Below are 54,133 nucleotides of genomic sequence, written 5' to 3'. Positions count from 1 at the left end.
CATCCAAATGTATACGCCCATCAATCATGGTCACCATCTTTCCACCCACTTTATACTAATCCATCCATTTGAATGTCCATCTCTCTTGTCTTCATAGATTCATCTGCACAGGTTTTCCATTAGTCAGCCACCTTTCCATATTTCCACCAATCAATCTGCCGGTTGATTCACCTTATCAAAAAAAAAAAAAAACCCAATTCATTCCTACATGATGTCCATCCATCCATTGTACCCATTCACTCCTACACACCATCCATCCTTCTTGTCCACCAATCACTCTCATCGATCCATCCAGTTATTCATCCATCATCTGACCCTCTACTTGTACTTCTCCAAGCTGACACTTTTATTGTCTTTGGACTGACAACTTTTGGTGATTGTGAGATGCAGCACCACCCGGGGGAAAATCATTTGGATCCAAAACAACAAAGAAGAAAAAGCTCTTTGTAGACACTGTTATTTCAACTACTGCTGAAAACAAACAAACAAACAAACAAACAAACAAACAAACAAACAAACAAACAGCTCATGAGATGAAGTGGTGGGTGGAAACTAATCAAATGGGATACCAGTTGTTTCACAGGAGAGATAATTATGACCAGATGCCAGTTGGATTTCTTGCAAGTCAACAAAGAGACGCGGCCTTTTTTTGTGCCGCTGACCTATTTCGACTTTAATGAAATCCGACTTTTGAAAACTGCTTGAAATGTGGATACCAAATCCAAACAAACGTCATGGTCCATTAGGTTAGATTTATTGAGATAATACTGACATTTGTAATCAACGGTGCAACAGATACCATTTAAATGTTTTGGCAAAAGTGTTTTTTATCACAGCGCCGCCCACCCCCCCCACCTTTTCTACATATCAAGTCGACGTCGAGATGACTTGATATCCTAACAACTCCATGAAACATAATGTTGTTTTTTCATAAGGCTGAAAGGAATGAAAATGCTCATCTGGCTTGATCTTCAACACAAATACGCATTGAGCGTTTCAGGATCTCTACATGGTGAAGAAAAAACACAAAGGTATCACATCACAATTTTCTCTTTTTTTTTGTCTGCTGTCACGATAATCCACAGTCTTTCAGCTAATAAATATCTTCATGTTGGAGTCCTCTGCATCATAGGAGTCAAACTATAATACAAAGAAATGTTTGTCGGCGAGTCGTGTTACTGATGACGCTAAAGTCGCTAATCTTTTTTTTCCCGAGACGCAGTCTGAAATGAAGCCCTGTTCTGTTTTCCTTTTTGTCCATCCATGACCAAAGTCCCTATTTGTCTCTCATTTCCAACAATCCAACGCAAAGAAAAAAAAAAGAATTAGATCCCAGCGTCCTCGGCTGAAATAAATGACGTCTGGCCCCAAACAGACGACTATCGTGTGACCTAGAAAGGGAGTGAAAAGAGGGAAGAGTCAGAAAGGAGTGCTCATAAACAACAGTCCATAAAATGTACAATAAAGCGCGTGTGTCTCTGCGCCATCAATCATGTGAAAGTGAACGCCGCCTTCTTCAAATGGGGACCACGAGTATCGATTGTGTTCGACTTTTTCTTTCTTCTTTTCTGTTTTGCTCCACCAATAATATTTAACCAGAAGGCAATTATTTGGAAATCAGATGAAAAAAAATGGGTGATAATTTTGCAATTGAAGTGATCCCAATTTAAGCCTGTTTGTAATATGATACTCCTGCTACTTTTGAAGAGATTGCCCATGTTGCCCAAAGGATAAACGTTTTGCTACTGTTCCGTTGAACTGTGCTGACTCAGTTTGGAGCAGGTTCTTTTAATACTGCTCGAAGCAAACGCACACGCGCTGATAATCAAATTCAAGCATTTTTTGAAAGCAAAGTCAGCAAAGCTCTGATTTTTCTTAGATACCTAAAAGATTATACTGAGCCATTATCCTTCAGTTATTTTCCCTCAGCGAATGGTTGACGTCAACAAAAGTGATTATTAAACAAGTTCAACTATTACAATTTTGTGTGGTCAATACAGACTTGGGCCAAGCTCTGTGGTGAAATGAAATAGACTCTTATTATCGGTCCTCGGTATAGCAGAAGATGGGCATTTGAGTGTACGTTACAGTTCATCGATTAATTGACGATTTTAGTCCGGATTCCAGAACATGTTCATATATTTTGCTTCCACTGCGAATTTATTTGAAACCGCGAGAAAGCGTTAAGTAACATTTGTGAGGGCACTTTCAAAAGCGGCCATGTTTTATTCATATTTTTCCTTCATGAAACTAATATAACCGAGCCCTAAAATAACCCAAAGGCAATCAGTCTGCAATCATAGGAAAGAAAAAATTAATATCTACTTGACATTTGCCTGGACTGGACAGGAATGGACAGATACGGCTTAGGACATGCATGTGGTCTTGGAAGACATTTTTGATTGCCTATCTTTTGAGTGATTGAGTTTACTAGTAAAGCACAGTTAATTATCTGGAAATTAAAATTCATTTGAACCCAAAAAAGAATGCAAACATAAGCTGACAGGAAGATACATTATATCAAATGTCTGTTATTTTCAAACATTATGACGTACGAGCTAAAGCGCTATATACAAAGTCTTCTGCAATTAACATTTAGGGTCAAATTTGATTTCTTTTTCAGAAATGACTGTATAGGGGACTGAGATGGGTGAAGCTCCACTTCCATTGGTTTCCTTTTGCATTTTGCTGCATTTACAAGAAACACCTGGCAAATATGGGACCTTTCCAAGGTGCATCTTCTGCCATCTGGCACCTCCGGATGTCTTTTGCTGTGAATGGAGCCAGTTGGCAGCCAGCGAACGCAGACATAATGCCACAGTGTTTACCATGCCTACATAAGCAAGCGGGATTAGCGGGATTCACAATGCTTTGCGAGGATAAGGTTTGGATGGCTTTAAAACCTTACATGATCATCCGGTCAAACGTGACTTGGTTTGAAATTTGATAGCCATAAAATGTCCCCTAAATGTCATCTTCTGGAATTAATGAGACAAAAATGAAAATGTGGAAAAACGTCATTGGCATGGAAAGTTTGTGTACAGTACTGAGCCAGATTTAGGTCAAATGCGGTCCGAATCTAATTGAATTGATTTTTGATGTACCAGTGGTGCTACTGGTGGACATTTTAAAACTGTCAAACTGACATATAAATGTCATGGGCAGAAAGAGGAGAACCAAATAACAGGCCAGGTGGCATACAGGGATCTAGTCGACAAGTAGCAAGCCAGACGACTGGCTTTGCAGGCTTTAAGTAAGAGAGTCAACAGATGGGAGCAGGTGTGCAAATGAGCAGAAGGTGCGGACATTCAATGCTGACCAACAGGACGGGAGGAGCCTGCTCCCAGGTTCTGATCAGTGCCAGGTGTGGCGCAGAACTGCTTGGATGTCCGTAACGAGAAAGGGAAAGTAGGAACCATTGAAAACAAAGCTTGAAAATGCATGTGATGGTCTTTGAAGAGTCATTGAAAGAGTCAATAAAACAGCACAACAATTATATAGAGGCAAAATATGCACTTGCAAAAGAAGTACCTGCAATGCAGTCATCCATGATCTTTTTATTTCTTGACACATCTTTACGCCAAAAAGATTTGTAATTTCTAATGTGGCGATGCTTTACATCTGCTCTGCAGTAAAGCCGTATTTTATTGACGTTACAGTAACAGATGCTACCCTTGCAAAGGCAATGCATGTTTTTCCAAAGTGTGATAATCCCGAGCAGAAGACGGAGATTGCTGTGTTGGGGTGCGTCATCTCATTTTCACTTTGAGATCAGTGTGAGAAAAAAGAGATGATTTTTCCTCTCATGCTACACTTGCAGCAGAAGGCGGGAGACGTGGCTGAGGCACCAACAGGCGCGTGCGTGCGTGCGTGCGTGCGTGGTGGGTGTTGCTGCGAGGGTTATCAGTGTGAGTAATCACCGAAAGGGGGATGTCTGAGAAGACCAAAGCTGCTCAGGGTTTGACGCTTATAAGCTGCTTTGGGATCGGACAAAAAAAAACATCAACTGGTGAAGATTCCAAATCTTGTTTTCCGACAACACTCTGTGCATCAATACAAGTACACATACGTATGTAGAGAAATACTTTGTAGTCCTGAGTCAATTCCTACATGAAACAGATCTAAAATGTACTAGACTTTACTGGCAGACAATTTAGAGCAATTTGACTTTTACAAGACTTACAGGATATTGCGTTCATTCATTATAAATACGCCAAAAAATGGACTCACTCTTACCTGGAAAATAAAAAATCAGTCTGCCTTTTTCTGTTCTTTTATAGAACATGCATCTGTTTTGCCCAGTTGGCGAATCGCATTTCTAAATTGGTTCAAGGCAGCCATTTGCCACTGGTTGTGCGGCAATAAAAAAGTGACTCATCAATGGTAGGTAGTGCATGAGTTAAGTGCAAATGTTAAAAGTCAATATTTTACAATTTCAAATCCTTTTTTCTTATCAATTATATACCGTAGCATACTCATTTTGATAATCAGATAAATCGTCTCTGGAGGAAAAACCCCAATTCGAAATCTCAACCATGGTTATACATGTCGTCAACGTCTGTGGAGATAAAATTGTAAAAAGCCGAGTTCGACAAATTAATGAGAAGAAAGTAGAGCTATCTGTTTCCTAGTGGTGGTAGTAAAAATCAAATGTCATCAAAAATACCGATACAAATACCTGAACTTATACTTAAGTACTTTCTATCACATTACTCGATTCAAAGTCCTGCTGACAAACTGCAGCAATGACAGCCTCTTAAAATTTGGTTAAATATTGTCTTACTGACTCAATTGATGCTGCCCGTATGAGCCCCGAGCCAAGACTTAATAAGCTATAAAAAGAATCAATGGTCAATTTTTTTGACTTGCAATCAATCTTCTAAATGTCACCTCCCAGCATGCACATGAGATGCATTTGTGTTTAAACACAGCCAGATAGGAACAGAAAAAAAAAGAGCTACAGTCACTGGGAGGATTACAGCGTGTGCCTGCCTCCAAGCTAAGTTTGTTCACATAAAGATAAAATACAGACGAGTTCATTCTTTTATATTGTCAGTTTAGAAAGGAAATACATTTATAAATCGTTTTAAATGTCTGATCGATGATGCTGATTATAACTTTTGAAGAATATTTTCCAATAAATTCAGGTTTGGTTTCACAAGACATCTTGTTATTTGTTTCGGGACCAAAAAGTGCAACAAAAAGTCACCTAGGCTTAGGACATAACTTGCTTGCAAGGTGCGGGCGTGCAAGAAAAGGGCCGCTGGTTGCCTTCACTTCCTGTTAATATTGTCAGCTAAACCCAGGCAGGTGCGAGCGTGTTGGGAGCCACATTGTTTTTTCCACACTTTAGCGTGAAAAGCAATCGCGTCATTGTTGCCGCTGTAAAATGGGAAAAACCTCTGCCATTTGATTGATGGCAGGTGGCTAGTGGGAGACGTCATTGACAGCACGACTGTGAACGCATACCACCACTGGTCACTGCGCAAAAGCCAGCTCAAGGTGAATCATATTGCAAAATGAGAGCATTTTTATTTTTCCTCAAATTTGCGATTGCAATTTATTTGGATGATTTCTTTTCAAGGTCCTTGTCCCGTGTATTTTTTCCACAAATTGAAAGAGAGCAAAGAAGCAGAGGTCTTTTTTCTTCAAAATTGCAGCCACTGAAATTTGAAAATTGTATTCTGGCACGTTGCAATGAATGTTGATTTGACTTTCATCCATACTGACAACCAAGCCACATTTTCGCATTTCGCCTCCCTTGCGGTCGAAATAAGCATCCTTTAGGAGAGGAGCAATCCTGGACGCTTTGAGGATCAATGGGAAATCGGTTACCTATAGAAGATATGAAGTAATCGATATTAGTCAGGGTTTTGATTCCAGTACGATATACATAGAGGTGCCTTGGATCATTTTCTTTTAATGCCTGCACAAAATACAAGTGTGCCAAACATACTATCCTTCCTTCCTTCTTCTTTTTGGTGGTTGGTAGAGTGCCTGAAAAGAAATATGAGCTCCAACTTGAGATGAGCAATGCAAAATCAATTGAAATCACTTGTGCTCTTGCTTTCTATCTTCAGAGCGTAAATTGTCCAGCACACACAATGAGTCAATGTGCTTGTGATGAGTTCTTCTCGGGCCACCTGGCCCGTGTTTCAGCTTCCCCCCGTGGCAGTGTTGGAGAGCCTGAATTATTAACCCGGCTAAAATAAAAGACTCCGCTTCGTCCGGGTCTCCTGTAGACATGAATAATGGACGAGGCGGCTCGGCGACACAGCGTTTGGCGAGTCAAACACGGAGCAGGGCAGGGGAGGTGGCAAGGTTTGAGCGGGCGCCATGACGGATCGCCAACACCGGCCTAGCCCTCAATCTCCGTCCTAATTCCACTTCAAGTCTCTCTGGCACCTCCCGGTGCACCCTGATATGTGATAATTGCCTTTCTGCTTGTGATGTTCTTGAGTGTCACATGTTTCCACATCTCATTTACACTCCAAACACCTCATCAAAGTGAAAAAACAGCACAATTTCCACCTTTTTTCACAATGTTCTAAAATGATATACTATTCTCGTCCGCCCTGAACGTCATGCGCTTCTCGATCGGTGACGGGCTGCGCATTTGGTAGCCGGCCGAATTTGCCATCAGATTGGCAAATGTGCTTTAAATACATACGAGCTGACATTTGATTGATGTGTAGTCAAGTGATACGGGGTGGAATTAAAATAATACAGTTAGGAATAAATATGATCAAATTGAATAAACATTGAATTTGCATTTGTAATTGCCCAGTCCCACCGTTGAATGTCTACAAAATATAGCCCACCTTGGTGGTCTTCACTTTGTTGCCCGTACTGCAGCTCCACCCTTTAAAGTCCGGCAGCACTTTGCACTCTTCTCCGTCCATGCAGGGATGCATCTGGCACCACCACTTCTGTGCCACGATGGATGCTGCGGGGAATAGCAAAAAGCAAAAATGGAAAGTAAGAAAGAAAGAAAGAAAGAAGGTTTGTACCGCCTGCCCAAAGGAAGAGTCTTTCATTTATGGCAATTAATTAACCATATATACTAGCTCACCTCTTTGAAAGCTTTTCACAATATCTTTCTTGGTAAATAGAAGCGTTTACTAAACATTGTGAATGTGATGAAACGGGTGACTTTTTGTCCAAAACGGTGCTGTTTTAAATGCGCGGCAAGTACATAGCAATCCGTGTTGGCTGTGAGCCTGTGCAGCTGTCAAAGGGCTTCCCAGAGTGACTAGACAAGTGTCAACACGGAGGAAGCTCCTGTCAGGGGGAAACTTGAGTTATGGATTGATTCACTTGCAACAGAGGCCACAATTGAGGTGATATTAAATGACCCAGTCTGGATGCTGTCTCCTCCAGTGGACTGCTGCAGCTTCAACAAGCCAGTGCCGAGCGAATCAACTGATTTGATCTCTATTTATGGCCCACGGCCCAACTAATCAAATCAAACTGCATCGCTGCACCGCGTGATTTTTATTTATTTTTTTCCCTGCTTTCGAATCTTATTTTTCCAGCCAGAGCAAGAAAAAGAGGCTGGCTTTTACCATCCACACAAGATGGAGCCGCCCTGGTCGTTCCTGCCACTTGTCCCGGCAAGCAGGAGCATTTGACGGTCTGCGATCGCTCCTCTATCTTGTTCTTGTTGCAGCATCGGTGCGCTGCAATCACCTCGCATGTTCCTTCCTTCACGTGAACTGGAAGCAAAACAAAACAAAAAAACATTTGTTCGTACTATATAATGCTGCCTTACATTGTCTATGCATTGTAGAAAATGTGTTTATTAGCAGCAGTGTACCTCTAGAGCACCCACATCATGATGGGTAAAGGCAGAACTCCACAGGCCATTCGAATAGTAATAAAATGTCTTTCTAATTCTCACATTATTTTGTATCCAAATGATTATTGGCAGTATCTCTTACCTAAAGCGCAATTACAATAGCCCGGCTGTTTGACTTTCCAACGGTATCACACTCAGCCTCCGGAAGCAGGATTAGTGTTGGCTTTGTTGTCATATACATGTATTATACTGGCTGAGCACCTCTCTTCTCATATCACACTGAGAAGCTGACCAAGCAGCCGTATTTGGATGGAGCAAAAAGCCTGACTGACTGGAGCGCTCATCTCCCACATGACTGTGCAATGCTTTCATTGTTGAATACACAGAGCTTGCTCAGCGAGCCCTTATGTATTATGCATGTACACCTGAAGAGTTCACACGGTGCACCGCAAACACACGCCGAGGAAATGTTCAGTACAATTGCACCATTGAGGAGCCATTTGTCTGTCAACAAGCAGCTGCTTTGACTTTAATCTGCCGTTGTGGAGCGAGAGAAGGTTGGGCTGCGGAACCTTTGAGAACCCCCGCTCGCCCCTCGTTGGTATTTAGAGTGCAGCTGCGAGGGCCTTGGAGTCATTTCTGAGAACAATCTTGCCTTAAACATCCAAACATCACAGCTCATTGAAATCCAGGTCAACCCCCATGCGGAGGAACCCGCTCCAGCCCCACTTGGTATGATATCCTTGAGCACCGGCTACTCTACTGACCCTGCAGCCCTTCTAGAGAACGAGTGGTCCGATTCCCTCCTTTGAGAAAATACAGCAAGACATTAGGTACACCTGCGCAATCTAATTAGATCCATGCTAAGTGTGAAAAGCATGTCCAAGACGAACACAACCTCCGGGCGTCCTCTATTCTTGTTTAGCACTTTGAGATTCCTCCGAATATAAAGTGCGTTATAAATATAATTTATTATTATTATTATTATTATTATTATTGTTCCGTTCAGTGATCCCTCTCAAAATTGTGGCCCGTTATTCACAATATCGCCAAGTAAGCCAGACCCAATGTTGTACCAGCGATAAGTCAAAGTAAAAAAAACGGCAAAGTCTGCTTTATTGTCAATTTCTTCACATGCCAAGACACACAAAGAAATCGAAATGACGTTCCCACTATCCCACGGTGACAAGACATAGTACACAATATACATACAAGTAAACAACAAAAAATAAAAACAAGAAGGCACAAACAATGAATAAATAAGAGTGATGAATAAATAATAAATAAACAAATAACATAATAAATAAGAGGGAGGAGCAAAAATGCAGCTCTGGCTGGGAGTGCCATTCGCCGCAGCTTGGCCGGCTACACGATCAACGGACAAATAAAACTGGTTTAATTGCCGTAACCTTTGTGTGCAGCGTCACAAAGGTTACGACAAGAGACAAAATGGCCGCCCGACAAGATGGATAGAAAATGCATGTTTCAACTAGTATGTATACGTGCCAGTGCCACCCAAGCATTGATTTTCCTTTCGTCAATTGTTCTAAGCCATACCTGGCACTGATCAGAACCTGGGAGCAGGCTCCTCCCGTCCTGTTGATCAGCATTGAATGTCCGCACCTTCTGCTCATTAGCACCCAGCTGGTTGACTCTCTTACTTAAAGCCTGCAAAGCCGTTTGTCTGGCTTGTTACCTGTCTGCAAGGTACCTGTATGCCACCCAGCCCTCATTTGCTGGATCTGTTATTTTCTTCTCCTGCCCGTGTTGCTTCCTATTAGCCAGCTTTCCACTTCCCCTTTCCCTGCATATGGTCGCTCTGTCTCTGCCCGTGACAGTGAGCGCATATGTATATAGGAAGACACAAGGCCATTAGCAAGAATGAAGGTCATAGTAAATGTAATTGCTTAGCTCAAGTCACTTACCTAATTATATGTACCAAAGCGGGCCAAGTCTGACAACACAGTGTCACCGATGCTTTTCGTTAGCCTGTGTATGGCTGAGAAGGACAAAATAAAAAAAGACAGTTTGTCTTATGTGGAGGCAGAGCTTCATTACCAAGATGACATCAATCACGTCAATTAGTGTAGCGACCGGACCTGTGTCGTCGGCAACATCCACGTTGACAGAGACAAATAATCTCCATCTCCATACCAACAACTTTTCCGACAGACTTGGGCCTACGCTTTAAAATAGCAGTTCCTCATCCAGCCTATTGTCCAAGTCATGGGCGGAGAGACTTGAAACGGCAGTGTGCGTTATTATATTAGCCAGCCTGTCACAATCCGTCAACATTCAGAGCAGACACATTTTTAGTCATAGGCAGCTCACAAACGGTTTACTTGGTTGTTCAATTTCACAGTTGAAAGGTGGCCAGGAAGGCTGCAGACCCAACTATTGATAGAGAGAAGCAATTAAAAAGTCAATTTCCCGTAATATGTACCCTCTTAACTTTGCAGTAGTGTACAACTTCACACTGTCATTAATCAAATAGAATGGTGTTCCTTCGGTCATATTCTGATCGTAGTCGATTAAGCTTGGAGAAAGGGCATCCGTAATAGACGGACCACTAACTTCCAAAGGCCGAAATCTGGAACCTCACCACCATCGATCACCCAATAACAACAATAACAATAATCCAAAACAGCCGTTAGTCTCGAGAACCTAGTAAGCTTGATGTGGCTGTTTCGATGTGATCCAAACAATTTTGAAGTTCTTTTCAGAGGACACTTCATTACACTGGTAAAGATTTTCAATAGAGACCCTGATTTGAAACCAAGATTGCGGCAAATCTCCCACCTTCCCATTATCTGCCAATTGCGAGATCTCATTTGCAACATTAAAAACATTTCGCGCCAATCGATACAAAGTCATTCACGTTCACACCAAAGGCAGCGGCGGCAGTTACGACTAAACGCCTTTTCACCCCATTAGCCGACTTGCTGATGCAAAAATAAGTCAATAAATAAAAATAAGAAGAGGTTAGACGATTTGACTAATTGGTAAGATTATCTTTGAGCCACTGCCATGCCCACGGTCAAAGCTAATTAATGTCAGAAGGGGATATTCAGATGTGGTTTGAGGACATGAAAACCAGACAAGTGAGATCAGCGTTCACCATTTGGGAGAAGAGAACAAAGGCTATCCAAATTGACCCACTAGAACAATGCTATTGGGCTTTCAAGTTGCAAGCAAGTCCTAAGTTACCATGTCAAAACACAGGAATGCCAAGTCAAGCGTTGAGCCAAGCAAGACCTACTCAATTGGTGACTTAAAGATGACTCAAGCCAGGTCATGTGGCCGGCCGGCCGGCATCCCCAGACGTTTGCTTATCCATACAAAAATGACGGTTCCATCATTTCTGGGACTCTGGAAGATCCCAAGTGGATGTTAGGGATGGCCTAAGGTTGGAAGAGGATCAGGTTGGTAATTAAAAATGAGTCTGCTATTTGAGGTTATGGCCTCTGGGACCAGACCTGAACCCCTGAACAGGATGCGCGTTCTGGACACAGCGGGTCCGACTCAGCTGCTAAGCATCCGACTGAGGAGTTTTGCTGCCGTACCGAGAATAGAGCAAAAGACGATGATAAACCTTAAAAAGACAAGAGACTCATTAAAAAGCATGTCGTCAAAGCTGTGACAGTGCAAAATTCAGCACTGCATAGATTTGGGAAGTGAAATAGCTCGTGGGAAGTGCCATTTATTTAAATATTCACACATAAAATTCAAATCACTGAAGGCAATTTTGGGGAGGGTGGGAGGAAGTGAAATAAGATTAAAGTTGTATTCTAAAATGAAAGACGTTTGCATTTGGTTGGACTTAGGGCTGGGAGATAATTCAATATCAAAATGCATCGCCATTGACACGTCGTCGATATCAGTCCAAAACGCCTTTGAGAAAACGTTCGAACTAAACAAAATCAGGACCGGCATTATCCGTGCTGCAGGCATTCTAGCGCAATACTCTCAGAAGGCACACATTCACTCTGACCGTTGGAAAAGTCAAATTTGGTGTGACAGTGCTGGCTACATTTGGAAATGAAAGGGGAGCAGAGTGCATTCTCAGTACACACTTGATACTATATTTCAGTCATAGCCCCAGTTGACTTTTACAACACTCAACGTCTTTTTGCTCAAATGAATGTAAATAAATCTTGAGCGTGACTCCCCACACTAACTTCTAATCAAGCATAATGAAGACAAATGGATGCATGGTTGAAAGGGTGATGGGTCAGTCATGTCCATATTAATGTTAAACTACAAGAGCCATCTATTATTGAGTCACTCGATTCACAGCCATGAGTGTGTTCTTTTGCTTTTTCTTCACACCACCTTGCAGGAAACATATACCTGCACGAGAACATGCACTCATAGTGAAGCCATATTGACAAACTGATAGGTCAATATGTTGTTCAAGGACACGTTGACAGAGCATGCAGGAGGAGCATGTGTGTTAGCGTGTGTGTGCAGGCCGCAGACTTTGATTGTATGGCTGCAAGCGGCTCAGCAAATCACCACACTTACCCTGTCATCCTGATGAAGAACAAAGCAACTCTTCATTTTGCTATCAAGTGGGAGCGTATAGCACAGAGCTGGAGCTACCAGGTGAAAGGTCCAGTCCTGTGCGTGCGTGTGCGAGTGTGTGCGTAAGACATTTCTATTAAAGCACTTAGGCCTGCCGTGAGTTAGAATCACATCAGCAGGAAGGAGATGGGACATAAAGAAAGGTGAAAGGACAGAGACCACTAACGAGGATTGGCGTGAATCCCGGCCGGCGCCCCCTCCTGACGATCAATAGCGCTCTCCCGCTGCCGCAAAAACGTGGGATCGGCCGTAAGCGCAACGATACCCGTGCAAACAAAGTCATTCATTTTGTGCCTCATTATAAAGAGTCGCTAAACGACCTGTTTTTCATTACTTTTCAAAGGTTAATGGGAATTTATCAGTGGTGTGCGATACTGCGAGAGCATGGGTCCAATTTAAAGTAAATCCGTGGTCAGTATTGTCGATAAAGATCTCTAATAAAGTTTGATGCATTTATGTTGTCATTTAATTGCTGAGTCTGAATTAATTTTATCATGGGAGGAATTAGCAGAATAACAAACAGGGAGAGAGACCCAACACAAGAGGCGCCACAGTGAGTGTAAGAACATGATCAAGTTACTGAATTCTGCTCGAAATTGAAATGATGTTGGACGTTTTTGCAAACATTTGGTTTTCCCCACATTGTCATGTCTGTCGAATGCCTGTTCTGGACAAATGAAAGATGCAAAAGGTAATTGCTTCCCTTCAATTCAAGCCTTGAATCCAAAGAAGCATTTGGCTATATTTGATAAAACAGCTGCATTACGCTGGTATCAATCAATATCCAATTAAAATATTTATTCGTGAAAATGATGGAATTCTCTGAAAATGAATAGGACACTTGAACAAATACATGACTTTCATCTTGTTTTTCTCCACGCATTTGCATTGGGCCTGTCACACTTTCTTTGACAGCATTTATTTGCAAATACCATGTGCACAAAAGCAAGAAATAACAGTTTGCTCGTACAATGGGCTGGCTGAATGATGCTTTTGCGAGGGAATTTGTTTCTATGCTACAACTTGCATTTGTTTCTCTTTTTTCCGAGGCAAGTCATGAAATGAGACAAGACACATATTCAAACCGAGCAGACCTCCACAGTTTAACCGGGAGGTCCTTATAAAGACTCGACATACGTACATTCTAATTAGAATGCAATTTGTCCTACAATAAATCAGGGTCCAGCTCTACTGGGGCAATTTAGTATATCCTTGATATCATTATATTGTACCTGGTTGGCCGGCTCCCATTGTTTGTCCGTCTGTGCTAATCACCAGGGTTCACAATCAAACGATTGATTTAACATGCAGGTAGGGAGGCATCGCTAACAAGGGTGTCCAAGTTGTCAGCCGCGCGACTGAATCCATCAGCTTCACCCGGCCACTCCAGGAAGAAAGCTCCAGCGCTGGAACGGCAATCAAAACAACGGTGGCCCGTCACCGACGCCAACAGAGACCTCATTTAGCCCAGTATGACGCACAGGGGAGCCCGTCCTGTACGACAGCTCCACACCAGACCCCTATTATAAACCTGCTGTTGGGTCAAATTGACCCGTCTTATTAAAGTTTGACACTGACACATGGGGCTAAGGGAGGGGCAGAGATTTCCTATTTTTAAAGTAACACACATAAGAGTCACAAAGTAATGAAGATTTTATGAACATTTTGACAGCCACCTTGAGATTCGAAAGTGACACAAAGAAAGTGCAGGTATGTCTTGTTTAATCATTTGGGGGGGGGGAGTTGTTTTGTCTGTCCTTTTCTCATCCTCCTTCGTCCGCAAAATGGGAGTCCGTCAGTGACCATCTTGATAAACAAGCAGCAAGTCACATTCGTCGATGAATATTTTTGCTGAACCAATGTAATTGCTCAATGTATTAAAATATCACGAGCAGAATTTTCATCCGCAACTTTTTCGAATGATGGAATTAAAATGTCAATGTGGGGAAAAAAACGGTTCCTACTTAGCATTAAAGACAAGAGACACCCTGTCAAAAGGAAACGGTGAAAACCATAATGACATTCAAGTGACAGATGACAAGCAAGCCTTCGCCGAAATCAGATCACATCAATACGGCGGGAGAGTCCACGGTGGAAGAAGGAGAAATGATGAAAAGATGAAGAAAGTGCAAAACTAAGCTCTTTCATGCAAAGTTACATGCAGTAATTGGTATTCATTTGACAAGGCTACATTCAGATCTATGGCATAAAATTAGAAGCTGAAGACGAGGCGAAAGTCAGGCTTGAATATCAATAGGCTTGTTACATAACATGACACGGGAAGACCGCACATTAGTCTGCTTTTATGGCTAGAATAACGACACTACTGGGATGCTGAGTCATGCACATCCAAACAAGAAAAAGGCACAAAAGAGGCCTCTCTCTTTTGCCCTTTGTTTTAATGAAACCACTGAATTTAGACTCACACATGCACAGAGCAACTCATTGCAGTATATCTTCCAACACCGAGCTATCATTCGCCCGCACTTATCTGCTCCGAATATCCTATATATATATTTTGTATTATTTTATTGTGTCATATTTATATTATTTATGTATTCATCTATTTTATTAGGTTTATATTATTTATTTATTGATTGAAAAATAAATTCATGAATAAATGAATCTGTGGGTGGTGAATCTGAAGTATGCAGGGCTCCAACTGTAAATATCAACATTCTGTGCGTAAGGTCTCATAAAAGATTGGATAAAGTATGCACGTCCTATAGTATGCATCATTGATTGCAATAGTGATGACCACACTTAAGCGGCATCTACAATAGACCAGCCAATGACATCACAGATTTGGACTTCCTCTTGCCTAAGCGTGAACATGAATGCGCAAAGGAAACAAACTTGTTCATCCTCTCAGGCGTGCGGTAATTGCTTTGGCACTGCAAGAGCCAGATATACTTTGAATCCTTCCTTCCTCACTTCACTAACACGTGCCTCTTTCAGGCAGAAGTACATCAGAACAGAAAATACAGAGTGAAGTCGACATAAATCCAGGCGGTCCAGGCCCCTATGAAATTCCAATGATTCATACTCTTTGCTCCACATTTTGGTAATCCACTTAGGTTCAAAGGCACTATGCTGATCGCAGCTCATAAAAAGTATATTTTTCAGCTAAAAGCCTCCCAGTGATACTTAAAGAACCACAACTGCGGGAGTTACAAAAAAGCGGGGGTGAATGTCAGCCGCTATTAAATAATACAGACAGCAGAAACAATTCTAGAAACATTCAAAAGACCGACAATGTTGGCGCCTGCTGAGAAATAATGCAGAAAATCAGACTTGAATTGAATGAAAGTATTCAGAAAAGACACATTTTCCAGGCTGTAAACCTGCTGAGTTGAAAAAGAGGCAGGGGTGCTTTTACTTAGCGTTTATGAAAAAGGCTCTTCAACTTGAAAGCCTTCCTTTCGTGCACTCCAAAATACAAATAGGCAAAGTATAAACTGGGCAGATCAATCAATGACATCAGTCTTCCTGATAGTATATGCAGGATGAAATCATCTTTGTGACTACCGTGATGATAAGAACCATGACATTAGAAGGGTTAGGGGATTTTGGAAACAATACCGTACGATAATTCTAAAAAAATGGGCAAAATAAAAATATAAGAATTTGAAAGAGGATGTCTGAGAGAAACCAGAAAGCAAGAGACCAAAATAAAAGTTGAGGACGGCTGCTGACTCATCAAAGCGGTTATCCTCATAGGTCAGACTGCTGGTTGACAGAGCTGAAATTAGTTTTCACCCGCTAAGGATGATCTTTAGGGAGGTGGACTTTAAAATCAGATGAGTCGGCACTCACGTCCCGCCGAGCCGACGCGCTTTGGATGAACCATTCATCTGGCTTGCCGCTGACTGATTAATTCCCGCGGCCTTACAAGTGAGCAACTACTCTAACACAAGGACGAGTGTGTTGTCTGGGCTCTTAAAATGTAGTAATAGATGTTCACAGAACCACCTCACTGCGTTCTTCCTTTTTCTTCACGTGCAATTTTCTCCCGCTAATAACGTGGGACGGGATGCCGCCGAAGCATTTGTCACCATCTCATTTTCTGCATTGCGAGCTTGAGTACACTCACAGCCATGTTGGCTTGTTGCTGATTTATTGGAGCTACTCTTACCAGCCTCACCACGGTCTAACAAGGCCAACGCCGATGAAAAGTCATTTTGCATCATTTAGCGCTCATCCAACAATGATGATGTCAGGAGAACATCAAAACCTTGAGCAAATGGAGGGATGCAGCCTTTGCAACCTGCTTTTCATTGCGAATCCTCAAAATGTTTGATACATACTCCTCCAGCATTAGAAGGCCGTATTGGTGCAGCAAAATGTTCGGAGCATTTTCTCTTTCCTTTTTTTCTTTTTACATTGGCCTTGGCAGTTGAAGCGATGTCAGTGATTTGTGCATGTTTGGTGAGCGCAGCTGAGCTCTGGCTCCCAGCCAGTAGGACACCACTAACGAGCGCGCTCTTGAAAGGCTTCTCAAAGCACGATCGATAGGCCACCGAGTCGAGCCGGGCTGGGCCACGCGCGTGTCGGCCTCAAACCGCAGAGCGGCGGCGTCTCTATCCGCCGCTCTTTTCATCTTGACACGCTGGCTTACAGTATCTGTCATGTCTGTTCCTAAACGGCTGGCGCCACCGCACGCCAACCGCATTGCCACGTTCTTCATTTTTCAGCTCCTGAGCCTTTGACTGACTGATCGAGAAAAGGGCAGGCACGGCACAGCGCAATGGTCTGGAGGTGGTTCGTTAGTCACTGTTGTTGAGAAGGAATGGATTCTGATTTTCTTGAAATGAGCTATTCATTTTTTATAAGCCTACATTGCTTGTTGTTTGCAAGAGTGGATGGATGGATGGATGGATGGATGGATGGATGGATGGATGGATGGATGGATGGATGGATGGATGGATGGATGGATGGATGGATGGATGGATGGATGGATGGATGGATGGATGGATGGATGGATGGATGGATGGATGGATGGATATAGGCAATTCAGAGTCTTAGGTAAGCCAAAACCATGGGAAATAACAATGCAAGCACAGGGAGAACAGTTTTCAACAGGATTTTTAAAACGAGATTCGAAGGTAGGAACTGCGAGGCAGAAGTGCTTACTACTGTTCCCTTATGCTGTCTGCGCAGATTGTTTCAACTCATTTTAAGTTTTCTCTTTTCTAACTCCCCATCAGGGGCTGTGATTATGTATCGGATTATTTCACCACATCTGAGAGCATTTTGGGAATACTTGGGAAGAAACAATACTTTTCCTCTTCATACTTACTGCGACACTTTTACAAATCATATATTCATCACATTCTTTGTCTTTGGTTAGATCTCGGAAATCCTACCAGACTTTTATGAGGAGCAACTCTGCATCAAGTCGTTTCCCGAACTAATCCTGCTCTATCTATAAGGGCTTATAGTTCATGTTGAGGAAAATAAGTGAAATAAAAGCACACCCTGTGAAACGCTGGCCTCTATCTTTTTGCCGCTGCGCTCCGTGACTTCCTCTGGAATGAAGTGCAGGGGCAACTTGTCCACACATGGACCATAAAGTCAACGACCAAGGCGGAGCATCGACTTTATGAGAATGGAGCGCCAGATAAAATGTAATAGGTAGAACTGCCGGAGCTCTTGCGAAAGTACCTTTTTCCTTGTTTTTATCTAAGGTTTGTCAATGTCCTTTTTTTGCCAAAGATGGCCTGTTAAAAAGGGACAAGTCGCACTGGCTTTTAATGGTGTCCTGAGGCGGCTTGCAATTGGACATGGAGTTGGGACCATAATGGTTGGTTGGCTGACTGACTGACTAAAAATGAGCTTATACTGCGCCAGTGTTTCCCAACCAATGCACATATACCAACGCAAATGTACGTATATTCTAAAATAATTAGGATGTGTTTTGGTAGTGGTAGACCTTTTTTAAATATCTCTGGAAGCGAGTCATTCTTTTAAGTTAGCATAAGGTTTGTAAGAGCCTTTAGGTAGGCAGTGAATCACCCACCATCCATCCATCCCCCAAAATGAATCAGTTCCGATCTTTTTACCTTTCAGTATTGCAACGCAGAGGAATGAAGCTATAGTGACCGTTTTGAAAAAGAGGACGGCCTTGAATCTCCCCCTGGTGCTCAGCTCCAACCAAGCATGGCCCATTAACAGCACTACAATTGACTAACTTTAAAGGAGGCTTCTCTAATTGGAAGATAAAGGAAGGCTTTTAGTGTGTAAGACCCAATTACTGCCATGCTGTTAGCACCTCTCCACTGATTGCATTCATTAGCCAGAATGGCTATCATCCCCGCTCCTATATCAAAATCCCCTCTCGGAAAAAAACACACCTTATTCCAGCCCGTTCCAGAATAGCTGGAAGTCACTCATAAAGTCTCCAGGGCTAATGGGTTTACATACGAGTTGCGATTAGAGACTCGGCGCTGCCATAGCGCTTGCCCGCGGGTACGCTCGCAAACACCGTTTGCATCACACCCGACACAATGAAAAAGAAGAAGAATACAGTAAGTACCGTAGCGCTTGCCTGAAAGCACAACCAAGGCATGCAGACTAAACATACTTTATTGCGTAAAGTTGTGCTTCGCCCCATCCATTCGGTAGCAATTGTGACAGGAACAATGCAAGCATCATTCTTGAATTCATTTATTGGGTTTATTGGGAATTTATTGGATTAAAAAGATTTGAAAGTACAATTGGAAGCTATCTGTGACCAAGACAACAATTTAACCTATTTAAGATGGAGTACCGCGCTTGGTGAACACGTTCGGATTTCTCACTTCTTTCAGTGATTTAGGTCACATTCATATCATTTGATTTATAACCATATTGACAATTTTAAGAATTTTTCTCTAATTTGTCATTTTTTATGCTACCTTCATTTCATGTGCAAACATCCTAGTTTTCAAATGAATAGAAAATGACAAACTTTTATTTTGGGGGGTTAGAGGACAAATTTCACCACACCCAGATGTGTGTGTGACGATCATTGGGACTGATTAAGAATGATGTCAATTTAAAGTAAGCGTGCGGAAAGAGCCATTCGGATTCTCCCCACGTCTGCTTTGTCTCCTCTTACTTGGTTTCACAAGCGCACCCAAAAATCATCCAAGGCCACTCTGCACTCATCTATAGAGTTGCCATTCACACGCCGATCGCCCTGGACATTTGACGGTTTTCTAATCTAGCAAGCTGCCACAGCCAGACGGGGGACCCAATCGCTTCTGTCAACCTCCACAGTGCATCTTGAGCAACATCCACATCTCTGTCTCAATCTCTGTCTGTCATCGTTGAAGCTGGAGTCGCCACCCAATCTACGCAATCATCCACGGTCGACGGGCCGTGCCCGTGGGCTGGGCAAAAGTTATTTGGGATAAAATGCAATGCTTAAACTTTGTCCAACCAATATCCATCCATTCAAAAACTGCTTGTGTGATCACGCCATGCAGATCTCTTTTGCACTCCTTTTGAAAAAAAATAGCTCTTGTTAGTTCAAAATGTGTTTTGTATCTATTTTTAGATATGATGGACTGTTCATGTGAAATGTTCATGTTTATCACACGCACGGCTTGCTAGCGTATTTGTATCGACCTATACCGCATATAATTCTGAAGGTTTTACAGATGAAGTTACATCCAATTTGTACGTTGTCAAAGAGCAGGATTGATTGCCAAAATTTGTGTTGCCTAACCTGAATGGGGGGAGGGGGGGGGGGCACAGGGGAGCCATTATTTTATTTTAACAAACCAAGCTCTGACGACACTGGATCAGGATTCTACTTGGTCATTTCTATATATGAATTGATTTTTTTATTTTTTTTTTGCAAAACATAACTGTCCCCAATTGCACTACATCAAATTCCTAAAATAACCGGAAGCCTTTAAGAACTCGGTGACTCGACTACTGGTACTTGCTTTTAAACAAGATCAAGCATGAAATGTCGGATCCTGTCATTAATTTGGACTCTGGAGGATATTTCTTTTCATGCGTTAACACTTTAAAATGAGTAAGAGAGAAAAACAGCTGAATTAAATTTGCATATGAAAGACCAAAAAAACAGGAGACAAAAGCCCCATGTAGCACAAAGTCTGGCTGGAGAGTAAGTCATTAGGGTGCATCACACACTTTCACAAAGCGTACACCATAAGCAAATATGGAAATATTGCACTGAATTTCAAATGAGAGCTTATGCACAGTTGCATGCTATTAATAAGGCCGCCTGGCCCGTGTACGTGTGTGTGTGCGTGTGTACACTTCAATATCAATGTGACAAGTCATTTTGATCACAGTTTGCAGGAGCATCCAAAATCTGCACTGCATAATGACTTGTGTTTAAAACTGTAACACAGTTCATAACCCGCAAACAGCTCGGCTGCATACGTTCTTTCTTTTCTGTTTTTTTCCCGCCTCTCAATGCATCACACGGCCTCGCCAGGAAAATGTTTTCCTCCTGTCAACATTTCACTTTTTTGCCCTCTCAGTCAAAACAAGCTTGAATGCTGGTTTTTTTTTGCCCCACATACACACACACACACACACACACACACACACACACACACACACACACACACACACACACACACACACACACACGCACACACAGAATTGTTGTTCAAGGAGAAAAAAAGATCCAAGAACAGTTGGTCAAAAGAGCACACCCAAAACAATGTATGTAAACTATACACTGACTTTTTTTGTTGTTGTATTTACTCAATTTACTCAATTGAATTAAATAAAAGTATCTGATCCACACACTTTTTTAAAAATTGACTTTAAAAAATGCACCTGGTTCCAGATGATTTCATTTTGTGCGACGACTTCTCAAAAGAAATTTGAGTAAATTAAACACACCATTCCCCCCCCCATACACACACACACACACGTGCAGCGCTAAAAGTCTACATGCATATGGCAAACCCAATAGTAGTAGGTCGGTTGTCAACTTCCAAAGCTGATGACTGTATATTAATAGCGGCGACTCCAATTTGACCCTGTGCATCGTCACATCATCAACCCAAGTCAAAACAGACAAGATGGTACAGCCAAAAGGTAGCACGCTTTGCTGGCTTCCTCTCCAGACCATTTTGGCTCTCGCCTGCTTTCTTCCCTCGCCACTCTTTCATGACTAGCTAATGAATGTAGATGGTGCTCTGGGGATGTGGGGTAAGGAGAAGGGGGGGGGGGGGGGGGGGTGCCTTCTTAATAAGGCGCTGATGCGAGAGCGCCGCGTGCTCCGGTCGTGGTCGTGGTGAAAAGTTCAACCGCTTTGGCGAAGGTAAACAGAGAGGGGGCTAAAGATGTTTGTTTATACGGCCCACCTTGACTTGACCTCTGCAGAGGCGGGCGTTATTAGCGGTTAGGGGTGCGAGGGTGCGCTTGCTACTAATAAGCCAAGCAGTGGCACAAATGCACAGGCGGCGACTTAAGCCTGTGGATTAAATGATTGAGCCAATGTGTTTGCAGTCAAACAAATGGGATTTACAGGAACATTGTCAAAAATATGCATGAATGGAAGGTAGGATTTAAACGCCATAGTGCAACTGAAACCTTTTTTATTTTTGCACTTTCAAGGGGCACGATTGGGATATGACTCACTGAAGCAGAAATAGAAAGCCGAAGCATTGAAGACCTCTTTCAAACTGGGAAAATGTGACATTTATTGGATAAATGTCAGTGTGAGTGTAAGATAAAGGCAAAAATTGAAGATGCTGTACAGCTAGGTTTTGTTCCCCGTGAGACTTATGTTTCAGATCCACCCGCCAATCAGAGAGAACATTTAAGGGATCAGCCAGCCGTGATGGTCAATTTTCACTGACAAGTTTATGTCTTTTTTTGTTCAGGAAAATGAAACAAAAAAGGGAGGGGTTGCAACCTTAATTCTAACCCCCAACCTCAGATGCGACTTTGGCAAATCTGGTCAGAAAATCATTTCAGCTTAAGAAATCACTGGCCTACGTGACATGTTCCCTTCAGGTGCAACCCCTCCGGTCTGATCCAACTACTTGCTTTCAGCGAGCGACTGCGGCCGGCAACGATTGTCGTGTGGCGGAAATGAGGCTCATTATTTCAATGTGTAGTCACACTTTGCGCCCTCCCGCCCTAGGACCAGGCCATCCATCCATTAAAGGAAATCACTTTGAAAAGGCTTGTCCTTCCTTGGCCACACACACAGATGCACAACAACACACACAATGATGCATGGTCACCATTAGGCAGGCTACTGTAGTGGTGCACAAAACGTTGGACTGCTGAACTTTGGGGTGAGCGCACAAACCCCCAAAATGTTCGGCAAGCCCTCTCTGTCCATTTTTCCTGGTGTCTTCTGTATATGAGCATTCATTTCTAATTTCATTGACTCTTTTCACTGTCTTTGTCTTAGGAACCATCTGATGTCTTTTTGATCATGAGATCAAAATAACCCTTGCGACATGTGAACAAACACCTTAGCATATTGCGTATTTTTGTCGAAGTCATCCCATTTCATACCAATGTGGCTCCGGTGTGACGACGCACTGCTGAGTTGTCCCCAAAGAGACAACATGCAGACGGTCAGCAGCAGCACCTTTCTGCACATTCCCCGCAGGTCCCGCTCCTTCATTCTGCAAGGAATAAAACAGACCGGTCACTCATGGTCAACTATTCCGCAACACACTGTTTATTGTAAAAAAAAATATTGTTGGTTAAAAAAAAATGAATGATAACACAGTATCTCCACAGTTCAGTTCTCACTCTTTGTACATGTTTTCTACATCTTCAATCATTTAATGTCTGAAAAAGAATAAAAAAATCCCCAAATGCACTTTACTGGGTCTTCAAATGTTACCAAATGAAAAATTGATATCATTATTATGCATATTGATATGATACTGCCCAATGCTACTGCGCGGTACTATAATAACATATCGACTGGTTCTGATGAGGGTATTTTGATGAAAGCAAGTCACAGATACTAAGTTATTAATTTGTTTGTGCATAATATGTTCCCTTGAAGACTTGTTGCCACCCAACAGAAGGTGATAGTCCTCAAAGGTGCTTTATTATGCCGGCGCTACCCAGGAGGTCTTCAAGTGTTCTCTGTCTCAGTCGTCTTTAGTCGGCAGTCCTCTCTCTCCTCCTCCTCTGAGTGAGAAGCCCGCCGAGAGCTCAACACAAGCGCTCCAATCAGTGGCTTATCACGTTGCCAGCACCAGTGCCCTGCCGGACTCTCTCCTCTCTCTCGTGTGAGAATCAAATCACAGCTCTGACTTTGAACTGTGTTCCAGTGCTGCAACTCAAATTAGTCAATCCATGTTTTTTTACCCCACCCGCCCCGCATGAGATTAACTCCCTGCTTCCCTTGCAAGCACTGGCAAATGAGGGGATGGTATTTTTTTATTTTATTTTGCCGTGACTGCCTTTGGACTGACTGCCAGAGACTCTTCATTGGAATAAGATGAGAGAGGTGATGCATTTTATACAGGGAGTTGGGATCACAGAATCTGGAACATGACCACCGCATTCCTCGGGGTACAAGTTAGAGATTTGGAGAGGTCTTTGGTCGTTCCACTTGTGATGTTAAGAGTCAAAACAGCCTGTCATTTATACAATAATGTAACATCTAATACTGTATTAGGGCCCTCTCATTTCGATTCAATGTTTTCATGACACAAGTTGTGGGTACTTGATAGCCTTGGCTGTCCTGCATTCAGCCATGTTTGTTAGTTTTGATTTGTCCAATTCGATTTTAGCGTCTATGTGTTGCCATGTCGATGTATTCGGTTTGTGTATCGTAAAAAGATTTGTTTTTTTCATTTCCGTAAAGGCCGATGCTTTTCATTTCGGGCGGATATGACTTAACCCTTATATGTTGTGTATTTATTTGAGGGTTTGATTCATTTCTACGTTATAGTTATTACTCCTTGACAAAAGCCAAAGATTGGGAAATCAAAACTGTCATGTATATTTTTAATTTGAGTCCAAACAAAATTGAATCCATGCTGAAGGAACGTGGTTGTGTTCAGGTGGCCTGACGGAGGACGCTTATTAGAGAAACCATTCCGGCAGACAGATGAGGCACCGAAACCAGGTGGCTCATCACGAAAAAAGAACTCAACTCATTTAATGATACATTTTCTTCCATCCTGTGAGCAGGTTGTCATCTCCTCCATTAATCATGCCAGTGTTTGATCCAATTACACTTCAACACACAGTCTATATAAAAGTCCCAATGTCATTGCCTTTATGAAAACTCTCAGCCACAATTTGTTTAACATCAACAAAAAGTGGAAACAGCTTGTTAGATATTCGGCAAGTGTCAAAACAAAGGCTAGACTCCACATACACCTGACAAGCACATCTTTAAAAGCAACATTATAAATCAGGACAATATCAAGTTGTTTTTTCCTAGTTCTTTTTATACAATTGAACTTTGACAGGAGTTTCCAAATACAAACATGTAGACAAAAATAGCTTCAGTGCTGTTTTTTTGAAGAATTCTTTTTTCTATCCAACTGCTACTTGTTCTGGACAGAGTTGATTGAGTTCACTGCCATTGTACAGCGCTCGTATTGTATTTCAATATTTTTGCTCGCAAGTCAACGGGGAGCAGAAAACTGCCTTCCGAAAAATTCTTGCCACTAAATTGGAAGCAAATAACAGCTGGTGTTCAGTTAGTCACTACTGCAAGTGGGGCAATGCAGGAAGCAAACAGTGCTTCATTCACGTGATTTGTGTTCATACCGTAAGACAACTTTACAAGCTTTAGCTCAATGATGTGAAGCTGATGTGATATGAAGAGTAGAGAAAGCACAATTAGTTCCTGCTTTATGACCCGGCCAGAGGTTTTATTATAGACACTCTATAATTGTGCTTCCGTTTCACAATCTGTCTTTATTTTCAATTTATGCTTTGTAAATGTGTGCTTTATGTCGCCCGTTGAGCCTCCTAACACATTTTCTGTCTTGTAAAAGACAGAAACGTAAGTAAAGATAATTTGGGTCTGCCTAGTTATGAGCGAGTGTGCTATTTCTATTTATTTATTTCTTTGATTTAATCCACTTTGTTATTTTGGGATAACAAGCTGGCGCCAAACATGTTGTTGTCGGGGGCGTAAAAGCCTGGTGTGGTTTGATCCCGACCTCTTTTTGTTATTAGCGATTCGCACGGTTACTCATTACAAGTCTCATCCTAATGCCGAAGGTGGCAAAAGCACTCACAATTTGTACACAAGTACGAGTGTAAAAAACAAAATAAAACGCGGGAAAAATATGTTAGCTAGAGCTGACTCCGGCATGCTTTTATGCTATCAAAACATGTTTCCATACTTTTGTGGAGAACTTGGAAAAGTGAAGCTGGTTGTTTTTAGGCCTGGTCTGAATACAATGAAAGGACAGCAGCATGCTCGTGACACATCAAATTCACGCGGAGCGGTGTCAGGGAAAGTGTTTGTGAAGTTTGAGGTTGGCTGTGGCCGCAAGGCAAAAAGAAAAGAACCCTTTTGTTTACATCTCATCTAAACGTCGTCGCACGACTTTGCTGCAGAGACGACAGGAAGATGACACGCGGCGACGCCTCGGGCCGAGCCCTTCCTCCGTGCCGCTGAGAAAGATGCTGATGCTTTTCTTTATCACTTGGACTCTTAGGTAATGAAGGGCCAATATTGCTGCTGCTTTTTATTGTTCTCATTATTTTTAGAATTGAACGCAGATACCAAGTTTATTTGAAAACGCACCTTCCATAGCAAGAAAAAAGGCCGACTGATACTGCTGTGTGTTAGTTCTTTTGAGTCACCCTGTTGGTATCAATGTAGTACAACCTTGTTGATTGGGAGAAACATGAATGGCAAATACTGCATGACTGTTTGCTGGAAAAGGATCAATAACACTGAATAGATTCCGCCTTGCACACTTGTCAATAAGTCCAAAGTTGAATAGGGTTAATATGAGCTGGCAAGCGTACTTTATTTTGTGCGACACTCAGGTATTCGATTCAGTTCGTTGACCTTGAGGTTAACCCTGGATAGCTTATAAAATCAATTTGCCATCCGCGTTGAAAGCCTTTTTAAGAGTGTTTGCAATGAGATCGCCTCGCCTGAGGGTTGTGCTGCAGTTGTGTGTGCGCGCGTGCGTGCCCGCCCGCATGTGTGCAAATATACATTAAAAACCTCCAATTCATTTCATATTGAACGTCTCGCTACACACCAATGTAAAACACCCACTGGGCACGCTTTTAGTTCCTCAGCGAGGCACATTGAATTCTTCCGCAGTCATACAAAATCCATAAGAATAAAATAGACATAACTATGACTATTTATAACTGACGTATTTTGTGTCAACTTTATTAATATAGCGTATTGTACAAGAGCTGCAGCTGTAACAAATGGCTTCCACACAAAGTCAGCAAAAACCGTCAATTGAAACACAATTAAGATACAGTAGCAGAACAAAGCCAGCGAATACAAACGAGGTTTAAAAATGGACATACAGATAGATCCACACTGCGGCCCGGACATTTGTATTATTTATTTTTGTTCACAAAATATCAACTGGAGGTGCAGGAACAGCTGCTCTGAGAAACAGGGCTTCTCTTGAGACTGCAAGGGAGGTATGGGTGGGGCTCCTCACTTTATGATGTCACAATTTGAAGATGTTTGATTGGGCGGGGCTGGTGCTCACAGAGAAGGAAAAAGCAGAAATGCTCCAAGATGAGTGAATGGAGCAAAACAACACTTGTAGGGTTGGTGAGAAAATAGCTTTTGGACATAGCTAAAAGCTAAAACAAAATGGCAGGATATGACTTCTTTAAAAATAATCAAGTTTGTCACGCATCATTCCATTCTGAGACAACCCATTAACTGTATTGTTAGAAATAAAAATCCATTCGTAGAAATGACCTCATTGAATCAGTTCCGTCATTAAAACTTGACAGTGTAAAAAACATAATCAGTCACTTTTCCAGTTTTGATTGCCAATTGAGAATGGAAAGCTCAAACGAAATACACAGCCCAGTACAGTGCGTGCATTGCTCATGTTCCAGCAGGTTGAACGCAGCTTCAGTGTTACAACATGAGGTCTGTCATGTTGCCCCCACCCTCTGCACCTCTTGCAATGATGCATTGGGACAGCTTTCTGATCCATGCTGTGTTGTACCGTGTGTCCGGTGGCGTGGACCATGCTCAGGGGTCAGTGTGTGACTCAAACGGAGGAAGGGAGATTTAAAAAAAAGGAATATGGGGAGGGGGGGGGGGGGGGAAATCAGAAAGAGGAGCTTGCCAAGTGTGTCAGCGAACTCCAGCAACACCAAAAAAAAAAGACCTCTGCCTCCCCACTCCCCCAGGGGTTTGTCCTTCCAACTGGTCTGAGCCTAATATTTGCTCGTGGAGCTAAATGCGCCGGCTTTTCTGCCCAGCCAGCTTGGAAGTAGCACCGCATCAAGCCAGTGCACCGGGGGAGTGCCGGCGCGCCGACCCTATAACACCTTCTTCAGAGCTGCCTACTTACATCCAGTGCAGTCCCAAATGCAATGGGAGGCGGCAAGTCACATGGCTTTTGATTTTGCCTATTTTTTCAACCAGAAATATTTCTCGCCCTGTTATGTCTTCCATTTGTGTCTGCAGTGTCGCAATCCATCAATGCAATGGAGTGAGATCCAAGATCTCTATAAATAATATTGTTCAACGGATTTTAAAATATTAAAAGGAATACATAAATGTATTAACGCTAACTCATTGTAAATGTATTTGAACAGAAAAATAGTATCAATGTTAATATTGTAGCATTTGATGTTAGGACATCTGTGTGTGAGTATTTGGGCGAGAGTTGAGGCTAACACAAGCTTCGGCATGAATGTGCTTTTCGTGTTGTGCATCTGCGACTGTGGTTTCAAAATCCACCATACAACCAAACCACCAAAAATGAACCATGATATAACCATGTGATACATGCACCCAGCCAGCAATGCTGTTTTTTCAAGAATGAAATTGAATATTCTACACTTGACTGTAGAGTGCAAGAGACAAGCTCTGATTGATGCATAAATGATGATATTGTCAACGTGGTGTATCACACCAAAAGCTGTTCCAAATAATCGAAACTCCCCAGTGTAATGGTAGAGATCCAAAATAACAACCAAACTACAGTGAAAGTGCATTTTGAGTTCATACGGAAATGTCACTCAAAAGCCCACTCTCTTTGAGCCCTTTTCACACTGCACTTAGTAGCAGCGCACCATTCATTGTGTATGCGGTTGCCGTTGCAGCAGGAGGATGTTTGCCGTGACGGTAAGGTCCCTTGAATTAAAAAGAAAATAGGTTCTATTCAAGGACAGCACTGCTTTGACGTTAGACAAGCAAATCCAAAAGGAGAGGAGCTGGCTGGCTGGCTGGCTGGCTGGCTGGCTGGCTGGCTGGCTGGCTGGCTGGCTGGCTGGCTGGCTGGCTGGCTGGCTGGCTGGCTGGCTGGCTGGCTGGCTGGCTGGCTGGCTGGCTGGCTGGCTGGCTGGCTGACTTATATACAGGTAAGGCAGGAGGAAGCCTTAATAGATCTGGGTATGGAGTTTTGGGACAAACAAGAGATGACATACATACAGTGACATGTTTAGAAGCCTGAAATATAACTTGAAGCGCTCTTGATGGAAATGGAGCTCACAAACCAGAGTAAACACTCCAAGTTCCCACGAGCCGTTCGTAAAGAATGCGTCATTCCTCTTTTGTCTGCTTCATCCTTCTTACAATGAGCAAAGCCAGGGCTAACATTGAAATATGCATCTTGTCCAGGTGCCATGTACGGCAAAAGTCTCATTGCTTACTGACCACCTGAGCGCTGTCGTCCTTTCACGCCTTTTCCGCTAAGTGCAGTGTGAGAGGAGCTTTAACCTTTTGTCACATGACTCTACTTTTACAGTGTCAATTGAAACATTATGAGAGGATTGTTCACGGTAGAGTAAGTCCAATCTGTTCATTAAATACATCGATTGGCATGCCGTTTATCCATTTAGTGACGCTATGAATGTTAGAATGAATGTCTGTCGGGAGTAATCTGCCATTTGCCCAAAGTCAGCTGGAATGGGCTCCAGGTCCCCGGGACCCTCCATGCAAGAAGTATTATGTTTTAATTGATATTTTATTTATTTATTATTCATTTCTATATGAGAGAGAAACATGGTCCCCATGCCCCCCAGTTCCAAAATCCCATCTGCGCCCCTACAATAAGCAATATAGAAAATGGATCGATGGATGGACCTGCAAATAAGAGTATTAAGATAAGCCTTTGTTTTTCAATTTCTCATTTTCTCTGCATGTCCAACAACTTTGTAATTGCATACAAACTCGCTGCCAAGTCAGCCATATGCCACACTGTTAATTAGGCGGCAAATTACACACGCTATTCCCTCACAAATTGTTTTCCTTTTTTTTCTTTTCCCCAACGAATTCTGTGTATCGCTCCTGCTGGCCTGTGCGATGCTCGTCTGTTCCTCGCTGCTTTCGTCTTTCCTGCTACGGTCCGTCGCATGAAGTAAAAAAAACTGCTCTGTTCCCTTGTCTGCAGCTGTCTTGCAGGATTGCACAGGATTTGGAGGTACAAAAACACGCTCGAGGGGGAAATTCCATCACTTTATGGAAATGGTCGCTCCCCCTGAGCATTCATCTGGGGATTTAGGCGACACGCTTTGCTGATCACGCTGTCATTCCAATCCGGCTGGAAATCGCACGTTGCCGAAGCCTTTTTAGGACTGGCTGGGCTGCCTTTTGGGGCGCATATCTGTGAACGTGTGTGTGTGTGCGTGTGTGTGTGTGTGTGTGTGTGTGTGCGTGTGTGTGCGTGTGTGTGTGCACACGTGTCGCACTCGTGATTGTTGAAATTGTTACACACTACATCATAGCTATTGTTCCCATTGAAGGAGAGACCACACGGGAAACTACATGATATGGACAAGAGGGGGAGGACAGCTCAAGCATTACATCATAGGAGAACGAACACATGAGCAATTTTTTGCTTGAAAGGATAGGTTCCCGCATTTCAACAAGCAGGCAACATGGTGAGCTTCTCAGGCTTGGTTCCAATCTCAGCTTTGTCTGTTCTCCCCATGCTGCCATGGCTTTCCTCCAGGTCATCATCCAACATGACAAAAATGCACGAGTGTAATGAGTTGTTTGTTCGTATGTGCTCCCCCCAAAGTCAGTAAGCTGCAGTATTATGAATCATTTCAAAATGCATTATGTCAGCCTACATGTGTTACCGCGCCTTTTGTGTTTATAGCTCTGTTGCTTTATGTTAGCCCATCTGAGACATTTTGCTCTGTTAGCATTAAGCACGGCTATTTGTTTTGATGATTGAGCAAGCATGACCAAGGTCGGTGGCCCATACGTGTTGCATGCCACCGGGCGCCTCAATGCATATTCCGAGGCGTGAAAAGCATCTGACATCAAACAGAGGCACGAGCCAGCCATAAGCCGTAATAAGATCAAAGTAATGCTAAGTGGATCTTCAAGCTTTATTACTACGTTTTTATCCGACAATGTGTCTGCTAGAGCGGAAAATGATTGGGCAGCTTTAAAGCAATGGAAGTCAGCGGAGAATAAACAGCGTTTCACTCGCGTCCTCACGCTGGCGCAATTAAGCTGCCGCTGACTGACGGAGCAGATAAGATGCGTGGAGCTCATCTACGCTGACTGATGGCGGCGGCGGCGGCGGCGGCGGCAACGCCAGCAAAGGAACTCAAGTCAATGCCAGGCCTCCATTAATTTTCTACATTTAATGACTTTAATTAAAACTTCAACGTGTTGCTCCTGGCATGGTGTCGAGATTACAACACAACATTGACATGAACGCTTCTGATAAAACAGTTGCCATGGGTGCACCTGTCAGACGAAAGCAGTGTCTATCTATAAAGTGTGCTGCACATACTACTTATGGTTACATATTTACAATTTACGATACAGTTTCATCTAACCAAATCTGGCGGCCTTTTGCAAAAAGTTTGGACATCCCTGGAGTAGACTATAAATAAATGCTTCCGCTCATGGAGGTCCCCGAGGGTGCTGAGGTAACCAAAAGCCGTGCTTAACTATTGGTCGAAGGTGGGCTGAAAGACAGGGAGGGGGCACTGCACTCCCACAAATGCCCACTTTGTTAAATGTAGTATTTAACAATATGATGTAATAGACACAACTTCAAAGTATTTATTGCTACAGTGGCTTTAACAGTTGTTTTTTTCAGTACGGTATATTGACATATACTTCAGTATTGCTGTCCAAAGCTACTTGCGTCACTGCTACATAGAACTTCTAATAGTCTGTGCAGTCCATTAAATGTAATATTAGTTCAGTATTATCAATTATCGCCTTTTATCATGAAATAATCAACAGCGCTGACTAGCGAAGCAGCTCAAAGAGTTCAATACTGCAACGAAAGGCAACATTGCCGAGTGAATAATTCAAGTGTAACTAATTACAGAGCCATATAACTACTGATGGTGTTGTGTGTGTGTGTGTGTGTGTGTGTGCGTGTGTGTTGATTTATATAGCAGCCCCAGCAAATAATTACAGCTAACAACTCGGTTTGAGACGTTAAAATATGCAAAGAGAAACAGTGTGTGGCAGGTTTGGAGTGCACGACACCGCCGGCAGATGTGATTAATGACTGTGTCACCTGCAAAAGAACGCCAGCTTCTGTTTTCACGACAATGCAGTGACACAAGCTGGGCTGACACCCACTACCACAAGTTTGACTTGTCAAATCACAGGCAGTCTGGGTTTTTTTTAAACTGTTTTATTTCAATTTGTTCTAATCATTTTGGCTCTGCGAAGGGCCAGTGATCATGAATACTCTATTGTTACCACCAATCAAAGAAAGCAGGAATATGTTATAATGAATAACACACGAGAGCAGAGATGGCAGGAATTACAGGAATTGTGCACTGCACAAATATGTGAATATAGATTATAGTATTAATTTGTTTGTTTTTTCTATTGTGCAAGATGCTAGTTAGCATGAATACCTGATAAGAAGCTTGGTCATAAGTATTGGAAAAGTGGACAATGTTCACGCCCGTTTTTACTATGTGGATTATTTCTACTTGTAATAGTAAAGTTTGTATTCATATGGAGTTGCTGACTGGACTATTGTTTTCAATGTGTAATTTCATTTCTAGCTTTTGTTTGTTTTGGACTAACTAGCTAGAGAAGTAACTGCTTTGATTAGAGGAACTCTATCGCATTAATCGTAGCACACGTGAAGTATGTGCTTGTCTGAGCATGACGTGGACTTACTCTGTGGATTGTTTGCCCAATTCTTCCTATAATGCAAGGTGCTGTTTATTGTGACTGACCAGCCACCAATTGTATTCATAATAGCACATACCGCACATGTGTGTGATCCGGTATATTGGATTGTTTTCCTTTACTCTGTGGACTGTGCAAGGTCACCGTTATCATTATTACCCTGCAAAAGATATTTCATCATTGTAGGATCCTTTGTACAAATTTAGAGGCATATTCACCCAAAAGCTTGTTTTGATTCCGAGTAGTACAATGTTGTACAAGATACTGCGGCGTACTTGCGATATCATCTTTCATTATTTGAGTAAAGGGTGCTTTTCGTTCATCTGATATAGTGCTTTACACATCTTCTGCCGTGCCTATTTGTTACAACCTCCGTCGCTGCTGCCATTTTTAGCAGCTCTGATGACAGTTTACGGTGAGCAGGTGTTAAAAACACACACAATAATCACTCTGTCACTGCAGCACACTCAGCAACTCCACAACACACACAAAAATATGTGCACAAACACACACACACACACACACGCAGTTGGTTTCAGATGTGGCGGAACAAAGTCTTTGCCCGACCCAAATCCAGCACAGACACAAATGCAATAATAACACCATTTGCATAAAGGCTGTGAGTCGCAATGTCGAAGCCGTCGTCTCAAGTCTTAAATAGGTCAGTTTTAAACTTCTGAGCGCCAGTCAAAATAAGATTGGGAATAAAGTAGATGATGGAAAAGAAGGAAGTTGAAAACCTCTTTTTTTCCGCTTCTCCAAGGTGGGAATTATTGTCTGTTTTGTGAGCTTTGAACAAGCCTGCAACACATATTAAGTGCCTCAGCTCGTTTCTACTTGGTCAGGACACAATGGGGGTTGTATCCTTACAACAAATGACCAAGTGCATCTCCATTTCTCATTGCAAGGATTGCTGAGCTCAAGCCAACAGGATTGAGCCACTTTTTTCTGAGCAAAATCTGAAGGCTATGTACATCTATTTTTATGGTCATGCGCGGCACCTCCCTGCAGACAGGTGGCTCTGCGAGATGGAGGGCTTCACTGCTGCGGGTGTGACCACAGCCTTCTTCAGCATGGCCGCACTCACTTTATTCAGCGGGGTAACAGGTTGGGTGCTCGCATTGAGTGTACCTGCAAGTGCTCCACAAATGACTGGCACAGTGAGAAAGTCACCCGGGGCTGTTGATTTGGCTGCCACCTATCTAACAATATCAGAACTGCCTGAAAAACTCAAAAGTGATTTTTTTTTGGTTCCCAAAAAATGGACAATGATTCAAGGGTGGTTTTTTTTTGTGTTTACCACATCCTGGGATGCCCAGAAATTAGACAGTGAAGGGTGGCGGCAGCATTTTACCATTGTTTCCTAGCTTTTTTGTATGTGTGTGTGTCCTGTTATTTTCTAATGGATTTTGGACATTTAAGTAAATATGTCTATCAGATGTATTGTGGCTGGGTGTAGCGACAGAGGTTTAAAGAAAAAGCATCATAAACTGTCCAAAGTAAATGCAAAATAAAAATTTGGGGCGATGTGGGGACTGTTAAAGGTTTAAGTGTGTGTAGGGGGGCACTTTCTGTAGAACCCAGCCACATAGCTCTGAAATAGTGCAAGTTTTTACCACATGCATTATTTACAGCAAAGCAAGGTAGGGTTTTCACATTCAGCAGAAGCAGCTTTGCATGCATTCATAAATAATAAACATGTGAGGTTCAGCGTGAGAGAGTACCAGCGAGGCGGGAGAAAAAAAATAACGCACGTACATGTGCGTCATCCAGGAAGAACTAAATGTCACATGACAAAACGCAGACGTAAAAAAACACAAAGAGAAACACAATTTACAAGTCCGGAGCATTTTTCATGTTGTCTAACGTACGACGGCAAATAGCATACACACACATTGTTGTCTGTTGCCATGCGGGTGACAAATATAGCAGTGGGACACAAACATCAATTCTTAACATCTTAATCTTTATCCGTGAGGGGTACGGGCTTACGTCTAACAATCTTGCCTTTTCTAGATTAACAAAATTCAGCTCCTTAAGTGGTACTGAGTTTCCTGTGAAAAATGATGACAAGAATTCTGTATGGGCACCCGGGTTTCAAAGACATACAAGAACCTATGGAACGGGATTAGATGTCAACTCACTGACCTCTTGTCCAATATTTTCAAAAGGTTTGCTTGCCGCAAAGAGAGGAGTTAATGAATGCCCCGAGAGGGCGGCACGCTGGTAATTGGACGTCCAAGTCGGTCTGTGTTTGGATGAGCTAATTGTCAGAGAGACTTAAAAGTTTGCTGATCTTTGAACTTCACCGTGACAAATCCATTCGGTCAAGCACGAAATGATCGTGATTAACCCCCAAAACTCCATTAATGCTTTGAGGAGCTATCCAGCGCTCGAAACACAAGGACAAAGATCATAGCGTAGCCTAGAGCAAGGGTAGGAAAGTTCGGTCCTAGGGCACTGCTGCTGCCCTGCCTGTTACTTTATTATGATATTCATATTCATTATGAAACCTACGATTGTTTGAAAAAACATACGTTGGTGTGATAGAACATATTTTTTGCATATTATTTAAATCAATAGTGGGGTTTTAAATGAATTTACATTGACCACTCAAAATATTTGACACACTGTCTCTTTAATAGTTTTTCAGATCAAATATGCAGCCGATTAACACTGGCTCCTAACAATTATTCAGAACAAAGAAACATAAGAAGAGGGTTCAATTGAGGTTAAAAGTAAATTTATGCAGCCAGAACGAAAGTGTCATTAGCACACTGCGTGAGGTTTTCCTCTTCCATTTTTGCCAGAAGCGTCTTGGCAGGCCCACGTGCATTGTAGAAGAAGAGAAAATCGACTTCTCCTCAAACAGAAGCCGGTTTAATTTTTTGACAGGCTGGCTTAATTTCCCTTTCAGACACGCCGTCAAAAGATTTTGTTATGCATCGCTCATGTGTGTATTTTCAGCAGGGAGTCTTGCATTTGTGCTTTTTTTTTTTGCCTTCTCTGGGTTGGCTCCTGCTTGTTTATGTGAGCGACTAAATGAGAGGCAAGAGCGGGATGGATAATGAATGAATAATTGAAACGTGTCCGTTTTTTGTAAACCAGTGCATCCTGACCGAACTGAATGTCTCAAAAATGAGCTTGAAACGATAAAAAAAAAACTAAAGAAAGTTTGAAAAATCAGCCCCTGACATGAGTTTCATTGATCAACAAATAATTGGGTGCATGATAAAGTCCAAGTGTCACGACTCGTCTCCGGCGGTTCTATTATGTGTATATGTTGTCATGGTTTCTGTTGACGTCGCCCCTCCCCTCCCCTCCTGTGTCTGCTCACAACCAATGTACTAATCACAGTCACCTGTCTGTGGTTACCTGTGGTGTATTTAAGTCCTGTCTGCGTGTCACTCCACTGTCGGATTGTTCTGGTCTCTAGTCTAGTCTCGTTGGCTTTGTCGGTTTCTGTTTGTCTGTCTTTCGGTTCTCCCTGTCACTCTGCCCCAAGCAGTTGATGTTAGTTTGCCGGTTCCTGTTGGTTTGTTCCCCTCATCCTCCCTTTTCTGCATTTGGTCGCCCTGCTCCATTCCCATACGTGACACCAAGAATCCATCCTGGGAAGAAAACTGCAAGCCAGCCCTGGAGAATTAGAAGAAAAAAAAGCCCACAGCCCTTTCATCAACAAAACAAAATTAGGTGGACGTATGCATTATGTGAAGATTTGCCTTGCCCCACCAAATGATTGTCTGCTCATCACTCGGAGGAGCAAGAGGAGGAGCAAGAGGAGGAGGATTGACTGTGAGTTGTTTTTAATTACACTGTCAGGCGATGTGTTAATGGGCAGTGAAATCCATGACATCATTCGATAGCTATACACACTATGTATCAATATAAGTGAGGCTTCCTGCTTGGATGGTGGCGAAGGTGAGATGGATACATGAAACTCCAAGCAGGCTGCCGGGGCTGGGGGGTGACACATACTAATTAAGCTGCTGCCTGCTCATTTATCACCCGGCAACTCTTCTAATCGGACGTCACTTGACACGGCTTTACGAAGGGACTTGAACACATCATTGATGAAAGCAACTATCTGAAGAAAGACTCTGCTGAATGCCCTTAAGGTTATCTCTACTAAGCCCCAAATGCACAAGAGGTTGCTCTGCTTTGGCAAATGCTGGCCTGGGGACTTTGTTTTCTTAACTGTAGATGTGAGGTGTTTATTGGGCTTTTTAAATGCACTCCTACAATAAGAATGATCAAAATGATGTAGTAGAACCCCTCACCGAAATCATGAGGGTTCTATTCTTCAAATCTGATGCTTCCATTTAACCCGCAGATGTCAAACTTAAGGCCCGGGGTCAGATCTATTATTATTATTATTATTATTATTATCATTTTAGTATGATACACTTTGGATTCTCAAGCTTATCATTCAGAAAAAGATGCTTGGTTCCAAGAGCTGGAATCTAAGAAAACTCCTTAAGAAACCATCTCTGAGCTCTTAAGGCATTTTCTTTGACCACGTCATCTTTTTATTGCTATCATGCTTTGAGGTCTGAAGCTTATCATCCAGAAAAGGGCCTGAGGAGGTGGGCTTCCTTACATGCAACCTTGTCAGCATGGTGAAATAATTGGTGGCGAGCTGAAGGCTCAAAGGGAAAAAAGTGCTTTCATCGCATTTGGGCCGAAGCGAAAGCACAGCAAAATATTATAATGACGTTCTACCTGACGTCAGGTGAACATGGATATGTGCTGTGTTATCAATTTTACCGAGACGTCCAAAGCCACCCTTTTGAGGGCCTTTACCTTCTGGCTTCGTACTCACTGAACGTGAACGCCAATATACATACATACAACTCTGGACCTCATTTTATCTGCAATGTCATTCAACAACATCCATCATTTTGTTTTGTGAAAAAACGTATATCTTTTGTTTTTGTTTGGTAGATGTTCATTGCCGGGCCAGGGGGGGCCGATGGGGTGGGGACGCGGTGACATTTTCAATAAGAAAGATTTATGGATGCCATCTGATGGAAAAATGTGAGGAAGCTGTGCTTGGTGTTGATGTTGAAAAGGACTACCGAGTTTTGTTTCAGTTTTTCACATCACTGCTGTGGCTAGAAACCCCATAGTATAGTCACAAAAAGGAGTAGAATGGTTAGCAATAATCATTCTGATTGATTTATTTATAACCAGAAGTATCACATTGCTGAAATTAGTGTGAATATATTTCTATATTATTTCTATCCGTAGGATGAAGTCAAGCGAATTGTAGGTGCTGTCTCTTTTTATAGCGTGTGGGGGGGGGAGTACATTAGAAGCATAAGATGGGCTCATGTTCCAAGAAAATCCACCCAAAACACTGTGAGCTACCGTGCCAACATTTGGCCTACGATGACCTCCTCTTGACCTAAGCCATGAAATGGCCGAGAGGAGGCAGAGGGAGGCCATGTTGCGCTCATTAAATTTGACCTCGCATCACACCACAGCCAACACTGTCCGAGGACAGCGAAGCCGATTTCGACTTATTTCCCGATCCCCTGCTCTATCCCTTTTAACCACACTTAACACTCTTTTCCACTTAGCATCGGGCAGCCTCGTGAGAGAGAGCCTGTCGTGCACATATGTTGGCTGTGAGTGTGTGTGGCGATGGTGGGGAGGGGGGGGGCGCATTTAGTGTGAGTGGACGACGAGAGTATGCGGGCTATTAAACAGAAAATTGGGAGTCCACTCTGCTTCAGAGTTGCGCGCACTAATTCCGCCAACCTCTACTCTGCAGAGGCTTTAGCTAAAAGTGCCATCTAGCCACCACTTTATGTGTTATTTTTAATGTAAGCCAAGAGACTAAACACGCCACCAGGACAAACAAACAGCACATGGGGTCGTGCTAAAAAAATGAGCGTTAGGGAAGACAATGCAATTTGCATCGATGGCAAAAGTAGGTAAGGAAACAATGGCTGACGTTTTGATGCAATCACAAAAATGACTGACATGTTTCTAAATATTTCATCAAATCTTTTAATGCAATAACACTGAAAATATGACACTTTGCTACTCTGTCTGGTAGTCAGTGGACAGGTGACAACGGTAGAATTGCGATAATTGAATAAGCCTCCCATAATAGTCTCATTTATGCTATTTGTAGCTCTACAAAATAAATCATCCACCAATTAGCACTGCACTGACATCATGCATAAAACATGCCAGGGAAGATGACAGCCGGAAGGAAGTCAATGGAGGCTGTTTGCTTTTTTGTCTTGTTTTCTTTTTTAAATTGCCTTAATGATTGACATTTTGATTCCAGGCTGCAAAATGAAGCTGTACCAACGTTGCGTTTTATTGAGGTCTTCTGATGGATAAAAATAGATTCTTCTATTTATAAGCAGGATTAAAACACACACATAGTGTAAAAACTCTCTCAGTCATCCTGGCATAATTTGCCGTAGCATCCTTCCAGAAGATAGATTACTTCTGGTCAACATAAAAGCAATGTTTCTTAATAGATGACAACAATTACCACATTTTGATGAAACAATTTGCTGTGCTGTTATAATGCCGATTAATCAGAAAGATAGTTTATATTACATGGCGGAAAGCCAAGAGGAAATAGTGCGTCACGGACAGAATGTTGATCATTTCAAGAGAACAACAAAGTTAGCCAAGCACCAACCTTAAGCTCACAACTGCTGACTCGACATTCATTGGCCAGCCTTTACCTCATACTAAAGCCACACACTCGCAGATGATACATTCGGTGGATGCACATTTTGTTGTTGAATGATGCAGAATCTTTTTGTTTTTTAAATCTATGAGTTGATGACATCATTGGCAGGATGGTTGATTCTAATTATATTCGATACCTGCAGCTCTAATTAAAACCAGTCTATGGTGTATGACATGTTAAACCTTAGCAAGACCAAAATGCTGGAACTGTCTCAAGATAAAACCTGTGCTGCTGCTGCTAGAATGCCTGACGTACGTACGTATGTAAGTGACCAAAGACTAGCTCGGCATGATAAAATGGTGGTGCTGCAATTTTGACTGACACGTGACTGCCGCTTTGCCCCTCCTTTTTGTTCCGCTGCAAGAATTGTGACTGCGCAAGATGATGTTTTATTAGCGGCCTGCGTACTAAACGCATTGTGTAAGCTTGTTTAGCATAATCTCACAGGCACAAATATATGCGCCACTGACGGCCGCTCACACGCACACCAACACACACACACGTGCGCGCACACACACACTGCAAACAGATGCTAAACCTCAAGGAGGCTTCCTCACCAATTAGACTTTTGTCTTTTGTTTACCAGGACACAGTTTGACATCTTCCCTTTGTCGATGTGTTACTTGATCAGTTTGACGTGTTGTGTCTGGCATACAGGTGTGAGTGCAGCTCACTAAAATAAGCCTCTGTTCCAATTCTGTGGTACTGAGAGATGGCTTCTCACCATGAAGAACAAGTGTGGTGGATCAAATCCATAACGTGGATCTGAATATAAATTGTTGATAATGAGATCCATGGTACTCCAACACACGTCTTAAAGAAAAAAGATTTTTTCCCCAATGGCTCAAAGGTTCATTTGTCGAGGTCAGGTCACATATGATAATGTTGTGTATTCAAAATAAAATGTCCTTTTCATTCAAAACAACCAAAATGCATACAATAAAATTCCATTTCAATTTTGACACAAAAAAACGACCTCTTTGAATATGATGCGATGCAGTTTTTATACCACTATAAACATCTGCATGTACTGTGCTCATCAAAAGTTCATTCTGCCCTCCCACTCACTTCATTATGAATATATTGTATTTCATTTTCCTCTTAACCCCAATACATAGACAACAATAAGTGGATTTCTTTTGACAATAGGACAAATGCACAAGTCGTGATTGCATAACAACAATATTAACTTGCTGTGATGCTAGTGGAGCGCAATTAAGTCGTGCGCTAATTGAATTTCATACAATCTAAAAAGCCCAAGGCTGAGCTGCAGTAAAAAACACATTCAATAAAAAGTGTCATGCATATACAGTGACGTTCTACTTTGGATAGAAAGTGTGTGCACACGTATGTGGGCTGAAAGTGTGTCACTTTTAACACGCAGTCATCGGATGACGAGGATGCGGAGGATGACATCTTTCTCGCACATCTGCCCCGTTGATTCTTTATCACAGCGACACATGCACGACACAGTCGGCACGGAATCGGGTGTTTAGATGGACCGCGTTGGATTCGGGAGGTGAGGTGCGGACAACTGCACTGATCAAGTCAGCCATCTTAACTTTCAAAATGCTGAATATGGTTTATTCCAAGTGAGTACGCTTTCTTTTTGCTCTGAAGGCTTTATTTACCCTCACAAAAAAAATCCAGATATTCCTACGAGTTTGTTTTTGTGAATAACAACGGACTATATATAATATAAAAAAAATAACCCTAACCCAGCCTCTATTCGTGCAAAAAGGAACATGGCAACTTGTAACGTCAAACAAAATGGGAATTCGGATGAATAAAGTCTCGGAAACGTTTGATTTGGTAACAACCCGCTGGAGGAACTCGCTGACGTTTAATCAAAGGCACCAAAACAGTGATAGCAGCACAAGAGGGATCTACATATTTCCCATGCCTTTTTTGTTTTTATGGCACTCGCGGCAATCCAGCGGTTTGTCTTGCTTCAAGACAGCATTCAAGCAAGCATCCAATCAGCAACCAGCTGAGCACCATTTGCCTCCCGCCAGGCACGCCAAGATGGGCTCGGCAAAATACGAGATTTGACCTGAAACTTTCTGTCATTCTGCCATCTTTATCTGGCATTTTATTTTCCTAAACATGTTTTTCAGGGAGCGCTATTAAAAAGCAACAGCATGCATGCAAATAGTTTCTCATTACAGTAATTAAAGAAGCAACTGGATGCAAATCAGTGGAAGCGCAAATGCAATTTGTGAGGACTAATTGGTCACATTTTGAGCAAACATCAAAGCGGCGTGGAAAACCAGGAGACCATCTTGAAGTCACCACCGCCAATGTGGATGGAGAAATGGGAGCCAATGCACCAGGCCAGGCGTGTGCTGGGCCTTTCATGCACTTCCCCTGGATGAGCAAGGAGGCTGGGAGGTGAAGCAGAAAATGAGGAATTTAAGAGTGCGGACGGCAAGGAAGTCGTTGGGGGATGCCAAGGATTAAAAAGAACTCCACCATGGGTGACCTTTGAATAAACATGATAGTTGTATTTTCAAACGGATAATGGCCAATGGATGGCTCCTACTTTAACAAACTCCCATTAACACCAATTAAAGCATGTAAATCAAAATCAGGTTGTTGTTTTTTTAATCGTTCAGACTAATTTGATGTCTCGTAAGTTTCTGTTCTATTTGTCCACCTGCTGATCGCGATTCCTCTTAGGGGAAACCAAAACAACAACGAGCGCTTTGTCCGGGCTTCAGCTGCTTGGCAAAGTCGCTGAGAGCGACTTATGCTCGGCCGCGGTTCACCTCATGACAAAGAATATTCTCTTGCCTCTGGCAAGGCTGCTCTGACACTCACCTCTGTCAGATGTGCCTCTGGGGAGGCTCGCCTTACTCTTGCTAGAGGTGCCACTCTAAAAAGTGCCTTGATATCATTCGGCTGGATATTTCCTCTTTTATACAACATTTAATTGTCTAAATTAAACCATTTATAGTATGTGTGTGGGGGGGGGGGGGGAGTACATAAGAAGCATAATTAGAGTAGTGTAAAGATTGAAAATGTCACTTAAATTGTGTCATATATATATCTTATCCGGTGAAGAAGAAAAAAAAAAAAGATACTAAACAAAAAATGCTATCTGGCAAGAATGATTAAAACTATAAGCTCTCTGCTGTCTGTTATCAGTACAGATACGTATGTCAAGTTGTTGTATCAGTTGGACTTTAAAACTGACAAGGAAACACTTGTGCGTGCATCTGGGAGCTTCTCTTCTGCTTTGATTTCCAGAGATTATGCCAGATTTCTGCCTCTGAGGACACGTCTTCCCGGTCGGTGTAAGGCACACGGATATCTGGTAGATAGATAGCTAGCTTTTTTTAAGCATACAAAATGTATTATGAGTCCACATGTCCAAAGTTAACATCTTCAAGAGTTGAAGTAAAAAAAGCTCATTGGTATCATTGAATTCTTTCATCCACTCTCAAATGGGGGAAACATTTTACTAGGAATCAGGCTGAGCAGAATCAATAATGGAATCATTCAATTTATAATCATCACCAGACCAAATCATAACAAGACATGAAAGAGGTCCATGCCCAAAACTGAAGTCATCCATTTTGGTTTAACTTTAGCGTAGCAATCTTTTTGTAAATTGCCTGGTACAGTGATTCTCAGACGATTCTTCGTACGTGTATGTATACTTTGCAAATGTTACCTCCTTCATTTTCTTGGCATAGGTTGATAAGATCTTTTCTTTTATTCTCATGAAATGTTGTGTTTTATTTGATTGTATTTGTATTTAATTCAGTTTGCCAGTCACTATGCTGCTATGAGCGCAGGAATTCAGGCACAAAGGGAAGCAGATATTGGAGACAGATGGGCGGCCCTTTTCCATTTCCAGCATGTGGCATGAAAAAGATGGTGCTCGCAGATTTTATTATGAAAGCAAAAAATTATTCAGATGTCAGGTTGAGTAAACACAGGCAGTAAAAATGGCTTGAGTGTCAAAGACGACACACGGGAAGTCCAGCAAAGCAGACACAGAGAAGTGAGATAATAAAGGAAGAAAAATGCTGCGTTCAGGTTTATAGCGACAAACCTCACTTCCCCTTGTTACCGCTTCCACCTGCGATTTGGCAGCGCCATGGTATCAGCACGTAACGAACGAGACTCTGTTTGGGCTGCTCTTTCCTCAGATTCCAAACCCTATTTTTGTTTCATTATTATTTCACATTATTATCATGCAAAGAAATGCCAAAATCTGCACACTGTAAACATTTGATTGCAATTCATTGTGCGATTGGGAAATGCGGAACACACACACACACACACATCTACTGGCACAAAGATGGGGGAAATTGGATTCTTTTTGGAAGTATTGTCAGCAAACTCCCTTTACTTTCCCCTTAGAGAGATGATGTCACTCCGCACTGCTAATAATAACGTTTGAACACGCTTTCTCAGGGCAAGTCAGGAAAGTGGATGAGGAAATCTCCTGTATTTCAAGTTCAGATCAATACAACTTTTTTATGTTTGTTTGATATTTTAAGAAAGTGAATGAGGAGGCTGCATGTCCAGAACTCATGTGTGCGCTCACAGAGTTATTCCTGTGGGGGCAAGAGCGGCAAACAGAGCCACATACACTCATTATTTTTAGTCCTGTTTGCTCTGGGCTCCGCTCCGAATTGCCCTCTTCTTCCTCCTCCTCCTCCTCCTCCTCTTCTTCTCAATCTCATCTTCTTCTTCCCGAGAATAAAGATCATCAGTGGCAAAGAAAGAAATGGAATAGAGGAGGAGACCACGTACATATCAAAAATAAATTCATTCATTTAAAATATGATTGACAGTTACTTTGTTTGGCTAAATGTTCACAAAGTGCAGGAAATGGCACACGTTAGCTGAAAGACTTTCCACATTTCAACTGACGTACAGTCTGAGGCCTCCATTAGAATTGCTCTTTGTCTTAACGGTATATCTAACGTCTTCATATTTTTAGAGGTTGAAGTCAACAGGAGTAGAAACGTGCATATGAATTTCCGTGGCACTTGATCACCATTTCACAATCGAGCCAGGAAATGCTGCGCATTCCAAGTACGTGATCAGTAATTCACAACGATAAAAAGTCAAAGATTCAATGACTCTGTGGTTATATTTGAAGCAACATTTTAGTTCATTGTCAAGCGAGCGCATCAAGAAGGTTCATGTGAACTGCTAGCACTGCTGTTGGAGATCTGATGGTAGCGCTACGGGACTGGAGCTGATTTAGCATGTGAAAGCCAGGAGAGGAGAGCCAGAGAGCATGCTTATGATCTATCATGCTGGGCCACCTGCTTTCTCCAAAAGAAGAACACTCAAATGCCACACAGCTGCTGCGCTCAGCCAAGCGTGAAAAACACCACTACAGCACAAAAGACCACATCCGCTCGCTGCCTGTATAAATACATACACAATATAGCTGCACAAACACATAGCGCATTTGTACACAATCAGTTATATATATATATATATATATATATATGTATATGTATATATGTATATGCATATGTATATGTATATGTATATATATATTGTAAAACCGCTTGAAGAAGATAAGTGAGGATTCTTAAGTGTGAGGCAACAAGTTTTTCTTCACAGTATGACGCTGTCACATTTGTGTTTTCGCCAAGGATGATAAAGCACATGCTCTTAATGACTTATTAATGCACAACAACGTACATGCACATGCGGAGATATCTGTCCTACTTCCACCAACAGCCCGAGCTAGTCGTCGACGTACACAGATTGTCTCGATTCGTTTGTGAAATGTCAACAACAAATACAAAAGAAATAATGAGAAGAACATTTTCAAAGAGCCAAGATTCCTATCCCCAAATCATTTCTTTCTTTGAATGATGAATAGTTCCTATTCTGTTGAAGTTGACAGCTGCCATCAGGCATCACAGTTCATTAGCAGTGAGCCAGAACCCTTTCATTTTCATGTCCTACTCCTCCGACTCGCTTCAACCCTGACCGCTGATGTCCTGTCACAATTGCAGAACACGCTCTTCGGAGGGGGAGGGGGAGAAGGGCCTCCGCAAAATGTGCCGCTTCACGTAACCGACCCTTCACTCCTACTTCAGCCCAGGGGCTCTCCGGGTTGGGCAACATATGCCATATTTTAATCCAGAAGTGCCCTCTGTCAAATCATTAAAGCTGCGAAGAAGCCACTTCTGTCAAGTTCTCCCCCGTTCCCGTCAGTCTCTGGCCCAACGTGGACTTGCTGCGCGACTTAATGGAGCCACGGAAAAGACGTCTTTGCCTGCTTCTTGTGAACATGAAGAGCTGAGATGAAGCGGGGCGTTTATTGAGCCATTGCTGACGGCTCAGCAATGACGGAGGTAGACGAATGGACGGACTTCTGAGAATAGCTGTGACATAGTTATGATGTCAATGATAAGATCAAAATTGCTCAAATATCGTACAATGTGCATTGTATTTGTTACACATGCTGTAGCCATTGATTCAGCAAATTTGCAATGTTTGGCCTCTTCGGGGATCCTTAGAAGAAAGATGGCGGTGAGACATATCAGCGTATGACGTGAACATATTTTGTTTACACGTAGTAAGGTACAATGCTCACGCATTTGGCATGCTAACATACAGTGGGATTGCAACATGCTAAGACGGCTTACTTTACATGTTGAGGATTTGACCACATTACAGGGCTGTTTCAAAGATTTGGATTCTTTGGACTCCGCAGCATGACCTTTCTCCGGTGCGTTTTTCCTCACGAGGCAAACGAAAATCATCAGCTCGAGTGGCGAAATAATAAAAAGGGGGAGAGGAAAAGTGATTGATCGCAGCATCCTAACAGGATCTCATATGACCCACCAGATCCATACCCGCGCTCTTGGCTCGATTCTGCGTTTTCTCTTTGGCTCGCTTTGCTGCCACTTTGTCAGCGGGTGTTGGACACAAAATAATTGCTTCTATATTTCCTCCATTGATTTCTGGCACAGGGCAGCCTGTGCTAAAACCCTCGCACACGCACACACACACAACACACCCAGTCCGCCGCCATAGCAGCAGTAAACATATTTACAACTCGGCTTTATGTTGATTCCACAGCTCGTTATTAAGAACACGTCATAAAGAGCTCTTAAATTAAGCGTGGCGTTGCGTAGTTCAACACGCAGAAAGATAAAAGGCCTGAAAAACGAGGGTCGGAGATTCAAAGACTCGATCAAATAGCCGCTTGCATACACTATGCGAACGAAGGCGCCTTTAAATTCTCCATTGCTTTAATTGTTTTTATTGAGGTCGTAAGTTAAAAGCATTGACAGACTGCCAGTGAGAGTTTGCTGCAGGTCAATTTTCATGAAGAAAATCGCACATTGGTCCCTTGTCATCTTTTCTCCCGAATGAGAGTTGCAGCTCTTAATTACGCCACTCTTCATCCTCCTTTAGCCTGGCCCCCGTGGCATGTCATAGCTATAATGAAGCAGCGCTACCTCCCTCCCTCCTGCAACACACAGCTCTGTCATTTCACATTCTGCTCTTCTAGTGGATTGTCCTCCAGATGAGCAACACAGCACACATAACCATTTGGCCACTGACAATCGTGAGCCTCCTTCCCCGAAGCAGATGTCAGGTTTGATATTTTCAATCATCACCTCCAACAATTTTCAAACCAGGGCGGCAAGATAAAATGTCTCTTAACACACCTCGCACCACATGAAAATCGCGCAGGATAATTAGATCCAAAACTGGACTTGGATAGATAACTGACAGAAAAGTGGTGGTAGTGGCAGCAGGTCATACACATCAATTCATTAATAACCCCGTGTGACATTTCATCATTTCTAGTTCATTCCAGGGCTCTCAATTCCAATGAAATCTTGTCTGAAGCATCCAACTTTTATTGCCCTAAATCTGCTGCTTAAAAAAACGCCATCGCCTCAGTGTGACATAGTATGCAATTAGTGAGCACAAAAGGTGTCCATGCAGACACACCCGCCAGCGGCAGGATGCCCGGGGCAGGGCCGCTGAGATGAATTATTAAATATTTGTAAATGAATTAATGCCTGGGGCGGGGGGGGGCACCTGTGAACACAAGCAGAATTTTATATCTGCAGTCACAAGGAAGGAAGGAAGGAAGGAAGGAAGGAAGGAAGGAAGGAAGGAAGGAAGGAAGGAAGTCCAGTTTATTTAGCAGCTCATACTTCTGATGTGACAATTGGTTCCCGGATTTGCCTTTGGAGCAAACAATTGAGCACATAAGCGCGGCGGGCGACCTCAAAGTGTTTGCGAGAGGCGCATGCAAAGCAGAGAGGAAAGGTGAGAATGGGGCGAGGTGCATGTGGAGCGCTTCCCCTGAGTTGCCTTCCCTTTTATTTTCTTGCACCCGCGTCCAAAGCCCAGGAGAAATTAATCCCGCCGCACGACTGCTGCTATTGTCGGTGAGGGACCTTGTGAATGTGTGTGTGTGCGTGTGCGGAGACAGTCAGAGAAAACAGCAAGGTCAGGAGAAGTAAATTGTTTTTACCGAGGCGAGGCGTTTAATTCTGCTTTATATGTGAAAAGCGGTAAAGCGGCATGCTGCTCTGAAAAAGAACCACCGTGCCCGTCATCTTAATAAAGTGCTGGCAAATTGCTCCGACAGCAATACAATTAGGATAAAATAGTGACTGAGGACAGTTCTTTGCTAAACTGTCCCATTTGGAGGGGCGTTTAGGATTTGGAGCTTTGAAATCATATCAATCCATGAGATTGCCATTAAGGTCAACTTTAGGACAAAGTAGCATTTACCATTACGTAAGACAAGAAGACAAGAAACAAAGCAGATGAAGATGACAAGGAAGATATTGATGAAGGAATTGTACATGTTGCAGAGGAGGAAGAGACAGAAGATGATGGAGAGGCAGAAAACGGCAAAGCAGAAGCGATCAAAGTGACAAAAGACCGAGATGAAGAAAAGTTGATGAAGCAGAAGCCCACGTCCAAGATGATATTGGCCAAGAATGTGCCAAAGAGGACAATAGAAGGGACTGGGAGAGCACAAAGTGATGACGACAAAGACCAGAAGGAAAAATGGATGAATAAGCCAAGACAACAGACAGCAGGAGACAGAAGATGATCAAGAAAGATGAATGCCATTGATGACATCTTTTTCCATTCCTTCTAATGTCGCGGAAAAAACATTGACAGTGTTTCCATCCTTGTTGACTCGCTTCTACTCTATTCATCAGCCCAGAGAAATGTTGCCTTGCACCACAACAACAATCTATTGTGTACCAGCATGAGACGAGTGCAAGGAAGAAGAAGACGACGAGGGGGGGGGGGGCTCGTTCCAATAGATGAAAGTCAAGCGTCGTCGCCGCTGCCTTTGAGCGACGGCTTCTTTCACAGCGTCGACATTGCCACTCAAATGCTGGACGACGACTACGAGAATCCGTTGAGATGCAGCGTGGTGGTTCTCGTTCTATGCTTCTGCTCTGAAGTGCCTGAAACCAGTTGGGAGACAACATTTGGAGAAGTAGCTGTTCACTCATTCGGAAAGAGATTCTTATCGGGTGGCAAAATATCAAAACAAATAAAAGTCATCGGTGGAATGGAGACCACTGCAAGAACGTCACCATAGCCACCTCACACATTCAACCTCGCTCGCTCTCTCTCGCTCTATCTGTCTGTCTGTCTGTCTGTCTGTCTCTCTCTCGCTCTGTCTGTCTCTCTCTCTCTGTCTGTCTCTCTCTCCGGACACACACAGAGTCTCAGACGTGGCTGCAACCAGCAGACACGCATGGTGCAAATTAGGCTGAATAAATAAGAGATGGAGTTGCGCCTTCCTTCGTCTCCGAGTCTAATCTCCGAGGTAGGCGGTAGAAACAGCTTGCCACATCAGGTCGCATGAGTGAGCGAGCGAGCGGGACACCGCTGGCTTCCAGGAAACCAATTTGTTTGTTTATTGTCTTCATGTTTTTTTGTCTGCGGTTACACTTCATCGCGGCCGGGCCCATTGTGGACATGCTCGCCTTAAATGGCATCAATAAAACACGCTATGTGCTCTGCCTCCTCCGACAGGAAGCGCCACAAGGCTGCTTTTGTTGCCTATGGCGGCGGGCCTTCCCACACCCCCTTAAAAGGGTCCCTGGATTGGCTTTGCCAGCTGAGGGAGAAAAAAAAAGTGCTTTCCAAACACATTAGCCTACCAGAACACGTTCCAAAATTGGGCCTAATCATGTCGCTAGATGGGCCGACTTTTTCTGGTTCACAGATTACTGCCGTGAGAGTGAGGAAAAAATGGAGGAGGATGATACTTAGGTTGTTGTGCTACTGCTGCTGATTCAACAAATGGGCGGGCCTACTGTATGTGCAAACAAAAGCATCGAAACAGGCTACTTCATCATGAAATCATTCAACGGACTGTTGAGTAGATGCTGAATAGAAGAATAAGCGAGAGAAAAAGTCAACAAACACTATCCTAATTGGATTCCAGCATCTATTATATTCATCTTGTGTGCTAAGTTGATGAAGCGCTTCCATGCATTGTTTTAGTCTCCTGCTCACCTGCACACACCTGCACACGTGACTCACTATGGATCTGAAAGCGCAAACGGCAAGCCGGCAGAGAACGCAAATGCAGCCTGCGGTGGCTCCTCAAAAAGTCCAGACGAGCCTCTTCATCCTGGCCGTCCTCCTCCTCTCCCGGTGGCTCATGCATTTCAAGCAGGCGCCTGCCGAGGCTGCGGCCCAGGCAGGCGCATCCGTTTGTAGCGCCAAGGTTGCTTTTTCAAAAGTGAAAATTGCAATGCCCTGGCTGCCTTTTCTTTCGGAATGCTGAAATTTGTTTGTCGATGCCTGCGGATATGTTAACCTTGCCCTACTGGTGTGGGTACAGTTGCTGTTGATCATCTCGTCAAATTACAAAACTTCTTTGCACATTTCCCACTGTTCATTGTATCTGGAAAAGTTAATTTTCTATCGCAACCTATAGTTCTGTAACCGATGATTTTATCGTAGAGCGGAACTTTAATTTAGCCCAAAACAAAACGAGTACCTCCATTTAGAAAATGCGATGTTCCTTTGATATAGCGCCACTCGAGTGAATTGAAAGAAAAAAAAACTCGGTCACTGCTGTATTTATTATCTGTAATCCAATTGTCTCGTGCCAGCGATGTGTCTAAACCTAAGAGAGATGGCAGTGTTGCATCACTGTGAATTAGAGATCAGCACAGATTCTTAGTAGAAGATAAAGATTATGGCATGAATTTTGGCCTTGGCACATTGATAATGAAAGATAGAAATGCTCACAAAATATGTACGGTATCAACATACTTCAGCAGAACGGGACAAACAGTCCAGAATTTTTTTTTTGAAAGGACAATATCCGCAAGTAGCTGCTGTTGGCCACAGCTCACATCACAACACTCACACTGAACTATAACCAGCCAAAGCGATTCTAGCTCGTGATTGTCACTCACTAGCTGTCACTCTAGCCCCCCCATCTCCACTAATCCCAGGGTGGCCTTTGCTCCGCCTGTCAGCAACGCCAGCCAATAATGCGGCACAATAAAAGCCTCCAGGACAACAGTGGGCCGCAGGCAGCTTCAAGGGCTACTGATGGCGATCTATAAAACAATATAATGGCTCTCCTGTCAGCCGAGGGGTGGGGTGGGGCGGCCGAAAGGCGTGGGGGGGGGAGGAAAGATCTACGCCTCTTCGGACTCTCTGAGGAGACTTCAATTAATCACTGCTGAATTGCATCAGCCCGCAATAGGCGCGTAAGGTTATTACCATGCGCTCTCCGCAGGATGAAATGCGATGATAGCGCTAATTGAGGGAAGAGCCAGAGAGGACGGGAGGGGAGGGGAGCGGGGGAACAAAGAGCTGACCGCACAACAGTTGTCAAAAAGGATGAAGGGCAGTTACAGGAACAAGGTGAACACATGGATGGGAGACAGGATCATGCAAATCACAGTCTTGAAGACAATAAAACATAGTCATTGACAAGGCTTCCCATCATCTGGTGCAACGCTGCAAAAATAATAGGCTCAACTGGCCTTGGTCCCAAAGGCGTCTCCAAATGAATGGATGTTTCACCTGCCTGGAGGCAACTGCCATGAAAGAGAGAACGTCATCGGAACCCCAAATCCCTGCAAAGTTAGCAGACGATTGACTTGAAATGAAAGTTCATGAACTCTTTCAAAATTTGCACAAAGGTGAACTAATCAAAGCGCATTTTTGCTTTGTGAACCTTTTTGTAAACGCGCTCATTCTGGGACCACACATGGATGGGAGACAGGATGTAAAGCCAATGCTGCTGTCAGCCACAGCTCACGCACAGACACTCACACACAGACTGACCAACACCTTGCTTCTTAAAGGCACATCATTAGGACACTAACATTGTATTTACGATACATTTTATGCTTGCAATTTTGTATTTCAATATGTTTACAGTGTGATTTCAAAAGTGTTTCATAGGCTTGGATGTGTTTAAAATCTCCTTATAACAAATTGTTGTGGCATAAAATAGCTTAAACCTTATCATCGCATTATTTATCATCAATCGTGATGAATCTTACTATTGACAATCATGATACTATGTGAGCTTACCTCAATTGTACCTCAAGAATTGCAAAATAACATAGCATGTTGTAATGTAGCATACTAGCATAACATGATGCTACAGAACATACGACCTGATTGTAAAGAATCAGGAAAAAAGAAGGCATTGTTACAGATGACAACAGAACAGAACATCGTGACATCTGACGGACCTAACGTAATGTGGCATTATCGTACCTCATCAGAATGAATTTTAAAAAGTATTTAGAAAAAACCTCATCATCTTATATTGTTCTGCATCATAACCTAGCAAAATTTAACATAACTTATGATAACATATTGTATCGTTACTTATTGTAACAAATCGAAATGTATCGTTCGGAACACAACGTGATATGAAATACCGTGTTTTATTCACTTTGAGTAAATCATTTCAAAAAAGTTGGACCATAGCCTCTCTGCGCTTAAGCTTTTTACCTCCACAGAGTGGGCAGATCCCTCACCGTGAATAAGGCTTCACTGTATTGGTAAAAGAAGCCGCTGTGTGATGTCATGTTAAATGACGCAGTCTGCTCATTTCAAAGGATACCAGTCCGATCATCGGCATGCCATCCGGAACTGTGACAAATGTGGACCTGAAGTTTTTTGGGGTTTTTTTTCCCCCCTCACTCTCTATCTGTTCACGGTCCTCCAGCAGCCATGAAGCATCTCTGAGCAACAACCTCTGCATGGCTTTGTAGATGATGCATAAATGGGATGTCTTCTTGCCCATCATATCAAAAGTATCTGCAGCCTTTGATATTGAGGCGATAAGAGGTGTAAATAGGGGAAGGTGGGTGGGGTGAGGGGGGTCTTTCTCTCTCTTGCCATTTGAGCTGAAGATCACGTATCACGACTTGGGCTCTGCATCCACTCAGCATGGATGGAGTGCAGGCAAGACAGAAGAGTCTTTTTTGTGCATCCAAATAGAGATGCTGCACAAATGCACCTTTCAAGACAGCCTGCTGCGTAGCCACACCATTGAAATCACGATTATCAGAGGACCTGTATTGTAGGCTAAATGATATTTCCGATGTGTCGGATCCATCCATCCAAAAATAAATAAAAAATAGTACACGCATGAACTTCATTCAAATGCAATTAAGAGTGAGGCACGTCCTACCTGACGTCGTGATGTCAATTAATCCCGAGATTTCATTTATTCTCCATTTTCAACCACAAAGCCCAGCCAGACATCTTCTTCTTGTTGTTGTTGTTGGAGAAAAAGCAATTTCCCCTCGGCTCCAAAAAACATAACCTTGGTGTGAAACGATGCACTCAGTTTGTGTTCTTGTGTCGTTCTCCAGACGCGCACAAACAATCCACCGGTCGGTGCAAGTGTGATGGAGGCGAGAGGCAGCTTGAAAGTGATAAAAGTTGCGGCTCCTCAACTTCTCCTCATCTTCTGGTGCTTCCGAGCGTCTTGTGCAAACGCTCAGCCGTCACGCATGCTTTTTGCCATTTGTCATGCAATAGAACGAATGATGGGACAAGAATCCTCCATCGTGTGGACCAGTTGCGGTTGTATTTTCTTTGGAGCTGCGTCTTCCTCTGGTCGGAAGAATGATTTGGACTGGAGGCGTCCGACGGCTGATGAGAGACGCCGGAATCATCCCGCTGTACCACGGAACAGCAATGAGCGTCTGTGCCGTTGTTGTAGCGCCCCCCTGTGGTGACGTCAGGGAGGGAGCTGAGTTGACCTCACCTCAAGGCTTGTTGAGGAGGATGATATGGCAACAGCTTTGGGTGAGTGAAGCAGCCTTTTGTCTCCATGAGACACACTTTGGTCACTCTTATTGTATCCCATCTTAGCTTTCTTTATCTTTATTGTCATATGTACTGTGGCATCCTTTTTTGCATTAGAACACACCCAATCAAACAAGTCAGGATGATCTGTGAAAGACTTTGGATCATTCAAGACTTTGATCGGAGGGAGGGGAGGGAAAGTGTTTTAACAGGGCCTTACGGTCGGTGTATGGGATCCTGGCTTTAGGCTAGCAAATGATGTGGTCATTGAATATTATATGGAGTTAAGACTTTTCAAAGTGTTTCATGCACTAACTGCTGTCTGAGACATAACCAGCGTCTACAGCAACGGAAGCTGCGTGGTCAACTCTCTTCTCAAGCATTAGCGGCAGGAACTCTTCCCTCCACTCATTTTGTTATTGTTGGAATTTTATTTTCCATTTCTCACACACTGGCTTTT

At 42.9% G+C, this 54,133-nt stretch overlaps 1 protein-coding gene across 1 annotated transcript; it reads right to left on the bottom strand.

Annotated features, from left to right (window-relative positions):
* Positions 1 to 738: 738 nt before the first annotated feature.
* On the bottom strand, positions 739 to 53,547 carry si:dkey-238f9.1 (chemokine-like protein TAFA-2). Its single transcript, XM_037251938.1, has 5 exons — positions 53,051 to 53,547; positions 22,889 to 23,001; positions 7,566 to 7,715; positions 6,822 to 6,946; positions 739 to 1,391 (listed from the first exon to the last, which is right to left on the bottom strand). The coding sequence occupies exons 2-5, from the start codon at positions 22,998 to 23,000 to the stop codon at positions 1,380 to 1,382; spliced, it is 399 nt and encodes a 132-aa protein (XP_037107833.1). The 5' UTR covers position 23,001; positions 53,051 to 53,547; the 3' UTR covers positions 739 to 1,379.
* Between the last annotated feature and the right edge of the window lie 586 nt (positions 53,548 to 54,133).

This window comes from Syngnathus acus, chromosome 5 (assembly GCF_901709675.1).
Source record: "Syngnathus acus chromosome 5, fSynAcu1.2, whole genome shotgun sequence".
NCBI lineage: Eukaryota > Metazoa > Chordata > Actinopteri > Syngnathiformes > Syngnathidae > Syngnathus > Syngnathus acus.
This window is presented reverse-complemented; position numbering and strand designations above follow the sequence as displayed.

Coding starts and splice junctions, on each gene's coding strand:
- si:dkey-238f9.1 (XM_037251938.1), bottom strand. CDS start 23,000: ATGAAGGAGCGGGACCTGCGGGGAATGTGCAGAAAGGTGCTGCTGCTG. Junction 7,716..22,888: donor GTCACACCGGAGCCACATTG/GTATGAAATGGG, acceptor TTTTGCTTCCAG/TTCACGTGAAGGAAGGAACA. Junction 6,947..7,565: donor GGCTCCATCTTGTGTGGATG/GTAAAAGCCAGC, acceptor TATTCCCCGCAG/CATCCATCGTGGCACAGAAG.